The sequence below is a fragment of the Camelus bactrianus genome, chromosome 20, assembly GCF_048773025.1.
Source record: "Camelus bactrianus isolate YW-2024 breed Bactrian camel chromosome 20, ASM4877302v1, whole genome shotgun sequence".
Lineage (NCBI taxonomy): Eukaryota > Metazoa > Chordata > Mammalia > Artiodactyla > Camelidae > Camelus > Camelus bactrianus.
Window position 1 is genome coordinate 6,406,042 of NC_133558.1, and position 70,992 is coordinate 6,477,033.

The 70,992-nt window shown below is 47.3% G+C and overlaps 1 protein-coding gene and 1 long non-coding RNA gene across 10 annotated transcripts; one reads left to right on the plus strand and one right to left on the minus strand.

Moving 5' to 3' along the window:
- Window positions 1–15,061: 15,061 nt before the first annotated feature.
- Window positions 15,062–38,378, minus strand: TFAP2A (transcription factor AP-2 alpha). 9 transcript variants are annotated; one of them, XM_074348087.1, is made up of 8 exons: window positions 38,169–38,378; window positions 29,148–29,205; window positions 28,771–29,008; window positions 25,593–25,644; window positions 23,267–23,498; window positions 21,300–21,418; window positions 19,256–19,397; window positions 15,062–17,093 (listed from the first exon to the last, which is right to left on the minus strand). In XM_074348087.1, the coding sequence occupies exons 1-8, from the start codon at window positions 38,239–38,241 to the stop codon at window positions 16,805–16,807; spliced, it is 1,203 nt and encodes a 400-aa protein (XP_074204188.1). In that variant the 5' UTR covers window positions 38,242–38,378; the 3' UTR covers window positions 15,062–16,804. The 9 variants fall into 9 exon arrangements, with proteins under 9 accessions (XP_074204188.1, XP_074204181.1, XP_074204180.1 ...); XM_074348080.1 differs by lacking the exon at window positions 38,169–38,378 and adding an exon at window positions 31,460–32,395; XM_074348079.1 differs by lacking the exon at window positions 38,169–38,378 and adding an exon at window positions 31,441–32,395 and having other exon boundaries at window positions 29,152–29,205.
- LOC123614068 (uncharacterized) lies at window positions 32,391–35,114 on the plus strand. Its single transcript, XR_006721546.2, has 3 exons — window positions 32,391–32,778; window positions 33,640–33,912; window positions 34,132–35,114. It is a non-coding gene; the product is annotated as an uncharacterized LOC123614068 (long non-coding RNA).
- Window positions 38,379–70,992: the final 32,614 nt, after the last annotated feature.

Here is a 70,992-nt window from a genome sequence, read left to right on the forward strand (position 1 = left end):
CAAGTCCCTGGTAGCCACTCCAGGTCGCTACGGCCTTGTCCCTCTTTGGCCAGGTCTGACTCCTCTGTCTCCTGCGCTATAGAGGAGCGAGACTGTGTTGCCTGGCAAAGGGGAGCGTGCAGCTGGTCGCCGGGCCTGAATGTGCTGATGCCTGGAGCCTAAGAGGCTGCTCCGGGCTTCCTCTCGGGCGGGGATGCGCGGCCTCCCGGCGCCTGGTGAGGACCATCGCCAGCTCGGCTCTCGCCCTTCGACGCACCCCTTGGCACAAGTGCACTGGCACCCCCTACCCAAGCCACTTCGCCTTTGAACGCAGCTCCAATCCCGGGAACACAGGCCTGGGAAAGTGGGAGGAGAGACCCCAGAGGGGCCCCGGCTTGGTCTTTTTAAAGCTCTTCCCGGTGTTTCGAGCTTAGGTGCATCTCCTGGCCACGGTCTCCGGCCCAAAGACATTGCGTTTGTGTCCTCCCCGCCAGGACTGCATCGGAGCCGGCCTCGGTGCGCAGCGGGCTGCGGGCAATCGGGCACATCGTCTGGCCGCGGACGCCCCCGAGAGTCCGCACCCACCCTCCCGGCCTGGGCCCCGGGACCAACCAGCGGACGCGCTGGAGCCATGGAAGAGGGCGGGGGAGGGGGGAGACCTACCCTAAAGAGGGGCCTCCTGCACGACTGGGCCCAGGGAACGGGGGAATTTGGCAGTGATTGCAATGGGCCTTGGTTAGGGACACGTTGGGTCCCAAGCTGGGCCCAATAACGCGCCTCCGGGCCCCTAGTAAGATGTAGAAAGGACTCGGAGGCCTTGATGCTTGGGGGAATAAATCGGAAACTCTAAGACGCCACGGCTTGAGTAACGCAGTAATTTAGGAGCCAGGTGACAGGTGCTGGGGGATATGAACACGTGAGGACGGCCTTTCTCTATTTTAAATGTCAAAATATAAAGCAATAGTCCAAATGCAAGAATCGGTGCCTACCTTGATTAAAAAACAACACTCAGCTCACCAAGAAAAGGGCTATTGGGTACGCGTGATATGTTTCTCTGCTAGACAGCCTCCAAATCAGATCTTAGGAAAGGAGGCCTCTAAGAGCCGGCAGCAGGTGCTGGGGGCAGGGGCAGGAGGCGTGCCTGCCGTCCAGCCTGGGGAGAGGTGGTCCGCATGGGTCGGTGTGGACCCGGTCCCGGAGCTTTTCCGATTTGCTGAGTCAGCTGCGGGCGCCGCGGGCTTGGCTGCTTCCAGCCCAGGCGACTGTGCTTCGCTGACTGGTGTGTCGACTTGGTGGTGTAATTATTGTTTTGTTTTCTAATATGTAATTACTCTTTGTCGTCGCTGTTTTGAATCCGCCGAGCCTGGCTCGAGCAGCAAGATGGCTTCGAGTTTGGGGTTAAGATTCGATGCGTGGGAAATACTGGTTTGTCCCCACGCAGAGGACACCGGGCCCACGCGTCTCCTCCCTGCCAGCCCAGCAAGGAAGGGGGGCCTGGGGTTCTCTGCCCGACCAGAGACCTCGAAGGCTGATCCCCGATGGCAGATCCCCTCTCTCTGAGCAGTAATTGCTGAGGATCTTTTTTTCCTTTTGGCGTATTTATAAAGAAGTGGAGGAGGGGAGAGGGGAGAGAGAAAAGGAAGAGAGACTGGGGCAGACGAGCTGGAGAGTTGAGGACTGGAAAGAGGGTGAGGGGACTGACCTAGAGAGTTAAGAGACAAGGAGAGAGGAGATAAACGGAGATGCTTGCTTATTTTCAAATGTTTCCTTCTTAGACTTAAAATGAGATTCTGGAAAGTTCTCTCCATTTCGCACTTCTTTTACCACGCCCTGCTCTAGTAACCCCACCACCACCACCGGAGGCCGCGTGGTCCCAATACAACCTCCCCTAGCCCATGCCTCCGGCTCAGAGCCAGGCCCGCACAGTCGGGTCCCCCCACCCGACGGGGCGACCCCTGGCGCGTCCCCAGTGGTGCTTCACTCTAAGGCTCTGAAAGTGCCAGAACAAAGAACCGACAATGACGCCAGTGCCTCCCTGGGCTCCGCGTGGAGTCCGACCGCAGGACTGAGCTCGGCCCCCGAGGCCCCCGACCACTTCGCAGACGGAAGCTCTCACCGGTCTGGGCCCCGGGGACCCACCCGGCCCTGCCCTGCCCGCCGCCCTCAGAGGCCTGCTTGGCTCCTGGAGCGCAGCCGTCAGCCTTGCAGAGAGGCCGAGAAGAGGGGTCCAGGCCAAGGAGAGCGATCTATTTTCTCTAAACATTTGCCGGAGAGCCGTCAGGTTAGCGCTGCCTCCTCGCCGCCCAGAGAAGAATGTGTTAAAATTCTTTGCACGGAAGTCTCCCCAGACCCAAATATACCACACAGTGGCATTCGCGGCACCGACCGGCGGTCCCTAACCTCGACCACCTTCTCCCGTTGAAATATGCACATCGCTCTTCAATAATTTAGACACCTGGGAGACTGGACACGTATAATTTTTTTCTAAACACACGAGCATCCGAGTTGCCATCAATCATGGTTTTGTTTTTTGTGAGATGGGCTTTGTGTGTTTAGCTGCCCGGCTCCATCCTATCTGCATGCAGCTATTTAATGGGCATTTATTTTAGCTTTGAAGATCTGCTTAAAAATCTAAACCCAGAGAAGAGGGGAAGGGAACCCCCCTTGTGGTTCGGGTGGATTTGCCTCTGGGGCTCTTTCCTTTGAGGAGAAGGGCCCTGCGGGTCTCGATTACAGATGAATTTTGATTCTGAGGTGGGACACGTAATGGAACGGAAAAGATACGTTCTTTTTCCTAAATCTCAGGGTTTCTTTCTAGCAAACAATGCTCCAGTCAGTATTTGTGTATGAGACAAGTAATTGTGCTCCAAATGCTTAAATAAATCATTGATGGGTGAAATTACACATGCTCACTTAAAGTGTAATGTGATTAAGAGATTATGAGATTGAAGCTAATATCTTGTCTCCCAGCTCCTGGCCCCAAATCTTGACACCAGAAATTTGTCAACTGCAACTGTCCTGAAATTTACAGATACAATAGGTTTCTATTGACAATGAATCAAAGACCCCCTCTAAAAAATAAAAGTATGTCTGTGTGTGTCTCTATATTGTATGGGTCGTGATTTTATTTAAAAAGGACAGGAGAAGAGAAAAAGACTGAAATGATGGAGAGCGGGTGTTTGCTGGTTTTATCTTTTATTTTTTAAAAGTAAAGGGTTGGGGGGCGAGGCGGGCGCTACGTCTGCGAGCTGATTACTCCTCGTCTGAAAGCGGCTCCATTTCCCGCACGGTGGGTAAGTCCTTTATCGGGGGACGCCCCGGCCTCGCCCGCAGCCATCCTTTGCCCGGAGGCGCGCGGTGGGCCGGAGCGCGGGAGCCGCTCGGCGACTCCGTAATGACCCGGGTTCGCCGCAGCTGCGCCCTGACCCTTTGTGATGGCGCCGATAGCGCTCGGATGAAATTATGTCCTTCTCCGGGTGTGAAATTACCATGTTTATTAATTGAGCCAGACATTAGCTTTACCTTTTCTTTTTAAGCCGTGAAAATTTGTGATTCAGGGCAAATGATTCTCCGACAGACGCTGGGCTCCGCAGCTCCCCCCCACCCCCCACCCCGGCTCCCGCCCCCTCCCCTCGCGGCTCCCCTTCCCCCACGTCCCGGGCAGTTCAGGAAAGCTTTCTAGGTTTCCACGCTGGAGAGCCCAAGGAGAAAAGGCGAGCGGGCCTCTGAGTGTGCGCGCGCGCGCGTGTATGCGTGTGTGTGTGTGTGTGTGAATGCGCACGCGGGGTTTCTCCTCGGGAAGTGTTATCAAACAATAATAACAACCCCGACTCTGAATTAAAGCCTTTCCCCCAGAATTCTTGATCAGGAAAACCCAAATCGTTTTCAAGACAAAGAAGCATCAATCAGCGACAAGGACAGATTTAACGTATTAAATCTTTATTAAAGTGAAGTCATTCTTATTGAAATGATGTATTGGGTGTGCAGAAAGATTGGATTTTTTTTTTTAACGATGCTGAAGATGGAGATGGTGGCGGACAACGAACGCCGCGTCTTGTCCCTATTGTTCTGGGCTGGGCTTGTGTGGCTGGGGCCCTGTCCTAGCTCCCGCGCTGGAACTCCGCCTTGGACCTCTTCCTCCTGCCAGTCCCCACTTTGATTTCCCGAAGAACTGGTATCCCTGGGGCCCTGTGGAAACTTGACGACTTGATTGGCACGCTAGGGAAACTGAGGTCTCCAGGCCTGGTTGTCCCTAAGTTAGCGAAGTCAACTACTCCGGAGGCCTGGAGAGGAGAGGGAACGCCGTGGGGGGGGGGGGGGCGGGGTGCTGGAGGGCGGGGAGGGTATCCTGGTTTTCGGGAACAAGACCCAGTTCTCTCAGCAGCCTAGAGGAAGTCCTTGCGCCCCAGGTCTGAGAGGCACAGGGAGCGTGTGTTTGCTCTCCGAGGGCTCTCGGGCCTTCTCCACGATCCTTCACTCCTCCAGGCAGGACCCGAGGCGGGAGCTGACCGCTATCCCGTCTGGAATGGACCCTCAATTAAACTGGCCCTTCGGACCTCGGGTCCTGCCAACGGCGGGGAACCAGTGAGGAGACGAAGTTCCTCAAGGAGTCCTTCCCCACCCCCTGACCCCACTCCCCCGGGACGGGCTACCCGGAGTTTTCTGCATCGCATCTTAAATGGCTCAAATTCTTATCTCCCCAGGAGAAGGGGGTGGGGAATCAAAAACCGTAGGCTGCTTCTCAGAATGGCAGGCACAACTTCAACAAGATGGATTTGTGTCTCCACCTTCAGACACACAGACATCCACACCGGCTGAAAATGAACTGTTGGAATCAATTTCCTTGGAATCCCCAACTTTTTTTAATCTATCATATTTCAGCAATGGGCTAAACGCTATAGTCCGTTGATTCAATTTAGTATTTGCATAACCAGGGGAAGCGAGGTGGCTTTGCAGACTCAATGAATAGGTCTCTTGTTTGTTGTGTGTGTGTGTGTGTGTGCGTGTGTGTGTGTGTGTGTGTGTGTGTTGTGGGGTTGGATTTTTAAATACATGCAGGGGAGAAGGCAATAGGAGGGCATTTGTAGAACTGCGTTGTGCCCCATCAGTCAGAAACAGACAAGTCACTGCTGAGAGGGTGACAGACCATTGTTTCCTTGATCCTCATCCTCTCTTCTCACATCCACCCATAGACTCTCCTACATTCAAATAATTACTAACTGACTCGTTTCTTTCATTTGTTCCAGGTAGTCCTGCTTTTAAAGGGAAATTGCTTTGGTAAACTGTGGAAATCATTCTGTGCCAAGGAAAGACAGCAATGCTGTTTTGTACTCTGCACATAAGAAAGGAACAGGCAGATTTTCAGGGCAGTCTTCAGAAATAGAGCCAGTTTTAATAGAATCCCAACCAGTGTACTAATTAAATATTTCACAGCTCTCAAAGTTAATGTGCTAACACTGGGATTCTTTTTCCACCAACTCATACAAGTTGGCCTTCTGGAACACCACCCCCCACCCACCCAGCAACCGCCTCCGTACCCACCCACCCACACACAGTCCTTGCCACAAACTCCTACCGACCTGTTTTCTGAATGGCGCTACAAAGAATTTTGTTAAAGAAAAGTCAGACTAATTGCTGCCAGAAGACCCGTCTCTTAGAGAAGTCTGGTTTTCATAAGCCAGATTCAGTAAGGGCTGTGGTTAACTCTTAGCCTAGTAGAAGGTTCTTAAGGTTTTCTCAGCAAAGGGGGAAATACAAAGAAACACTAAGTTCAGCCAAAACATTCAGCGGGGAGGGAGGGGGAAGGTGGGGCGGGAGGGAAATTCAAGAGGCTTCTCTGAACTGTCGTTTCCTTCTTGCAGGAAATCTTCTTGTTTCCTTAAAAGAACTTTCTTCACACTAACGCCCACTGAGACAGTTTCCCTAAGTGGTTCAGCTACGCACAGTCAGACCAGTGACTTGATTCTTTTGATGCGTCACTAACTTCCAAGGGTTGGGAGTTATCCTAGAGGGGAGAGCAAGGCGCTTCCAACCCCACAATTCTCTGAAGCACCTCCTCCCTGCTCCAGCCTTCCCCTCAGATCTCCCGATTGAATTAGTAGCAAAGACCCCTTCAGAAACAAGCAGGTGGGTTATCCCACTTCTAAGCCATGCCACTGAGGAGCACATGGCTCTTCTAGAGCCTGAAGGGGCAGTGCCAGTCCAGGCTCCCTGCCAGCACTCTCCCTGGCTTTCCTGAACCAAACCAACAAGATGCTCCTTAGCCTTGTAACAGAGTTAGGTAGCAGCGGTGTAGGTGGTGTTTGGAGAGATCAGTCTCTCTTTGAGTGTTTGAGAAAGAAAAACCCCTGTAAGAATGGTCTTATTATTAAAAGGCTGGTTTAACTTTAGATTTTCCTCTTCAGAACTTTCCTCTACTCTGTTGTTCCTGAATCTTTCACAGGCACAGTCCAAGGGGTGGTTAGAAACCCCTTGGAATTCATCATCTCCTCCTAATGGGTCTCCCTTACCCCTCCTTGTTTGGATCCAGCTGCTAGGTCTCATGGTGTGCGAGGAGAAATCCACCCAGTTCCTACCCTCTGAACTTAACGGGAATCTTCAAGACCATTTTGACTTGGAGAAAGAGCCTCAAGGTTAGAACTCATCACTTCCATGCTCGCTGACACTCCAAAAAACAGATTCCTTCCTTCTGACCCATTATCTTGGGTCCTTCTGTCCAGCTGGCCATGGAGGGTGTGGTGAGAAATTGAAAGAATACACAACCACTGTGTTTACTGAGCATGAGCTCCCCCACTCGAGGGTTTCCACAGTCCCTGCCATCTGGGTCTTTAGTATTCAGCTTTTTCTCCTTCCCAAGATTACTGCTTCCTTCTAAATTCTCCATCCCACCTTACTGCAGGGATGAAAAGAGGCTTGGAAAAGGTCATGATGTTACTGTGTCTTTCCTTTCTTTTATAATTACAAAAAGGTCGTAATACAAGCAAATGAATAAAAACTTAAAAATCACTCTCCTTTTCCCTCTGAGGATCCTTATGTTTAAATGTTGAAAGATTTTAACCATTCTTTAGTGTTCGGTAATCATAGCAAAGTAGTTTCTAGTTCCCAAGATGTGAAGCTACTTAGCTAAGAAATGTGTCTCATTTTGCCAGTTTCCAGGATGAGTTGGGACAGTTTTCTCCCCAAAGTCCTATCACTTTCCATCCCACAGCCTGAACACGTTAGGAGACTTTCAGGCATTACGTTTCCATTCACCTATTAAAACTGTGGCCATGAAGGTCTGACTTAAACACCCAGACTTTGGCATTCATAGCAAACTTGGCTCATCCACTTGGTTAATGGAAGAGACTTTAAGGATTTCATCCAACTTGGAAGCGGATCAAGGATACTGGGGTTGGCATTGTAGGGTCTGTGTGAGCAGGGATGAACTTAACACTTTCACACCCTTTCTAGTCTTCCTTAGCTTGGACATGCGAGAAGTAGGGAGAGTCACCAAAAAGCCCCATGGAGTTTCATACCATAAAAGCCTGCTGTATTGTAAGGCTGGAGAACAAGTGGTCATTGCCTTTCTCCTCCTCCGTCATCAGGAAATAAATTGTTGCAGAAGAAAAACCACCTAAGTCCCCGAAATCAGTCTCAATATGGGGTGATTTAGGATTTGAAGAAAACTGTTCATTACTCTGACATTCTCATTTTACAAACAAGCAGCAAAGCTGTGTTCCTATAATAGAACTACAGTCTCTTCTGTTTGTGTGTATTTGCATAATAATTGCTACACAAAGTCAAACCTGGTGCTTCGTCTTTTGCATTTGGCTTCATTATTTTTTTTCTACAGCATCAAAAAATACTTTTAAGCTCTGCTTCTAAGATCTTTCCTAGAGTTCATCTTTTCAATCTGTCATTCTCCCTGTCTTTTTCTCCTAATCAATGAAAGCTTTTTCTTCTGAAACTGGGAATCCAGTCAAACTATTAAATGAGGAGAGTGTAAGACTTCCATATTTACCAAGAGGCTGTAATCATAAAGCAGAGATCTTCAATTCAACTTTCATGTATGTCTGTCACCGGCAACAAAAGAAAGAGATTGGATACTACGTGGCACTTAGTGCTGGGGATTTTTTTGTCAGCGCTTTTCGAGAAAGAGACAACGAATAACATCCTTCAGTCACGGTCCTTCCCTCTTCTCTGCCCATTTTCCTGAGCTTGTTTCTACGTGTCTTTTTAACCCCTGGGACTGCCCAAACACTCCACAGAGGCACTCGATTTCTGTCATTTCAAAGAAAAAAATAACTGAGATGAAACACGTTTTCACTTTGAGGGTGACCTCTGACCTTTCCTTTCCACTACACCTGACACCAAGGGCTTTAAAAAAGACCTGTTTGGGTCTAGGATGCTGATGTTGCTTTTTGTGCTGTTGTTCTTGTCTCTCCCTCCCCCCCCCCCCGCCACTCTCTCTCTCTCCCTCCTCTTTTTCTCTTTGCCTTTGCAGAGACTAAACTCAATGAAAAGTTGTCGCAATAATCCCAGCTCCCTGCTCCGCCAGGGCGGAGGGAGGCGGGCGGCGCACGGAGGGTGTTTTGTTAAATGCTCCGGTCGTTCGCAGGGGCTGGGACTTGATATAAGGAGACAGTTTTCTGAAAAGATTTGATTGAAATGGCGTGTGCCAGGGCTGATGGGAGCCAGCGAGGGACAAAGCGCCGCGAAGCCATGGACACTCGAGCAATTATGCCTCCACGCTGAAGGTGGATTAGCGCGCTGGAAAGAAGCATATGTTTGGCCCGGGGCGACACTTCCCCCCGGCTGAGCTTAGAGAATGGGAGCGCGGAGAGCGGCTGGACCCGGAATATCAACTATCTGCGGAGCCCCCCTTCCCAGCCCAGCCCAGCCAGTCTCCCCGCCCCCGCCCCCAAAGTCAGAGAGCATTTTTACAAAGAGAGGAGGGGAGGGGGAGGGGAGGAGGAGGGAGGAAGGGAGGGAGGCAGAGGGGAAGCCCAGAGGTGCAAATGGGCCTGGGATTGGCGAGGATCACCACCCAAGGCTTTCATCTCAGGTCACCCTAATGGGAGATCCAAGTTGGGTGTGGCGACCCAGAGCGCGGTCACACAAATGGTCCTCCATAGGATCTCTCACTGCTAACGTAGTTGGGTCCGGGATGTTAGCTCAAATGGGTATTAGAAGGTCAACAGAATTGTAGCAATAAAACAAGGTCTTAATGAGTTTGTAAAGAATCAAGTGGCCGAGGGTCAAGGTGCTGCTGCGGTGGGCAGGCCGCGCGGGGCAGACGGCGCGGGTCCAGGCCGTGTCTTGGGTCTCAGCGAAGGGAAGCGTAGGGAGTGGTGTCGGACAGTTAAGATATTCGGTGAGGTGGGTTGAGAGTGACGAGCTCGGAGAGGCCTGGTGGGAGAGAAAGGGTGTGTGCAGGTGCCGGGAGCCCAAGCCCCACGCAGTGCTATCTGCTTAGAGACCCGAGTCAGGGATGCTGAAACTCTGCGCTGCCCTGGGAGTCTTGGAGCCAGAAAGTTTCCCAGATCCCGCCTCCAGTTATTAATTATAGCGCCATTTCCGTGAAAAGGGCCCTGCAAATTCTGACCTGGAGCCTTCCAGCTCTCGCTAGCTGCACCAGCGAGCGAGCAAAGGGAGGCAGGCAAGTCCCAAACCTCTGTCTCAGGGTTTTATTGCGGCTTAATTGGGTCTAACCCGGACGAGCGCCGGTGGCCGCCGCCCAGGCCGCTCACATCCCCTCCTGGCCTCCTGCAACCCCTACCCCCGCCTCTGTTCGACCCCAGGCTGGGCTCGAACCTCCTGGCCCTCATCCCACCTCCACCGCCTCACCTCCCACTTTCTACGCCAGACCATCAAAATCAAGTTGCGAATTGCTTCTAGTCCAAAGGGCCGTGCGCCGGGATTTTTTCGGGGAATTGAGCTAGGACGGCTCCCGGGCGGGCACCCAGCGGGTAAGGACCGCGCCATCTCCTCCCGGGCCGGGTCCTGGAGCCCAGAGCTGAGATCGGGCGCGGGGGGGGGGGGGGGGGCCGACTCCATGCTGTGGACAAAGGCGCAGCCCAGACCTGGGGGCTCCAAAAAAGACTGGGGGTGGGGATCCCGAAATAGGATTTGGTAGCTGACAAGGCAAATGGAAATTTGATCCTAGCATTAACTCAGTGTCTCAGGAAAAAATTCTTTTAAGCTATATTAGTTAAATTTAGTTTGACCAAACACCTTAGATATAAAAATAAATAAATATGTAGGTAAATGTGTGTATTTCCCCAAGATAGGCTGGATTTAAAAGGCGATGAGTGAGAACAACTCAAGAGAGAGATCAGAGAGATGTGGTCCCAGAGGAAATCAAGGGCCTGGGGCCTTCTGATTTGCAAAAGTTGAGTTGTCATGGACAACCCACCAGCAGGGCCACTACTGCGCAGAGGCTGGACCATGAGACTCCACCTTCAGTGTGAGGGCTTGTGTTTAGGGTTGTTATTGGTGTTTAGTGGATATAATCTTTGTTTCCATAGAAAAATCATGAGTAACAAAAGCATAGCATGGAATTGGGCCACTTTGAAATAGAACTCCCCACCCTACTGTTGAAAATATTCCCACTTCTAAATGGATGTTAGTATGGAAAAGTAAATGAATTGGACCAAGCTCCTCAAAGACCATCAGATGTATTCTTGAGTTAGAGACAGACAGAGACAGAGAAAAAGAAGAAAGGGGCTGGAGAGAGAGAGAGAGAGAGAGAGAGGAAGGAAGGAAAGAAGGAAGGAACGAAGGAAGGAACGAAGGAAGGAACAAAGGAAGGATGGAAGAAAGAGAGAGAGAGAAAAGGGAAGGGAGGAAGGAAGAGAAAAATGTAAGTATCCATAAGTATCTGCCATAGAAAAGTCATCTCCCCTGAGCTTCCTTCTTCTCTAACATGGATTTGTCCACTACTATCCTAAGTGTTGCTCTTTTGTTAAGAAATAAATCTCTGTAAAAGCAAACTTGGTTCAACGCTGTCCTCTCAGGCATCAAAGGCGAAAAAAAAAACCACAGTTTAACACATGAATGACACTTAAAGTTTAGTTATAGGGCTCCCAGCTTCAGCATAAAATCTCTTTTATTCCCTCTTTTCCTTTTCTCAGTCTTGATCCTAAGAAGCAGAATAGTTTTTAAACACAGGACCTTCCCACCTACATGAATTACACAGTTTTCCATCCTAACGCCCTTTTTCTCTCCCCATTCTGCTGGTTACCCTGCTGTCCTCCATGGGCGACACCGGTCACTTCTGTGGGGAAGGACTTCTCTTCACGATTTGACTGAGAATGTTTCTCATCTATGTCCAGAAGAGCAAAGATGAGTTTGGGCTTTTGAAGAAAGAAATCATAGGCTTCTTCAATCATACAACTGCTCTCTGTTTATAAATACTCCACCTTGGACTAACTCATTCTCGCCTTCATAGAAACAGTTGAGTAAGCTCTGATCATTAATGGAGTCTTTGGTTCTTACCTCATAGTTAATTTGGCAAATAATGTTTTTAAAGGCAAGCTTCTAGGGGAAACCCCTTACAGGGTTAACCTTTTTCAGTTTCTCTCCCACGGTATGTCACAAGGACAGTGTCATAGGAATAATGATAACAATGGGGAAGCTGAGATGGCATACCTGTGCAGCCACCAAGTTTAATATAAAAAAAAATTGTTCATTGAAATTCACAAGGGAAAGCATCCCTGAGCACCCTAAGAGGTGATGCAGAGGTGAGAACTGCTGCTACCTGGTGTGTTCTGTGGTTTCATCCTTCTGAGTTGGGTTGGGTGATGTGAGAAGTAGCCTTGGGTTTGTCTGTGGTGGTGGTGGGGTATTTCTTCTTCTCTCCTCTCACTTTAGATTTGTTTTTTTACCACGGACCCCTAAGCAATAGGGAAACATGAACGTGTTTCTTCAAATGCCCAACTTGGACAATCAAGCAAATTAAAGAACAAATTTCAGTCCTCTCGCCTTGGGACCACTGCCGTCTCTGCACCTGCAACTCAGAGAATGCAGACGCTGGTTGTTGATGTTGTCCTTTCTGCCTCTTGGATCTCTAGTGAGTTGACCCAGTTTTTATAGCCCTTTTGCCCAAGCAATGAGGATTCTTCCCCTCACTTCACCTCCCCCCGACCCCATAACTGAGTGGCTTAGGAGGAGATCTGTAACTGGGATGAAGCAGCTGTTGGCTTCATGCCGTCCTCTAACTTGATTATTCTTTGGACACGTTAGGCAAGCATTAGTGATTGATAATGACGCTAATTAACCCCTTTCCTTTCCAAACAGTAAACTGCCGCCAGCAGGATGCTACAAACAATAAATATAAAACGCTGCATACATCAATATCTGTTTAAAGCACAACTTCATTTGGGCACATTTAACCACACTGCTTTCAGTTAACAATTCGCTATTTATTCAAGCACTTCTCCAAAAGCCAGAGGGGGCAGGCAGAGGAAGAGAGAGGGTTAAGAAAAGGGGCCTGCGGCTTTAAGATCACAAAATGCTGTCATACCTGTCAGCTGCAGGAAAGTTAAGCTCTAATGGAAACCATGCGTAATTTTTTAAAAAAATTTCAGATCAATACTTTTAAAAAACTTAATTAATCCAGCTCTGTTCTTAACCTATTTAAACTTAACACAAGGCTGATGACCACATATGAGATTTTTTTCTTTGGGGGGGAGGGTCGGGGTGTGGAGGGGGAAGCAGCTCTCCTGCCTGACCTGGAATTATTGTGAATTTACTTTTGATTGAGAAAGGAATGGGGAGATACTGTTTTGTAAAGAGTGGTAAAATTTAGATTTTAAGCGGGATTTGCGGAAACCAGGGCAAATTTGATCTGACTGTGCAATCCAACATAACCTGAGTTGTAAAGAAATGTACATTAAATTTGGAATTTTGATAAATGAATATTCCTAGCAAGTGAATAAAATGTATTCAATTAACTAAAACCCTGTGCACTTCTGAACTGAAGTGGAATCGACTGTAATTGATTTATTTGAAACCAGAGGTTAAGGACTGAATTAGCTAAGTACAACTGGGTATTTCAAGCCACTGACTTCTCAAATGTCAAATCCCTTCTATTTTAAATATTATTTCAGCTGCGGGGCATTGCAGTCCTGATGGTAGTTCCATCAAGAACTCAAATTGTATTAATATTCGATTTTGGGAAGGAATGGATTGGACTGTGATTTTTAAAGGGTGTTGGAGAATGGAAGGGGTAATGATGACTACCAAACTGGAAGTAGCTTTGTGTTTCCATAAAAATTGGCTGTGGCAATCAGCACAGCCTAGCAAGCATCCTTGTAATTCAACTATGTATCCTAACTTGAGTTAACTTGACTTGTATCCTAACTTGAGATCCAAAGAGAATCACTGTTGTTACTATATAAACACCTGACCTGTCAAGTAATCACCATGTGTTTTAGAAAATTCACATTGTTCACAACAGAGAAAGCCAAAATCCACATAGCCCTAAAAATCGTTTTTAATAATAACCCTTCTCATCTCCCCCACCCCTTAAAAATATTCATAGCTTTTTAAATGCTTTTTTTTTGAAATAAAAAGAAAGTGACAATATCACAGTCCTCAAAATGTCCACCTACCAGAATAAAAACAACTAATTCTGTGCATTTGGAAACCATTGTTTATTATGACCTTGTAATGTTCTAACCCACTATTTCCTTCTATCTTTCTCAGGATGCAAGGATTATATTGGGTTCAGGTTTTCCAACATAACAAGCATCTGTAAATCCAGATATGAATGAATGGTATTTAATAAGATTGTTTTCGTTTTAAAATGAGTATTTATGTGTCGTTGGAGAAAGAGAAGCAATCTATGGCTGTTTATGAATGCTATTGTGCCTGAGGTTAGGATCCCCCACACAATCTGAGATGCAGCCAAGAAAAACAGCCTTGATAGACAATGCTTCACTTCACCTGCTCCGAAGCTGTGTGCATTTCATTTCTGTCAAGAGTATGTACAGTTAGGGTTCATTCGCCTCATTATTTTGTTACATCTACGTTACAGTTAACCAGTCTCTCTAGGAAATAATAAATAACCACTTTAAAAAACAATTGCCGCGTTGCGTTCTGAGGATACACTTTCCATTTGAATTAAAAAAAAAAACCCACCGTTGTTATGAATTCTCTGGCTTTGGAAAATAGAATTTAGACTCCACCAATTCTCGTTCATCTGTCGAGATTGATCTTACACCGCCTTCCATAAGGAGATTAGAAAGCAAAGCCTGCAAAATAGATGCTGTCTAATGCTTCCCTTCTTCAGTCCTTCAGAATGTCAAACCAGAAGAACAAATGTCAGATCTCCTCCAGGATGAATACCTAGACACCTTTCCTGTGACCTTTCCTATACACCTTCCAGTTAATCACCTCCACTTTCTTCTTCAAAACCATTCAAAATCCTCCTCACTTCCAAAGCAAAGACTTGCCAGATCGAAAGCTCTGGATTCGCCATCTTTATGTACAAGAAGTCCTTCCTTCTGGAAGAGCCAAGCACTAGGACAGGTCTGCGAAGGCAAGATGCACAACCCTCCCCCATCCTGTCCACCCCACCTTAGAGAAGATTTTGTTTTTCTAAAAGGTCCTAGGAGGAGCCCCGGGGTGACAGAAAGGGGTGGGTTGGCGTTTAGGGGGCAGGCAGAAAAAAAATGCTGGGAATCTACATAATGCCCCGCTCCCCTCTGCTACCTCAAGAGCTACTAAGAGTAGCACGGTAATGAATTTATCTCTAAATGAAATATTTAAATAAATGGGAGGCAATTTGCCCTCTCTTTCCCCGCTCCATGTACATTTCTGTCACTCTTCCCAAAAACTAGAGGTAGTTCTAGCTCATTTACATTGAAAAGCCAGAACAAGTAAGTCAAATCTGAAGTGGCTCTTTCCTTCGTGGTAATGAACTAACAATTTAAATTTCAGTTATCCTCTGAGACAGATCCCAAAGTAGTAGGGGGAGGGGGGTTGAGAGGGTGGGGAGGAGGTCCTTCTGTTCTGATCTCCATCTTCCTTGTCATCCTTAATGTTTGGGTCTGAAGGTTTTATATTTTGGTGTTCAAAACACACATGAAAACCTAAAGGATCAACATAAATAAAATAAAACTTTATTTTTAATAATAAAATTAATGTTTCTAGTAAGGAAAAGATAGTATGTCATTCCTTTAGCAGTACAAACAATCTTTTATCCAAAAGAATACATTGGGTTTTATTGTGTCATTTGTCTGAATACAGACTCAATGGAATATCTAAATGATACCCTGCTCTGAACTCCAAGTTGAAAGTAAGTTTTTATTATACTTGAGGGAAACAATGGGTTCAGCTGCTTATTGCAAGGAGCAATTGCCAAGGGAGAGTTAAACTCAATTACTGTAACCATACTGAATAAAAAATACTGCCAAGAACAAAAATACGCCTGGGTAAAGACAGCCACTGAATAAAAAAAAATCGACATAAAGCGTATCAAATATTTATTTATCTGGGCAACAAAGGACTATGATACATTGACAGGCATGGAAACTACTGCCAGCACAACTCAATACAACACAACTAGAACAGCTTCCAAAATGGCCAGTGAAAATACAGAATACCAGGTGGTCCCAAATGTTTGAAGTTCTTTGAACAAAAAGAGAGAGAGAGAGAGAGAGAGGAAGAAATCCCTAACCCTTGGCTTAAAGACAATATTCATTTATTGCTCAAATGCTGCTTTTAAGGGAGGACAGTGGAATAAAATAAACTTTTTTTTCTCCCCACAATACGTAGAACGGTTATCAAACCACTCAAGTTAAAAATCTTCCCAGGGTCCAATATCACTTTTTTCTTTCAGTTCAATGAAAAGCTAAATGTAATACTAATTATATATAAAATTTTATTTGACTTCTTCTTTTCATTTGTTCAGCTGTTTCATTGTCGTCTTTAACATGCTACAACAGGGCTAAACTCATGAATCCCAGAGGGAAAATAAAATCCCCCAAACCTTGGATTCCTAAATAAGCATCATGAACCACATGAAGAAGTAAGAGGGAAGATTCAAAACCCACTAAACAAGAGGTAAACGAGATCACCAGATAAATTAAAAAAAAAAAAGGCTTAAAACAGACTCACCATATTTACACTTCCCATTAAATTACACATAAATAAATATATACAGAGACGTGAACACTGATTCCCTTATATAACTGTGAATCGTGTTGCCAGAGAAAGTTCAAGTTGGTGGCTTTACCTTGGAGAGGAAAAACTTCTACAACTGAAGACGTGACATGGAACTTCGAGTATCTGTGTTCAAGTTTATTCACAATACTGATAAAAATGTCATTGTCCTTTTTGCCTTTTTTTTAAGTATGGCTACAATCTGAACTGAAGGATGTAAGGGAAGGTGGTGATTCCGTCCCATGAAGCACATATATTTTTTTTTAATTTTTACGTTCTTTTTTCTTAAAAAAAGTTTTAATTTTTGTTGCTGTTGTTGATTTGTTGTTTAAAAAAAAAAAAAGGTTCACAAACTCAGACAGAACTTTTCTTTGCTGGCTTCACGGCCTGTTCTGTTCTCCGAGGCTCCACACGAGGGCAAAGGGGAGGCGATGCTGATGGGGGAGGTCGAGGCAGGGGCCTGGGCCGCGGGGCGCCCCCTCTCTCCGGGGACCCCGAGACTCCGGGCCCAAGGCGCGGCGGCAGCGGCGGCAGCAGTAGCAGCAGTGGGGGGTGCTGATCCCGGAGCTGTCACCTGCCGGTGGCGGTCGGTGGCGGGGAGATGGATCGGACAGGACTGGACGGGCGCGCGGGGGGAGGGGGCGGCGCGGAGGCGCGGGGAGGGGGCGGGCGGAGAGCCTCACTTTCTGTGTTTCTCCTCTTTGTCACTGCTTTTGGCGCTGTTGTCCGTGTGGCTGTTGGGGTTGTTGCTGAGGTACATTTTGTCCATGGCCTTGAGGGCCTCGGTGAGATAGTTCTGCAGGGCCGTGACCGCGGCGCACACCGCCGGGCTGCCGAAGCCGTGGGAGATGAGGTTGAAGTGAGTCAAGCAGCTCTGGATGCCCGGCTCCAGGATGGGGTTGGGCCGCGAGTTCCCCAGGGGAGATCGGTCCTGAGCCAGCAGGTCGGTGAACTCTTTGCATATCTGTCTGCAGCACAAGTGAAGCAGAGAGAGGGATGAGGCTCCCCTGCGGGCAGCACCAGCAGCAAAGAGGGAACCCTTCTCCCCGCAGTTAGTCACCTGCCTGGATCCAGCAGACACCTGACCGGACCCAAGGCCCCAGAGACAGGCTGGGGGAGAGGGGCGGGCGACCACGCTGGGAGACCCAGCCACCTCTCAGAGTCCACTGAAAGATCTCCTTAAATCCTTCCACGAAGGCCTCTCTCTCTCTGTCTCTCTGAGGGTCTGTCTCTCTCTCTTTCTCTCTACTCAGCTGCACCAAACTTCTAACCCCCTCCTTTCTCACCATCCCAAACATCCCAGACACAGGAAGACACTTCACACATTAGAAGAGAAATAAAGGTGACTAAGAGGGCCAAAGAGTCAGAAACACAAGCATGTTTTCAACAGCTGTCCTGCCCAGGAGATTACAGAGACCTTCTCCCATCTTCCAGGGAGACCTCGGCAGCGGCTCGGGGGACGGACTCTCCCCTCACTCACCTTCAGATCAGGGGGGATGTGGGCAGAAAGGCAAAATTTTTCCTGGGGTTATTTGGCCTTTAAAAATAAAAGGTACCTCCCAGGGGGTAAAGGGGGTGGGAAGTGATAAATTGGGGGTTCGAGATTTGCAGATATTAATTACTATATATGAAATAGATAAACAACAAGTTTCTGCTATATAGCACAGGGAAGATATCCAATATCTTGTAGTCTATAATGAAAAAGAATCTGAAAACAGAAAGAAAGAAAGAAAGGAAAGAAAGAAAGGAAAGAAAGAAAGAAAGAAAGAAAGAAAGAAAGAAAGAAAGAAAGAAAGAAAGAAAGAAAGAAAGAAAGAAAGAAAGAAAGGTAAAGAGAAGAGAAGAGAAGAGAAGAGAAGAGAAGAAAAGAAAAGAAAAGAAAAGAAAAGAAAAGAAAAGAAAAGAAAAGAAAAGAAAAAAGGAAAGGAGGAAAGAAAGGAAGGAAGGAGGGAAGGAAGAACACACGCACCAAAAACCTGTTACTTGGGGATAATTCAGAGTGGTTTGGAAAGGAGAAACAGACATGTCAATCTCCCATTCCACCTCTTTTCCCACACACCAAAAAAAAAAAAAACAAACCACCCCATATACATTGTCTACGGAAATTGTGAATACGGGTGTGCTTAGGAAGGTAAGAGGAAAGGAGGAAGTTAGAACACAGGCGGTGAGGCCTACACAGGGGAGGCTCTGTCTCAGAGTCTGGGAAGCAAGGACCAGCCAGCCGGGGCCTTCCTGAGGCGGCAGCAGCCTGGGCGGCGGGCACAGGGAGGGGGCGGACCGGGTAGGGAGGAAGGAGAATGGGGCACCCTGGCCGGCTGCCTCCTCCAAGGCCAGCTGATGTCCCCAGGCCAGAAACTGTCCCGTCTGAGGCCTCAGCCTCTGCCCTCTGGTTCCATGCCCTCCTGTGACATCAACTTTGATAATTAAGGGCTTCCAAACAAGCCTTTTAATTTCCAGAAAACATATCAAAACAGTCATTTTCTTTTCACACACCACCTGGAGAAGCCTTTTCAGCCCAGGCACCGATGGGAGTGTAACCTGGACCATTTTGAAACCTATTTGACATCTCGCCTGTGGGCTACAGCTTGTGGGGTAGGTGTGTGTGTGTGCTCGCAGCACTTTTGAGGAGGATGAGGAAGGAAGGCCAGATGTGGGAGAAGGGATTAGGGTGGAAACTAGGGCAGCTTCTGACTTGAACATTTTGGAGGCCACTGCTTAATCCTTGCCCTTGGAGAACACATTGGTAAGACACGAAAACTGATACAGGCAAGTCTGTCACTCCTTGAAGAACCTGATTCTGCTCTTTCTGAAACAACACAGACAAATCCACATTTAGCTTCCATCAAAGCCCTACTCTACCCGACCACCATATACGTTAATTTTTTTTTTTTAATGAGAAGTTGGGGCGGAAGAAAGGGAAAAGAGGAAAATGGACACTAGCAATAGTGCTTGTATTTCCCCTTTAAAATTGATTATGGTTTATAAGACTGTGTTGCAACTTCAATATTTACAACAACAAAGCTGACTAACACAAAAGGAAACAAGGGCAAAAGTGAGAGCAAAAACCATTTTGATTTTTGTTTCTCTGTGTCAGTGAGCCGCAGAGACCCCAAAGAGGTAAATGTCTTACTTTGTAGCCAGGAGCATGTTTTTTCTTGTCACTTGCTCATTGGGATCGGAATGTTGTCGGTTGAGAAATTCAGCTACTGCTTTGGCAGGAAATTCAGTTTCACACACGTACCCAAAGTCCCTGGCTAGGTGGACGGCTTCTCCTGGCAAGAGGTGAGAGGAGGGAGGTGAGTGCAAAAGAATGGAGAGAGCTGACATCAAAACTTCCTCCCAACTCCCTTATTTTCTTTAACCTAGATGTTGTAGGAAATACAAACTTTTTTTTTCTCATTTCAGGCATTTTATTTCCTTCTCTGAAGGCTCTGGTGGGTGCATTTCTCAGGGAAAATGGCCACTTATCCTAGGAGGCCAAGATGATTTGAAAATGTAAATCTCATTCACTATCCTCCAGTCTCATCCCCCAACCTGATGACAATTTCCCACCGCCTCTTTTCAAATGTTTCTTGCATTCCAACCTCACACCTATCAACACATTCATAAACGATATTCATAATTACTCCTGGAGCTTTTCTGCAAGGGAACGACTAAGGGTTTACATTTTAACTTTATCGCATATAATTATCTGTTCATCCAAACCGATTAACCAAGAGGATTTGAGGGTCACTCCACTGAGTCTGTCTGTGTTGTTGATTTTCGAATCTTTGGTTTTAATTTCCTGAACCAGTTGGTTTTTACTGCAGGGCTTCCTGCCATTAGCTCCAGCTCCGGAAGAACGCATGCGCCAATTAGGGCATCAAAGCCCTCTCCGCTGAGCTTGTTTCCATAAAATGGAGCGGATCACAAACAATAACAGTTCTCCAGAAACTGCCTCCCTGCCACAGGACTCAACCCCCAGACCCATACACGCTCTCAACTACACCCAGAGCTGCTACTACCATTTTCTCTGCGTATAATTCTTTGGGGGTCTGCATGGTGAGTCCTCAGTGCACTGGTGTTAATTCTAATACAATGCTACTGTAGACGAGTTTCTGGCACTGAACAGTTGCTTTATTACTTAACAGTTTTGTTAATATCATCTTTTGACACCATTAACAAATAGTTCGTAGGATTTCTGTTCTAATGTGTGTTTTTAAACACGTTTTAGTTATTTACAAAGCTAGAACATGAATTCCATTATACTCTGTCTCCTCAAATACAGGATGTAAATAAGATAAAATGCCTTCTTTAAATATAAATGGTAGTTTTAAAATCTGCCCCACAATTTAAGTGCTGGGTTTTTTTCCTATTGGCAGAAGACATTTCCAATAGAACACAAAGAAAATGCAAGAGAATTTTACATTCATTCCAACACACCCAAACTTAAGCCAATTTAGTATCAGAAAAACTTAACAGGGGTCTAGAGGAAGTAGGAATGTGACTAGATTCTGGTGTATCCAGAACAAGGAGTGAGGACAGGGTTAGCTTTCATTTTGGGGGGTTTAGAAGCCTGTGTCTGTGTGTGTGTGTCTGTTAAAAGCTGACACGAGAAACTTTCTGCAATGCTTATATTTCTTTTTTCTTTTCCTATCCAAATAACTCAAAGTCCAAAATTGCTCACTTTTCTTCCTGTCCAGTAGAAAAGCACAATTAAATGAGAGATAAGCAAGCATATGTTTGGAAAACAAAAACCTAAAAGGGTATATAACCCTGAGCTTTCAGGACGGTCTTAAATCAGGATGCAGGTCAAAGATTCCCAAATTAATTCAGGAAGTAATGGTCACGCATTTCTCAAACGCAGATGTCAGAATAGCTTAAGTGATTTACTGCTGAGCTCTATAAAGGAGGCAGGAACTTGGAGAATATGCAGTTCTTAAATTTTCACATTGTTTAGGTTAGAATTGAGCTAGGGAGGTATAATTTTGTGGCAGAGGGGAAGAGGAAAGGAGGACAGGAATAAATGCAAATACTTTTTTGACATGCAAGAATTCCGTTCACTTCCGGCTGTATTCTCTGGAAACAATGAAACAGCCCAATTGACACAAAATACAACCAAACATCTGGCCACTAAGTATTATCCATTTTCCCAGAAGAAACCTCCCTTCTTGTTAGCAAGTGAACTCGCTTACCCTCCACTAGTGATGTGAGCAGGGTGACGTTGGCAGCTTTGCGTCTCCCTGCTGGCAGATTTAATCCTATTTTGTCCAGTTTTTCTCTTAAAGATCTTCCTCCATTTTTAGACTTTGCCCTGTTTCACAAATAGATGCGAGAAAGGAATTTAGAAAGCATTTGGTCGCTCGGCATCACACTGTAGTCATTTTGACAACTTCCTAAAATGTGCTTTTAAAAATTAAGAATCCTGGCCCCGAGATATGGAAGGGAGGAAAATCTAGGAAGGAATTACGATACAGAAAGATCATAGGAGATGAATGCTTGTCAAACTGTAAAGCACCCCCTGTGTTCAGTTATTACTGCAACGACTGTGGCAGGTTGCAAGGTTTTGATTTCCCAGCTCTCTAAAGAAGAACCACAAACAAACAAACACAGCTCTCATCTCTAGGGTGAGAGGTAGTTTTGAGTTCAGCTGATTACTGTATATTTTCCCTGTTGTTACAATCACATAAATCCCAGTGGGGTCTTTAAATTGTCTTTGCAAGATCTGCTGTTAGGTTGTTCAGAGTAACCAAAGTTATCATCACTCTCACGTTTCTTGCTCTGGCTTTAGCCTCAATGGGAAATTCATTTCATCAACTGTTTACATGCCATGTCACCAGCCTAACTGGAAATGTCAAAAGTTGACATCAGCCTTTAAAAATTTTACTGATTTAAGAGACAATGGAGGTGGTTCTAAATAGATGTCTAAATAGACTCCCATAATCGGAAAGTGGTTAAGATAAATTGTTTAAATAAAACAGCAAATTAATTAATTTCAGATTTTATTCCCTACCCAAGTGCTCTTTAATTGTGTGGATTAGATTATACTCCCCTAGGTAAACAGTCTCCAATATTGGGGATGGGGGAAGGGTAGGAAAAGGCAGAGGGCGGATCCAGATGTGTGTCAGTGAAAGATTACAAAGGGACAGCGAGACGACTGCGAACGAGGAAGGAAAGAGTTGACTAGCTCATGTTTAATTCTTCCAAAAACGGTTTTGTAGCCTTTGTACGGGATATACCCTTCAGAGAGGAACTTTGGGTCTATAAACAGATACATGAATAAATGTCAAAAGAATGAAGTTTTTGGTCTTTCTTATTAAAAATTAAAAAGAAAAAAAATATGATCTGAGAAAGTTCAACACAAGACCCACTATGCACACTGTTGGGTAGAACCCTAGAAGCAAGGAGCCCACAGGAGGGAAAAACCTGCCCTGAGGATTTTCACCTGGCTGACCCTTAGGAAATCTTATCTACGAATTCATCATCCCAACCTCGCGCGGGTGAGATGAGAACCCTGGCCACGTATGCAACGTGCAATCATGCAGTCATCCGTAGCAACCACACATAATGCACGCAAACGTGCCTTGCACGCTGCCTGGCACCCATGGGGCCGACGCACATCGAACCTATTCAAAGGACGGTAGGCTACCGTCGGAGACCCTACACGGAGGTAAAGCAAAGTGAGGAGCCCGCGAGGAACTTTTCCAGGGCTCGCAAGGTGTGCAGAGGAGGGAAAAGGCGGGTGCGCGGCGCCCCGCGGCTGCGGCGGCAGGCACTGAGCCCGCGGCGGAGCGAGCTGCGCGTGCGCGCGGGAAGGGGCGGGGGGAGCCGGAGGGCCCGGGGAGCGCGCTGCGACAGCCGATCCGGGCGCGTCCCCGGAACGACGGAGCGCGGGCGGCAGACGGGCGGAGAGCGCAGGCGCGCGCCGCCTCGCCCCGCCCCCCAGCTCCCGCCCACCCGGTTCTGTGCTCCTCGCCCCGCCCCTTTCTTTTCCCGCGAAGGGAGGGCCCTGGCGCGAGGCCGGTTTGCGTCGCCGCCCAGGCGCAGGCGCAGTGCTTCCCCGGGCCGCGGGCGGGGCGGGGCGGGGCGGGGCGGGACGGGACGGGGCGGGGCGGGGCGGGGCGGGGCGGGGCGGGGTGGGCAGGGCCGCGCCGGGCCTCACCTCCGCAGCACTCCGCCCAGCAGCGAAGCGTTGAGACACTCCGGCGGTGAGAGGCGCCGCTGTACTTCCGCTACCGTGACCTTGTACTTCGAGGTGGAGCTGAGGAGCGAGAGACGACCCGGAACTGAACAGAAGACTTCGTTGGGGTTCACGACGCCGCCGAAGAGGTTGTCCTTGTTAATGGGGATGGCGGAGACGGCGTTGCTGTTGGACTTGGACAGGGACACGGGGCCTGCGGAGACAGACGGGGAGGCCGCGTGTGGGCGTCGAGGGTCCCTCCCAAGCCCCTTTCCGACCCCGGCCCTCGGCGCGGCCAGGGCCAGGGCCCGGGCATGCGTCGCAACCCCCGCTCTCCCGGCCCCGAAAATTCTGCGGCTCTTTCCCCACCTCCTGCCCTATTCCTGCTCCATTCCCGTCCTGGGGCTCGAGCCTCTGCCCCTCGGCATCTCACCGGCGGCCGGAGACGTCCCCGCTCCGCCAGCCAGGCCTGTGCTTCTGCCTGGGCCCTTAACTTATATCCACAAAGGTGCTGTCTACCAATGGTGGTGACATCATGACCCTCTTGGCTCTCAACATCCCAGGAGAGTGGGCCCCCGGACGGGGTGCTGGAGCACAGGCCCAGGGTGCAGGAGAGGGGGTTACGTTTGTAAACCGAGAGCAAGCTATGTGTACTTGGGAGTTTGGGGAGGGAGATGGATTTAGGGTTTTGTTGGGGAGAAATTGCTTCAAAGACCTATAGTTAAAATCAGCCGAGAGTTTAGATGACTAAAGCAGCCTGTAAATGAGCATTTCAGTCTAGGCACCAAGCTGGGAAGTGGTGGATTCAGTTGTCACACAGCACACATGCCCCATCTTTCCGATAAATAGGCCCTTTCCTATGCTTAATTTTGAAAAAGATTCGAGTTTTGGAAATCCATTTCAAGCCTGGTTTTGAGCTGCGAGAAAGAAGGATAAACAGCCCTACCATAGAATACTAGCAGTGTGTTCTTCTGATGAGCAAAGAGTTAACGGCCCTGCGCTTAAGCGTCTTCTTTGAGAAGGGCGGGGGAGGAGGAGGATATATTCTTGTTAGTTAGCATCATAAGCTCTTCATTCTTGGACCCACCATCCTCAGGAGAAAACTCAAGTCCAGCAGAAAGTGTACTAACGTGTTACATTTCTAACACCAATATGATTCCGATGCATTCATAACCATTCAAGTACAGTATGCATTTGTATTTTAAAATTCCACATGGAGACAAATATAATATGCATACATTCTCATCACAGTATTCCTCCCTCTTTAATGGGGATATTTTAGACATAGGGAGGTGGGGGGCTCTAGGTTTTGGATAGATCACTTGTGACATTAATAGCTCTGGGGAGGCTAATAGAGACAATAGGAGTTAAACGAACTCTTGAGAGATTACTAATAAAAGAGCCAATTATCATGTCGGCTTGGAAAGAGCATCTCTTAAGATTTATCCCTTGCACATCTAATTTGACATGACAAAGACTTCACAGATGCAAAAATGAAACTTTAAACTAGCTAACAATATACTGATTGGGGTTAGAAATGAGAACAGTTTTATATAGCATCATCCTCTGGTGGTGCCTAGAATCCTGAAATGTAACATTGCCACCATAACAAGAACAACAACAAAAAGCTGCTGTGAATAGCATTTAATCCAGTAAACTTTATTTCTACTCACTGAACACAATACAGATGACAAATCCATCCAAATCACTTGACTTTTTAAAAACAATTTCTGCTCTGAACAATTATGCTAATAAACTTGACATCTTCAAGAAGCTAATTTTTAAAAGCCAAATTTTTGTTAACCTAATTCACAAAGTTTTAAAACCCTTAAACAGCTAATGAGAGTGTAAATGTGAGAACATTAAAGTTTGCTTTTTCCTCTGCTAAGGAGTGCTTCTTATCATCTGCCCTTATATTAATAGTAAATTATTTGCACTGTTTTAGCATTATACACTTCTTAACACTCACAGCCACTCACACAGTGGGTTAGCTAAACCGTCAAAACCGTTTCAGAATTGAAACGCCACTTCCAAATCAGTTCAACTATCACACATTTCATGTGTTTGTCCAGATATCATTAAATGAAATTAAACGGTCGAATCATAAATCAGAACAAAGCTAGCCTGTTGCCATTTGTAACATACTGAAAGCCGATCATTCAAGCATTGCTGTTCTATGCCTATCTATTCGCTAATTCTGAGCCTTTAGGAAATCCTACTTGAAAAAAATAAATACGGCTCTGCAAGTTCTTTTAAATAGCACTATGCCTGTAAGGACATGTTTGGAATGCAGAAGGAAATGGCTTACCTTTCTTAATTACAGTTTGATCTGGGATGTTAATACCCGGGTCTTCTACGTGCTGCAACAAAAGGGATACACATGGATGTAAGTGAGTAATCAAAACAAAAGGAAATGAATATTCCGTGCAAGGTGGGGGGAGGGGAAGGTGTAGAATCAAAATCTCCCCTCCCATCTAGTGACATTTATATATAAACATCTCAACTTGGCTTATTGGAATTTGGGGCTTTGCAACTCAAGAGGTTTCCACTGTGCACCCATGGTCCATTTCTCCTCCTCCAGCAAATAATCCACGTTTGAAGGAGGTGGGGGTGGGAAATAAAACTTTCTTTGGAAATTAAATTGAGTTTTGGAACACCTAATCTTTCTCGCCATCAGTTCAACCTTTAAAAATACACCTAGCTTTAGTTTGGCGCCTCAGCGTCTTCGGACTTCAGTGATTCCAGTGTTCAGGCAGCAAAAGCCAGAGAAACACAATAGAAATGACAGAGGCGGGAGTAATAGGGGAGCATTGGAAACGTTTCGACAGTGTGATAAAGAGCAAACGTGTATACGTGCCTTCACTTATGGAAAAATGAAAAAATTTTTAAAAAGGACTACTGTCAAAACAATTATCAGGTAGGAATATGAAAAAGATAAAAAAAAAAAAAAAAAAACCTTTGAGATTTTCCTGTGTCCAGCAGCAGCTTTGTTAGTGTGGTTTTCTTTTTTCCTTTTTTTTTTTTATTTTTATTTTTTTTTTACAGATGGATGGGTATACGTGTGTGCTAGAGTCAAAACGTGATTAGAAAGTAAAATGAAATCATGTTTTCTAATGCAGAAACTGACAGGCAATATAATGTCTGGCTGTGTTTACAAATTAGCACCAGGGCTGCTGAGATAGAAGATTTCGCAATCGTTACCAAACACAGGCATTACCATTTAAAAAAACTATCACTTCCTTCTCTAGTCTTTGTCCAACAATAATACTGATTCGAACATTTTCCATTCTGTCTTGGATTTATGCTCCTGTTAATTGTGCTTGATCGCAATGATTCCGGGTGGATGGTACTAAGTTGCTTTATTACAGGTTTTATTATACTCAATGCTCTCATTTGTAACTTGCCTAAAGTGCTTCTGGATTTAAGTATAATTAAATTGAGAAATGTTCAGAAATGACTACTGCTGCAGTTCTTGTGTTTTAACTATATGGGGAAATATGATCCCTTTATGCATGCACCCTAAACCCATAAAGTCAATGTAGTGTGGCATAATACTTTTATTTGTGTTATTTCTAGACCTTGTCCATACAGGGAAGACTGTTAAGTTTAAAACCCCACTGAGATATTAATGATTAAATAATTTTCACCATCGATTTGATTTTCTTAAATATTTGGCAGTCATTCTTATTAAAGGTTAACTGTTGCAGCAATAGGAAAATTGAAAACAACCGTTTTCCTGACCCAAATTCCTTTGAAAGAATTTTTTTTTCTTAAAAGGTGGCGGAGGGAAGGGGAAGAGCAGCAACTGGGTTTCCTTGCTTTTATTCGATCTTTTGGTTAATTTCTCCTATAGGCCAGTTTCACCACAAAGAGTGACTACACAGGTGTTAAGAATTCACAGCAGCCACTTCGGAATTTTTGCAAAGTAGAGCAATTCTAATTCACAGTAGTTCCAAAAGCTTGCAATGTTATTTTGCAATTCAAATATTTCCAATGAGCAGACTAGGAAAAGGCTTCAGACTTTTTGGGAAGGGGAACTAAAATGATCACAGCTTCTAGGATTGTTTTTAAATTTCTCTTTTCTCAACTACTGCTCTTTTCATTTTACTTTCCAAGAACTGCACTGTTTCCTATCAGTTTCTAAAAACAGGTACAAACACACACATGCACACGCACGCGCGCGCGCGCGCGCGCACACACACACACACACACACACAATGCTTACTAACCCCCACCTTGGATCAAGTGCCTACTTTCATACTTTCCATGCTAGGCTGCTAAACATAACCAGCAAATTTCAGTGATTAACTAGGCCAAATGAGAGACGTAATAAATTTTCTATTTTCCTATGTAACTTAAATAATGTTTTAAATTCACCAAGCAAGCAGGTAAGTTCATCTGACCATTTTCTATGCAATCTAATGCAGTAATCATTAAACTGTCAACGGACATATTGCTGCAATATTTGATGCAGTAATTTGAAATAGCATTTTAGCAAAAATCACATCCAGATACATTTCCTCTCCAAAGAAAAGCAGCATTAACAGAGCCTTTACAGCTTTAATAAAATTATTGGCTTGTTCTAATTCCATTTCAGGAAGGCTGTGAGGAAACCATAAATATGTAGAATTGAAGCAGAGATGCTGGTTTAAATTTAATTTCAGAAAGTATTTTCAAATTATCAATAGCCTGGTTTGCATTGTAAATAGTAAATGCGCTAATACCATGCTTATTTGGAAATCATTGAAAACTGTGTTTATTGATAACTGAATTAGATCTCAAAAAATGCATTGCCCAATAGTCTCAAAACATTTAATTTCATATGGAGTGTAGCAGGTTCTGATAGGCGTTGGGAACCCAGCTAATGATTTATGAGGTCAGCACTTAGCACCCCTAGGAAGAGAAAAAGGCTGCATTTAATGTCCTCCTGCTCGCATTTGCTACTTTACTATTCTTTAATCAGGGGAGGGTATACACATAACTTTCAGCTATCACTAGTGCTCCTAAAATCCAGAAAAAACAATAATTTGCTTAGTATGTCTTTTACACTTTCTTTTAAATTGCGAGGGCATTTAAATGAGCTCTTTTGGTCGACTCTAACATGTTTTTCAGGACTGGGAGAAATCCCCACGACAGACTCAGCAGTGGAATTAGATCCTCTCCCAGTCGAAACAGTTTACTGTCGTGGAGAGGGGAAGCTATGGATATCATCAGTGGTGACATTCGTCTGATTTATAATTGGTAATGCAGGCATTGTTTGAAGGAGCTCCAGGAACCATTGTTCTAGGGGCAGAACTCTCAGTAACTTTTTAATTTTTCAGTTGGATTGTCTAGATGGGTCCTCAAAGTATCCACCCGAAAAATAGAAGGAGATTTGGAAAAAGAAAACACCATTGAAGAAACCCCTGGCCCCCGGCTGGACGTTCAGGGGGATCTGCTCGGGGGACGAGCGCTTTCTCTCCCGCCACGCGCGCGCGGCCTCTTACCGGGACGTCCTCGATGGCGTGAGGTAAGGAGTGGATCGGGAGGTCTCCGAGTCCTGAGCCAAGCCCGTGGGGACCGTGCAGGAGGTCCTCGTGCCGCCGGTAGTCCCTGCGAGGATCCAGGCCCGACAGCTGGTGGGGCAGCCCCCGGTGCGTGTGCAGGAGCCCAGACTCCTGGCTCTGCCTCTGGCCGGGCCAGCCCGGGTGCTGCGGCTGCGGCTGGGCGTGCAGGGGGTTCAGGCTGTAGGGGTCGTTGACGTGGGAGTAAGGATCTTGCGACTGGGGGTAGATAGGCTGGTAGGGCGGGGGGAAGTAGGGGGGCTGGAAGTCGGCATTGGGGGTGTGGGACAGCGGCGGGGCGCTCGTGTAGGGAGATTGACCTACAGTGCCCAGCTGGGGCAACCGTGCCGTCCCGTTGCTGGTGCCGTCGTGACGGTCCTGGAAGAGAGCGACAGGGAGAGAACGAGCAATCAGGCGTCGCGTTTCCGCTGCACACTAAATCCACTCGGCAAGGCTGCGTGGGAAACCGCCCATGCCCGTCCGCGGGCCGCTGCGAGACCTCGGCCCTTAGTGGTTCTTTTCAGAAAATTCTCCAGCAGTGAAACTGGCCCTTCCGCCAACGCAGGTTGTGCCAACGTGGGGGCATCAGCGGCTCTCCTTAGACGTTTCTTTCAAAGGGGGGAAAAGATGGAAAAGGGCCTCCGGAATACAGCCCGTGAAGCTGCAGAGTGAAACCTCCCTTAAGCAAAATGAACATTCCTACTAAATATTAAACAGCAGAAGCGGCCTTTTCTCTGTCCCCAGATTTGAACCTGCCTGCCACTGCGTTATTGTTTACCCTGTTCCGTTTATTTAGAGGGAAAAATCATACCTGTTCAAGGACTATTACCATTTCATGACTATTTAAATAGAAACATATTTCGTAGAGAGGCTGTGAGGAAAGCATACGTTTAAATTACCAGCTTAAAGAGGGTTTTAACTGCAGGTTGGGGGGCTATCTTTTCCGCTTCCTCAGTTAGGAGCCTTTTTCTGGACAGGGTCGATTTATGATAGGGATGGGAAGAGGAGGACGTCAAGTCAAGGTTTAAAATGGAAAGATTCAGTCTTACAGTGGGTTTAAAAGAGAGAGGTGCACCCCGGGGCGGAGGCCCCCGCCCCTTCCACCCCAGCCCCAAAGGGCAGAAGAACGCCTGACTTCTGTTCTTCTCTTGCAATTCGCTTGCAAAACAAGCGAACAGAGTTGATTCCAGGGAAGGCGAACCCTCGGAGGTTCAGTCTCGGGCCCCGAAGGTAAGAGGCACACCAGGCAGCGTTTTTTTTTTTCTTGCCGCTGGATTAAGCATCAAATGTTGAGAACATCTCGGGAACAAGTGAAGAGACGAGGAAATAAAGATGAACGTGGCGAGAAACACGCCTTGGGAAGTAGCGGCGAGGTAGGTCTGCGCGCCGGGAGAGGGCGAGCGGGGGCGGGGGTACCGTATTCGATCGAAGAAGGGAAAAGAGGGAGAGAAACAAGGACAGAGGGAAATGCAAACGGAAAGGCGGGTGGGGGGCTGAAGGAAAGCTGGGCGAGGAACCCGAGGTCTCGGGCCGCTCCGCAGCCCCAGGTTTTCAAGAGGAGGGAATTCCTAAGGAAACGGGGAGGGGGTGGGGATGGGACTCACCATAGCTGAAAAACTGTGAACTAACATCTGCGAAGAGTCTGGGGTAACGAGTCAGGGTGGAAAACAACAAGCAAGCCCGGAGAGCCCGGCTGCCCCGCCGCCCGAGCGGGCCCCACACAAAAGGCGCCGAGAGCCCCGCGCCACCCAGGACTCCGGTCACGGCGCCGCCGCTCCCCCGAGCGCAGGAGCCCCGCTCTGGTCCATCCGAACTTGAACCACCGATTCGAGCGGCGCCTTCAGCTGGTCCAACCCACGGTCTCTATCCGCCGCGATCGGGGAGGAATCAAAGTTCCTTAAAAAATGAAAAACCCCAAAAAGGGAAAAAGAAAAAAAATGTATGTGTGTCTGTGTGCGTGTGCGTGTTCCTTAATCCGTGTCTCCCCCTCTTTTCTGAGCGGCGGCTTCGCTTGAGCTTCTAATAACCGCGCTGGGCAGCGTTCCTGGAGCCTCCTAATAGCAGATATTCATGACTATTAATATTACACGAATACTTAATAAGGGAAGAATGCCTGGAAATCGAGCGTGAAGCGGAGAAGCAACTCGCGCCGGAGCCGGCTCTCAATGCAGTCCATTGACGGGAGCCTCAGTGTAGCAAATCGGAGGTGGGGAGAGGGAGCGCGAGAGACAAAAAGCGGGCGAGAGAGGGAGCGGGCGAGCGCGCGGGGGGCCGCGGCGCGGCGTCTGGCGAATCACAGGGAAGGGGCAACATTTTAAAAGGTTGCAGGGCAGGCAAAAGTGAAAGAGAAAGAGGGAGAGAGGGAGACCGAGGGAGAGCGCGCAGAGAGGGAGAATGTGTCTGCGTGCGTGTGTGAGAAAGAAAGTGTGGGCGCGAGAGAGGAGCCCGGAGTGGGGAGAGGGGAGGGAGGGAAGGAGGGAGAGCCCGAGAGGAGGAAGGGAGGGAGAGGGAGGGAGGGAGGGAAGGAGGGGGAGGGGGCCGAGTCGGAGCGCGCAGAGGGGGAGGCCGCGGGGGAGGGGGAGGGGGAGAGGAAGCGAGCGAGGACAATCAGACCTAAAAGGCTGGGGCAGACCTCGGGATGCCGCGGGGGCCGCGCGTCGCGGGCCGGAGCCGCCGGGGACCGCGTCCGGGCGTACGTCGGACTCTCGGCACCCGAGCTGTTGCCCGGCCCTCTTCGGCCGCGGGCTCCTCGGCTCCGCCGCCCGGCCTGGGGCTCGGGGTTCGGCCGCCGGCTGCCGCGCCGCTCCTCCATGGCCCCGCTCCCCGCCCGGGACCGGCCCTCGCCCGGGCCGCCCCTCCGGCTGCCGGCGGACCCCGGGGCCGGACTCCTTGCCGCAGCGGTCGCCCTGCCCTGGGCTCTCCGGGGTAGGGGCTCTGGGAGGGGGAGCCGGGACGAGGCCCGGGGCGCGCAGAGACGCGAGGCGGCCTAGCCCGGGCGCCGCTGGCACGGGCTCCCGGCGCAAACCCGTCCGACTGGCTGGGCCACTCCCGCCCGACGCCCACCCCCCACGCCCCCATGACACGGCTCGCTCTCTCCCAGCCACCGCTGCCAGTCTACCCGCCGGGTTGTCAGAACAAGCGGCACCTCGCCTCCTGCGTGTCCCTGCAGAGCCTGGCATAATTAGACAGCCCGGAGCCGGCTCGGAAACCCGAAATCCCTGCTCCGGCGCTCGCCCACCGCAAAGTTGTTGAAACAGCCTTAACTCTATTTATTCTCCTCTCCCTCCTCTCGCTTCTCATCTTTTTTGGTCTTGCTCACACAAACATGCACACGCGCCCGCACAGGGTCCCTCTCGGGGTGCAAGTTCATCGCCTCCCATCTGGGTCCCACAAGCGCCTGGCGCCGCGCAGAGCTTCGACCCCGCCCGCCGGGGACTCGGAGCCCGGGGCACACGGTTTCGGTCTCCGGGAAAGTGAACGCCGGAGCCTCTGGCCACAATCTGGGCTGGACAATCCACTCTGGGAGGCTTATGGGGCCTCAGTTTCACCTCCCCCGCCACCGGCTCGCAAAGGGACCCCCAGCCCTGAAAACAAAGCGACTGGTCGGACATGGAGTATCTGCGCCCCGCGCCGCGCAGGACAGGAGTCCCTAGAGAAGCATCCGTCCCCTTGGGATGTCACCCGGTGCCCCATCCACGGGGTGGGGGAGGGAGGGCCAAAAGGGAGGACCCGGGAAAGGGGAAAGATTTAAAATAGTCTCCAGAAAAGAGAGGAGGAAGGGGACACATGACACATTGTTCACATAAACCCAGGTTCTGATTTCAAGTGAAGACCCTCGCCGCTGCGCCCGCACAGACATCTACGCTTGACATTCCCAGCTCCAAAAGCCAAAAGGAAAGAAACAAGAAAAGAAAAAACAGTGAAAGCCGGGACTGTCACCTATTTACTTAGGTAATCTCCGGTCGCGGCCCTCTCCCCATCCCCCTCCCATGACTCATCCGCTCCTTTTAGCGGGGGTTGTAAGGGGGTTGAGGCAGCGGCCGCCAGGCCTGTTCCCAGCGCCTCCCGCCGGCTGCCCCAAGAAGCCGAGCTCCAGGGACCCTGGATTTTAAAATGGGCTCCGTCGCGGCGCTCTCTATCGGCCTGGCAGGCTCCCCGCACCAGAGGTTGTGGGCAGCCCCGCCAGGATTCCCACGGTCACGCAGACGAGTGCCCGGCGGCTGCAGGACAGATGCGGAGGGATCGGTCGGCCAGCAGGCTCCGAGCAGTGCACCCTCCCACCCCCACCCCGGGGATGCGCCTACCAAGTGGCTCAGGGAGAAGCTGCCAGAACTTCCTAAACAACACAGAGTACCTGGAACGAGCCCGGTCGCAGTTTGGGGGATAAGTGCTCCCAAACTGAACCCGCTCACTGGGAGGTGCAACTCAGTTCAGAGCGAAGTGTGCGAGCCCCTTCTCCAGATAGGGGGAAAAAAAAGCCTTTTAGAAAGCGTTGGGTGGGGGGACAGTAGGAAGGAAAGAATGAATAAATAAAAAAGGAATATTAAAGATCAGAGACAAAGTTAAAGAAGGAAAAGGGTTTTCTCTTTCCTTTCCTGGTGATGTGGGCCCTCACAAGCTCGTTGGAGAGACACGCAGAGTGCACAGACGCGTGCCCACTTGCCAGCAATTGCTTCAAAAGCCCACGCTCGTCTCTCTTAGCTCTACTCTTAGGCACAGTCTCAATTGGTCCGAAAGAAAAGGGGGAAAGCGGGACAGGGGGTTTGAAGGAGGGAAATGAAAGAAGGGAACGTCCTCATTCTCCCTCTCCAGCTTCTCCCCTGCGTTCTTCGGGCGAATCGGAGAGGCGGACGCTGCGCGGGGCAAAGTTTGTCCCACCCGCATTTCGCAGCTGGCTGCGAGGAGAGGAGGAGGAGCGGGAAGTAGAGCTCGGAGCCTGCGGCCGCGAGGAAGACTGAGCCAGCGCCGCGCTTACCTCGCAGTCCTCGTACTTGATATTATCCGTCAGTTTCCAAAGCATTTTCATGGATCGGCGTGAATGGATTTGCCCCCTCTCCACCTCGCACCCAAGTGGAGCTACTCTGGGTGAGCGCAAAGTGCCGGCTGCGGGCGGTGAGCGCAGGAGGAGGAGGAGGGCGAGGAGGAGGAGGAGGGCAAAAAGGAGGAGGAGGAGGAGGAGTGCGAGGAGGAGGAGGAGGAGGAGGGTGAGGAGGAGGAGGCGAGAAGGGAAAGAGCTCCCGTGTGCGCTCGGAGATCTCCCTCTAATGGTAGAAACTTTTCCCTTTTCCTGCTCTTTACCAACAGCCTAATCGCCTCATTAGCATATCAACAATAGTCCAATTGCTCGCCAGCACCACAATCTGCCGCCGGCCGCTCAGACCCAGGTATAAAGGCCTCTCCGAGCCGCGAACTTGCTCCTAGAGCGCACGCCTGCCGGTGAGCCCACGAAATCTCCCCTGAGCCCCGCCGCGCGCCTCTGCCCAGCGCCCCCGCCCCCAGGCCACCTCTCCTCTCCGTCTCCTCCTCGCCGGAGATGCCCCGGCAAAAGCCCGGAGCTGAGCAGGATCCGAGCGGCCGCACCTGGGACCCGACTATCAGCACCTCTGCCCCATCCCTGCCTCCATAAGCGACTCTGTCCTTCCGGCCCCGTCCAATTTTATTAGAAATTATCCCTTTCGCAATTAAACATAACCACCACGCCGAGACCAGCGAAGTCACTCCAGGATTTTTGCCCAACAAGGGATCGCCTCCGCTCGCGGCAGCCGACACCTCCGGCCGCAGCTCCCTGGGAGTTTTATTGGCTTCACGCTTTCCCCCCAGGTTGGAGATTTTGCCAAACGGCTTCAGTGGCTCGGCTGGGGTTTGCGATCCTTTAATTGCTGCATGTAAAATAAAAGGTGTACCCTGAAGAGGTTACTTGACAGCTCCAGGTGTTAAATGAGTTTCCTCTCATTTGTATGAAGGTAGGGCCGCCTGATAATTCAGCGTGGTACTTGGGCTAAGGGTTTCCTAGGTGCGACGTGGACAAGAATATAGAACTCCTATCGAGACTCACAGCCGCTTCTGGAGTTGAGCCGAAGTACCGACGTGTGTGCGCCATGTCATGCATGCATCAAAATAAATCGCTGGGAACCAACCCTTCGCTGTGTTAATCTGCTCCAGTTTTCCCAAGATTCCCCTTTTTAATTAAAGCAGGGAGAGTTCCTTCATGATTTGGTGCTGTTACTAACGCGGGCGCGCTCGCGGCGCAGTGCCCGGCTGGCGCGGAACCCGGAGGCCCGGGAGCCGCCCCCCGGTCCAGATCCGCCAGTCCAGGCTCTCCCGCTCCACTCAGGGGCCTGCTCGCCCCACCGGGGCATTATATATTTTTCTTCTGTAAAACAGAATTTTTTAAGAAAGAAAGAAAAAAAGATGTGATGTGATCCTTGGAAATATAGAGTAATTGATTTCTCCGGCTGAATGTCCTCATTTTTTTCTCCGTAAAAACATTCTTTCTTCCTCTGAATACTGCAAACTCCCCAACAACAGTAGGTCTCGCCTCAGAGGTGCTCTAGTAAGGACTTCTGATTCCGTCTGGGCCTGTTTCTTGCAAATCTCCAGGCCTCCCAGGTTTCTATAGTGCGTCCACGCAGTGGGTAGGGGCTGCGGCAAACCGGAGCATTCCCTAACAGGTGGAAGGAAGGCGAGAGGAGTGGGGACCCTCCCCCTCCCAAGCTGCCGAAAGGCGATTCTCCCTCCAAGAGGCCACAGCAAATTTCCCAAGCCAGGCAGAGTAGGCCGGAGGCCCTCCCAAAAAGTTAGGAAGAAGACCAGAGCTAAGAGAGGGATTTAGAACCGGAGGGCCGGCGAGCCCTGGGAGCTCCCCTACACTCCCTTTCCCCACCTAGACACCCGCACAGTCCCTTGGCTGAACCTAGCCCGAGGCTCGGCGCCGCACTCCGCCTGCAAAATGGTAAACTTCCAGCGCTGGCGCCGCGCACCCCGCGGGGCTGCCCAGGGGCCGCCGCCCAATGCAGAGGCTTGAAGTCGGGAGGTGGGCCCCCTGCGGGACCAACACCCTCCCAGTGGCGGCCGTAAGCCCCAGAGCGTGATCTGTAGGCCAGACCCTAGGCCTGAGAGCGTGGGACTTTACACCCCCAGACGTCGTCACAGTGTGCTTGGGAGAAAACTTAAGTTTCGCTTTCTTCCTATTTGTGGGTTGGGGAAGGCATCTAAGGGCCTTCAACTTCTCCACCCCCTCCCCTTGCTGCCCCGAGCCCCGCAGATCTCCTGCTCCGCACCCGCCGGGGCTGCTGAACTGTTGTTGTTTTCCCGCCGAGGGCGCCTTTGAGGTGCAGATCGGGGCCTGCGGGCTCCGCGCCGCCGCCCGCGGTCCGGGCGGGCGACCCAGTTGCCCCTGGAGCCAGCGGAGCCGCGGTAGAGTGAGCGTCATTGCATGTCAATGCTCCGGCCTCGCCGGGACCCCAGGACAGCAGCGCCAGGCCTGGGGGCAGGGGTCGGGGGTCCAGGCCTGATGTGGGGGTGGAGAGGGCCTTGGGGACAGAGCGAGTATCTGTGTGAGAGAGACACGAAGAGAAACAAAGAGACAACAAGGGGGCAGAATGATTCTATTTTCTTTGGTTGTCACCACCCAGTGGGCCCCAGGAGCCCAACAGGCCAAGCCCGGAGGATCCAGCCCCTCCAGGCCCCAGATCCGCCTGCTCCACCCGAGATCCAGGCTTCCCACCACTTGCCAAACTGTGAGCCCGCGAGATCCAGGCCCAGGGTTCACGCCTGTCCCCTTCAGGCTGGAATCTTACTGCTTCCGAACCTCAGTCGGCCCACTGGAGGCCCGGACCCAGGCCGAGTCTGCGCTCCGGGCGTTTTCTCACATGGAAAAATTCTGCTGCAAAGTTCGCCTGGCTTGGGGAGAAAACCGAAACCCCTGTGTGGGAGAGCTCCCCCAGTCTTCACCCTCCAGGGAAGAAGGGCCCTGAGGTCCACAGGGACAAGAAAGGGAAAGGTGTAGATTCCCAAGATTTGAGTTTGGTGTGGGATTTGCATCCTTAAACCACAAAGTTAGTCTAACTTTGGAGATGAAATTGCATTTACTTAGGTTTAACTGAAAGGAGGGATCTAAAAGAGCTCACGGTCGGTAAAAATAGTAAGTACAAGGAAAGAAAGAAATATCACAAGATGACTTCCTTTCCCCAACTCCAGAGAGTGTAGTGAGGACGGGACTCCTCTGAACTTTACTTCTCATGGCCTAAACCTGAAACAAACAAAAAAGAACTCGCCCCAGAAGGAACAGGGCCTCGACTTTTCCTTGGGAAAGTCGGGCATTTGGTTCGAATGGGCCACCGGGTTTTTAGGAACCTAGAATCTTGTCCTAACCAGGCCTCCGCTTGGCAAGGGCAAAAAGAAAGCCCCGCGGTTCCCATTATGAAATCAGCGACAGGGAGAGGCTACTATTCTCATCAACCTGGCTAGAGCCTCCCTGGTCCCTGTAGGGGAAATGTCTGGAAGGTGGAAAGAGAGCGCTGGACGAATGCTCCCATGGCCAGGATCGGGGTCCGGGATTCAGGGAGGGCAGGATCTGAGCCTCTCTGGCATTGTGGTGCCTGCGGCCTAGCAGGGCCAAGTTTGGGAGGCGTTGGCTTCAGCAAATTCTAGGCCTTCTGCCTTATCACTCACCACTCCAGTAACCCCCACCCGTAGCCCAAGCAGCGAAAACTGGCTTCAGGAAGAAGACTGAGTGAGAAGTTAAACTTTGTGCAAACTCTTTGAAGTATTCCCCTAAAAGAACACGTTTGCCGGCGCAACCCGTCCATTCGGACCCCTTTCCATTCTCTTCCACCAGGCAGGTCCCCAAAACTTGGAAACCCAAAGAGAGACAGGTGCACCAGAAACCCATCGCACGCGCGGCCCTTGCTGGAGTCTAGGGCAAGACCGGAGGCACAGAGAACAGGGAACCTTCCTCCCGGCGCACCGCACCCCCGCCCTGCGCCCTCCTCCCGCCTGAATTAGTCATCCACCCCAGTTTCTACTTGGGGTGTTGGGGAGATGGCTGTGGCGCAAACCACAAGTGACCCCCGGGGCCACCTGTGGAGCGTGCGCCGGACTTTGCCCAGCGCCCGGCCCGCCGGCGGCGCGCGTGGCCCCCAGCGCCGCGGCCACCGTCTGCGCCCGTTTTTCCTGTCCTCCTTCTCTCCTGGGAACCCTCCCGGGCGCTGCCAGGCGCGCCTCACCTACGACTCCGCTGCCCTGGGCCACGGCTCTTCCTCTCCGCCTCCCCCCGCCAGGCCCCCTCCCCCGCTCCACCCCCGCCCACCTCAAGCCCCAGCCAAGGCAAACCCCCGTACCTGCCAGTCCCCCATTTTGGCAAGTATGGACATCGCGGCTCGGCGCTCCTGGCGACAGATCCCCGCCGGGCATGGGCTGTAGGGCTCGGCCGGGCCCGCTCCCTGGAATCGCTTAGGCAAATCCTCCTTTTTTACCTGCTCACCAACATCTCACCTGGTCATAAAGAGCTGGGTTGCTACCTGCCGACGCATGCGCGCTAGCCCAGGAATTCACTCCGCCAGCCCTAATCCCAGCGCCTCTCGCAGAGCTGACCTGGGAAGTGATGGATTTATAGCCGCGGCAATCTCGCCATCAGCTCCAGCTTTTCCCAACAGCCCCAACCCGCTTTCCCGGTCAGTTCCTAGCTGGCAACCGAGGCAAACTGCCTGCTGGGGTGTGCTGGGAGCGCCGCGAGTGTGACCTGGCGTGTTTTCGCACTCAAGCAATGGGGGCATTTGCACGCTCTTCCCTTGGCTCTCTTCCCCTTCGGAACTTTGGAGCTGGGAGAGTCTCCACCCCGAGGGAAGGGCAAGGCCCGGAGACTGGGCCGGACCCCATGGGCGCCGAGCACCTGGAAGTACGCGGTGGGGCCAGATCCCTGTCCCGGCCTCCCCACCGGAGCACGAGGTTCACCCTCGCGGATCTGCGTCTGCAACCCCCAGGGCTGCTTCAGCGTCGGATCAAAGTGTTTCTCAATAGGTGAAGACGGTCACGATTCTGTTTTATTTCTGGCATTTAGGTTTAGTCTCCTGCCACCGCAGCAGAGTCAAACACACGCACGTACACACACTTGCACACTCACGTACTTACACTTCTGTTTAAGGTCCCCCCCCTTCTCACTCGCGCGATTCCCTGCCCCTCCGCCACTCCTCTTTGGCTTCCCAGATTTTCCATTAAAACTTTTTGAAGGGTGAATGGGGCCGCTGGTGGTTCTGGGATGGGCAACTGAGATTTGGACTGGGGTTTGCTTTCCCATGACAGATAAAATCACTTAAGTGATTTCACCACTGCTTCTAATTAGAAGGGAGCTTTCAAAGAAGCCACAGGATTTGGGGCTTCCGAGGAACTCACCTCCATAGGAACCACACCTGGCCGGGAGGGAGGCGAAGGTGAGGAGCTTAACCTTGGACTGTGCTGGCCCCATAACAGTGCCGGCCTCACTCTGGCAGTCACCTGGGCCTGGGACTCCTGGGACAGACCCAGTTACTTTCTCCAGTTGCCGTGGCTGGGCCTTCAAGAGAAACAACCGGTTTCAAATCATCTTCTCTGACATGTTAGGCAAATGTGAGCTAAAGGTCAGCTCTGTGCTGAGTAGCGAAAACTTGTCCCCACACCAAAACCTCCCCTTCTTAATCCCGCCCAAGAGCCTCTGTCCCTGGTGGCAGGCCCGAGTGGCCTTGCACCGTCCCGGCCCGCCCAAGGCTGGGTGCTGGTGTCTGTCTTAGGGGTTCCCGCGTCGCCTAGGTAGATTAACCGTCCCTGGGCTGCGGGGACTTTCATTCCGGAGCCGATGCTCTTGTTGATTTGGAACTTTCTTCGACCTGCCTTAGAACCTTGCTCAACTAGTTTGGGTTTCGTTTATAGGTGGTTGTTTTTCTTGCGAATTTTAAATAATAACTTAAACTATGGTGTTTTTAACCCATAAGCGTCTCTATTTAACTTCTCTGGTTTTTTTCCAGACTGTCGAAATAGTTTGATGAAAACCGAAGGGAAGCCTTCAAAGTGTGGGACATGCACAGAGGACGCGCCTGTAGCTCCTGCAAGATTCCGGAGGGAGGTGCTGTATTTCCTTAAAAATGTGCGGCCTCACTTCTCTGGGCATGGGTGGAAATGCTGGAGGGACCTAGGACTGCACAGGTTAGGCCAGGCCGCGTCCAGGAAGGACCGGCCGGCGTGTGTTAGGGCCAGGGTGGGGTGCAAAGAGCGTCACCTCCAATTTAGGTACTTTGGGGGTTGGGGGTGGGAGGTGAGGCAAAGCTGCTAGTGCACTTAAGAGCGAAGCTAAGCCGCGGAGCAGGATTGGATGAAAGTAGACAGGACAGAATTGGAAGCGAAGCAACCCAGGCCTTGGTCATGAGGGCCCTGGGTGTCCGCTCAGATGCCTGGGGCTGGGACCAGGGTTGGGGAGGGAAGGGGAAGGGATGTGAGGAATCCGGGAGCAGCCAGGAGCTAGAATTTACCTTTAGAGAACTACCGCCTGGGGTCCAAACTCAGTCGTTTACATTTACCGGCTGAATGATTTAGGATAAGTTACTGAACTTGTCCGATCCTCAGTTTACTCGTTTGTAAAATGGGTGATTGGTTGTGAGAATTTACCAGGAGAAGGCACGCAAAGTGCTTAGCACGGCACGCACGCTGTGCACTAGAGGCTGCTGAGCTGCTGAGGCCTGATCAAGGGCGTTCTACTCTGCCCCAAACCCCACCCCCATAGTCCCCGAGACCGGTTCAATTCTAGTTGGTGTCAACTCCATTGCTCCTTCCTGAGGCACACCACAGCCAGACGTGGTGGCCAATCGCACCTCCTGGGACTCCCTCCTCAGAACCCTCCTCTTTCGGAGTGTTCTCCCTCCCTCTTGCTCCCCATACACCTGCTTTGCCCCTTCTGGCTTTTCCCCACCTCGTCTTCCCCACTAGCTCTGGATTAGCTTGATTCTGCCGCCTCCAGGAGGGAGCCTAGGATGTGGGGTGTGGATGGGGGACAACTTCCAGCTTCACCCAGTGCCCAGGCTCCAGTCATCCACCCTAGTGAGCCAGCTGTGCCCAGGGCCAGGGCAGGTCCAAGGCCACTAACTGCTCTTGGCCACTGTTGGATCACCCAAGCAGTCTCCAGAACTGTGGCCTCAGGCCTCTTGAAAATCAGGAAACTTTGGTGTTCTCTCTCTCTCTCTCTCTCTCTTTCTCTCCCTGCCTGTTTCCGGTGCTGCCACCACAAAGCAAGTTCCAAAGCTAACAAGTCCCGGGACTCTCCGCCCAACGTCAGACTTTTCTGTACACTGCGCAGTGCCGATGCCCCGAGCTTTGGGAAAGAGCAGGAAGACTTGTCAGATTGCACGGAGCTACCAGCTTCAGATAATGCTGAGTTCAGGCTCTCTGAAGCCCCTGGTTTCCCAGAACAGCCGAGTGGCATCTATTACTATCCCATAATGCCCCCTGCCAGCTCCATCACCCCAAAATTACGGCAGGAACAATCTCTGCATTCACTCCACCCCAGAACCCACCTTTTCATTCATCGACAGGTGCCAAACCTCCAGGGCCCCCTTCTAGTTTCCTTAAGGCACTTGGAAATCTAGACTTGAGCAGTGGGTTAACTCGGAAGATCACTCCTGTAGTGGTGGCCCCGGCTTTGCCTTCACCTTAGAGAAAGAGTGATTACTGAGGAAGAATGAGTGGCCACTCACTGACCTCATGCCTCTTCCCCTACAGAGGCTCACCCTCCACGCCGTTGGGCCTGAGAGAGCTGAAGTCAATTTGGGGTCTTTCCCTCCGCGGCTAAGCTGGCACCCAGGCTCAGAGCAGGGGAGGGGAGGGCTGGACCACTCACGGGAAAGCGTCAAGGGGAACTGAATAGCCTCCTGCCACGCCAGGACTCGAGGCCTCCACCTTGAGTTCTCCAGCTGGATTAGGGCAAAGGAATAAGGTTACCAGTGACCACAGAAAAAAGAAGTCAAACCTGTTACCAAAGGTGCCCAGGGAAAGGCGGCCCGGCGACCCCAAGGTGCACCGGCTGCGGCACCTCCGCTTTCAATTGGGTATTCTTGGAGCAGTGGGTACAGGCCTGAGGTGTGCAGCAAGCCCGGAAGCCCAGAGGCCGTGAACCTAGAGATGCCCTGGAGGCCGGAGGATCGCCACCGCGCTGGGTCCCCTCCACAAGCGGCCTGGGTCCCTCCCGGCCCCAGGCGACAGGTGCAGCCGCAGCCTCGGCCGCCCGCTGTGCAAGGGCTGCCGCCACCGCGCACTGGTGCGGAACCACTATCGGAACGAGTTTGCGCTTCTGTTTACAAAGCAATCCTGCCATCAGAAGAGGAACAAAATCACCACTTATCACACCCTGTCATAAAGTAATCTGCCCCGGAGGGAAACCCTAGCAAAGGAGCGCGAGGAGTTAGTGTGCGTGCGCGCGCGTGCTTGTGTGTGTGTGTGTGTGTGTGTGTGTGTGTGTGTGTGTGTGTGTGTGTGTGTGTGTGTGCCTGCTCGAGCGCGGCTGGGGTGGGGGTGCAAAGGAAAGGGGAACTCTCCAAACTGTTTTCCAGGGAAAATCACTGGGACATGGAGTGTCCCTCCAGGCCGGGGAAAGACAGAGGGTAGCCTGCCCACTGGCTCGGGAGTGTGATAGGGGAGTCCAGGCTGGGACTTCCGCCTGGCACAGCGCTGAATTGCTTCCTGGCTCTTCGGAATCTGCACATCTGCAGCTCTGCCACTCCAATGTCTACTTCTCTAGTATTTTCAAAGACGTCCCAAAGTGCCCCCACTCCCAAATAGACGTGCAGAGAGGAAAAGGAGTGATTCTTGGAAACCTCGAGGTCCCTTTTGATCTCTTTCTCCTATGGGGTCACTGCACAGCCCAAAGGATAATCTTCAGGGATTCCTAGCCAGTGGGGGAGGGTTTTGCTCCACTTAACACCCACGTGCCCCCTCTTGCACTTGTTCCTGGAGGGGGAGAAGTTAGGCCATGTGTGGTAGTACCCGCCAAACGGCCAGGAAATGGGGGAAAGACAGAAGTCTTGGGAATAATCCTGTGAGGACCCAGTCTCCTGGGTTATTATCTCCATCACTGTCCTGGCTGGTTTAGAATGAGGGGAGAGGCCCTTCAGGCAGCCAGACCCATTCACAGCAGGGTACCTCTGGGGGTCCTCTGGGAGGCAGGTGCCTCTGCCCCTCCTGCTGCCCTTGGAAGTGTGAAAAGAACAAGCTTCACCACCCTCACCCTTACGTGGCCTTTTCCCTTCAGTTGTCCACTGTGAAGACCTTCCTAGTCTTGGTCTTGGTAATTCAATTCTTGCTATAACCAGAGTTTGGGTTTCAGCATGAGTGGTCCTGGACGTTCAATACTGCTCCCCCTGCCCCTCACTCTTACAGCCAAGTGAGTGAGATTTCCCTGCAGCCAATATTAATGTAGTAGGTCAGCATTTGGCAAGTTTGGATACAAGTGCCTGTGATCCAGTCTGGATTTGGGACTCTCAGCCTCCATAACTCCAGCCTGAGAAGTCTCCAATCACCAACCCTGAGAAATCACTTTGGCTCTTAATGGGATATATTGAGCCCCGATGGCTGAAGGGGCTACCATACAGGGCAGGCAGAATTATCAATGTTAAATTCTCACTGGCATTTTTAAGGCCTTGGAGGGGAACTGTTTCACCCTTTATCATTCCTGTACGGTCGATGAGAGCGGAGAGCCAATGTCATACCTGTGTCACTGGCGAGACAGTTGTAAGGTGAGGATCGGGAAGCTAGATCCAAAGCCAGCAAAATCACCAAGAGCAGGATGGGAGAAGGTCCACGTCCCCAGTCCCCCGACAAAAGTTGTCTGGGGCAGTGAATGCCTTAGGGCAATGGTATTCAAACTTGGCTGTGTATTAGGATTACCTAAAAAGTTTTAATATCTTTATGCCCACGTGGCACCCAAATCAATTGAATCAGAACTTCTGAGGGTGGGACCCAAGCATAAATATTTTTTAAACTATCCCAGGTGATTTCAAAGTGCAGCCAGATTTTAAGAACCAATGTCTTAGGGCGGTGGTTCTCAAAGTGAGGGCCGGGGACCAGCCTGATCAGCATCACCTGGGAACTTATTAGAAATGCAAATTCTCAGAGCGGTATTAGCTCTACTGATAACTGAATGTGCGGCCTGGGCAGGAGTATGGTAGCCAGCACCCCATCCCCCAGCGACGCCAGAGTACTCTCAAATTGGAGAACCGCTGGCCTAGGGAAATGTACGCCTCTATCTGAGGCAGAGTTTGGGGACTGACTTTGTAATCTGCAGCCATTCTTCATCTTCCTCCTTGTGAAAAACGTAAGACCCCAGCTTTGCTTGAGCAGTTTGGGGGAAAACAGGGCTTGTCTCAGCCCTAGGTATGGCGAGGTCTAAATCTCTCAAGCAACTTGCACTAGAATTAACCAACTTCAGAACAGGTTCAACATCACGCCCAAAGCGCCTGCAAGCGCCCAGCGTCCACCGCCTCTCTCGGCGGCGTCGGCTGTTTTCGCTGGATACAGGTTTAGAGCCACACCTGGGTTTTTCTTGGGGCCAGATGTAACTTTCACTCCACCTCTGAGCTCTGGGCTTCCTTTTCTTCCCAAGGCTTCCCGCCTCCACCCTTTCTCTCCCTGCTTCCCAACTCCTCGAACACTCCTGCGCGTCTCAGCCTCACTCGCCCAGGCCACGTGCCTGGGACTGGTCCTCAGAATCTCAATTCCGAAAACCGCGAATCCTCCAGTCGCCGACTTTTTCCTGAATCGGGAGAGGGACGTCTCCGCCCTCCACTCCATCCTACCCCCAGACTCGTCGGGTTAGGGTCTCCGATCACGTGCGCGCCCCGTCTCAGCGCCCTTCCCGACCCTCGCCCCGAGGGTAAGTTCGCAACAGTTGGACCTTAAGGGGCTGGGCTCTCTGGGGAGTGGCTCCGGGTCAGTACTGGCCGCAGGCTCGCACCCCGCGGGCGCGCCCGGCTTTCAGGGCTCCACTCGCCGCCGCTGTCCCTCCGGCCGTGAAATCTAGAGGAGGGTGTGCGCCCGGGTGGAGCCTGATCACCTTTCGGGCTGCAGATCAGTGTGTCTCCTTGCAAACGGCGGCATTTGGGCAAACAAGTGGGCGTCGCTGCGGGGCGGCGTGAGGGGACGCGCGGGGGCAGCGGGCGAGCCGCGAGCTCGGGCTCCCGCCGCCGCCGCCCCTCCGCGCGGCCGCCGGGGGGTCCGGGCCCCGCCGGGCGATCTGTCCCCGCCGCGCGCGGGCCTCGGTGGGCAGGGCGCTGTGGCGCCGAACCCCGGCAGCCCGGGGGCGGGGGAGCCGATGGGGCTCATCCCATTCGGAATTTAGCGGCCGGGGGAGACAGAGGGTCTCCTAAACTGATGCAAGTCTCCTGGGAGCCTGGGAAGGACGTCTCCAACTTTCTGCCACGCAAACCTCGGCGGTCGCAAGGGCTGTTCCGGCTCCCTTCGTGCAGGTCCTTAAAGTTCGCCCCATTCCATCGCCCGCTGCCCGGAGGGGTCCCGGGTGGTGGACGGACTCAGACGAGGCTCTGCTTACTTTCAGTTTGTCTTAGTTGCCTAATGGCGGGACAGGCTGCAATGCGTGCTCTGAGATTTTCTCAAGGATCTGTCACTTTCGTGTAGAAATAGGAGATCAGGCCTTCCTTTAAAAAGCGGAGACCACTCGCTTTGCCTTTTCCGCCCTCCTAAAGGAAGCTCCCGAGGCTGTGCACTACGGGAGCCGCAGACACCAGACGCCACTGCTTTTTCAAGCGACCGCAGACTTTAAAGGAGCAAAAGTCGGTTGCCATTAAAACCTATCAGGCTTCCATGTTTTCATGTCTTGTCATTTCTTAATGATGCAGCCTTACTGCTTTTGCACAGGGTGCTGAAGGACCAGCACCGCGAGAAGGGGCTTTGCTCGGCGTGTTTTGAGGCTGTGCAAGATTATTATCAAGTATCTCAAAATAACAGGCCAGCCTCCTCTGGATTTACAGTTACATAGTCAAAAATCAAAGATGCAAGTACCTTGCTTCAAGGGTCTAGTGAGGGTTTGTTTGTTTTTTGTCATTGATCTTTTTCTTTTTAAATAAAATATTACTTAACACTGTTCTGGAATCTTGGGGAGGCATTGTTTCAATAATGTGTTTTTCTGTACTTATTTCAACATTGCAAGTTGCATTCGACAGTTAAGTTGACAATTTAACAAGGCCAGATCAAACATATAAGGGTTTTTTTTTAAATTGACGTGGCACATATCACTTCATCTGTTTCCAAATTCAAAATTTATTCTGAATCTTACAATGTAAATTATATGAACAGTCTTCCTAATTAGATCATTTCAGCCCCCACGTTGTGGGTATAAGAATTATACAATTTTCCTCTGAAGTGTGGTGCTGAGAAGAATGAAAAGGAAGTTTTTTTCTTGGGAAGTGATTGAAAACAAACACTAGAACCTGGTCATTTACCTACACACCTCCCTTTCTGACTTGACTCTCCCCTTTGACAATTACTAGTTAACATACCAAAGGGACAGGGTACTAAGTTAACTGCGGGCTTCAGTTTAAATATTTTATTTCTAACTTTGAAAAACTAGTTTTCATTTGCCTCAGGAACTTTTAAAGGTGAAGTTGTCCGGACACTTAGTTGAACAAAGACTCAGGAAACAATAGCATTGGACAGCTATCTGAATGTTTTAATTTCCAGTTATCTTAATTTTTTTAAATTTTCAAACGACAGTTTGAATGACCCTCTCAAGTGTATTGCAGAAAGGATAAGTACCTAAAAACTGTTTCAATACATATGTTTCTCCTTTCATTGTTGGAGCACTCAAGCTACCAATGTATAAAATACATGTTAAGTAAAATATGTAAAAAAAAAAAAAAAGACATACTCAGTTTATATATTCTTATTGCATTCAAATATTTATACAAAAAAGACCCCAGGATATTGAAAGAGTTTAAACATCCTTTTTTCTTTTTCTTACACTACTAGAAAGAGAAGCTCACATAGCAAAACTTCTTCAAACAATGGGATTTCCTGGCCTTGGCAGTTCCCGTGTGTCCCACTGCCGGCTCTAGAGAGGGGAGATCTGACTTGTGATGTTCAAAGGCAGCTGGGCTCACATTTCCCAAAGAGAGAGAACTCAGTATGCTTTCCACAGTTCTACCGTGAGGAAGAAACCATAAGAATTACTCAATTTTAGAGCCATAGTGCTCTCATCATAATGCGGCTCACCGTAAATGTATGCAGTCTGAGCCCAGAAGAGGTGTCTCCTGAGCCCAGCACCACTCAGCATGTTAACAGCCAAGCGAGTCAGAACTAGGTTCCCAGGCTGTGTATGTGTGTGTGTGGCGGGGCTGGGCGGGGGTGGGGAGTCTCCCCACCACACCTGTTCTCTACTGAGTTAGTCCACGATACTGTGTCCTGGAATGTGTTCAGAATTAAAGGCCTGATTTTTAATTATTTTATATCCTTTTGACTAAATGTTTGAAAATCCAAGCATCCGATCTGCTATAAAGGGGTTAAAGTTAAATATGACCATCCATTGTTAATTGCAGATAGGAGACAATCAATGGTGATTGAAATGACCTCCAAAGCCTTGATGCTGGAAGATGCTGGAGCTATGAGTCTTGGGTCTAATGGTGATGGTTTCCCATGAATGAGCTCAGCCTCCACCGAAATCACAAGATAGCCAGAAAATGTAAACGTCTAATCTGAACAGGCCTGCAGTTCCCTGTCTCTTGAACATTGTCTAGACACATGGCTGATATTTTATGGCACAAAATTCCAGTATAATAATTCCACTTTAAATAACAAGTGATGGTAGGAAAGAAGGAACAATCCTTAAGAAGTGACTCTTTGGGAATTACCAGCACTGATAAGAAACAACTGATGGCAAGAAAGAAGACGTCAAATGAGTGGGAAAATTAAAAACAGAAGTAACCACCGAAAGACAATGTTTTATTCATCAGTAATCATAACAAGGAAAATGGGTTATGCTAGTAGCTAAAGTAAATCGTCACCAGTAAGTGCTTCTGTACCTATTCCTGTCGGTGTGACACAAAATCTCAGTAACTTCTATAAGGAAGGTGTGACTCTATTAATAAACACTCAGAAGACACACTTTCTACTTATAAGAAGTGCTTTTCATAATCTCTTAGCAGTGGCATATTTGGAAGCAAAACTGGATCACGGTGATGACCACTTCCTCTGAAATCCCCAATACCACATTGTAGCGTGTGGATCATAAGCAATCTTAATACCACCAAATAAACAAACCTCCAAACTCCAACAATCCCATTTCCAAACATTTTCTGAATGTATATATATGGCCTGCACAAGTTCAAAGTGGAATTTTTTTTTCCTAAACATTTGCTGCCCCCATGTGTCCCTTTAGAAAACTGAGTCTTAAGGCTAAATCATGTTTAGATAGCATCTCCTATACAGTTTAGATACACAGAACTACAGTCAGAGAAACTCTAATTATCGTAAGCACCAAAGACAGGGCAGGAGAGAGGTAGAGAAAAGGTCTAACTTTTTCCAGACTTCTGATGTAATCTCTAGTAATTGCATAACTTCTCTCTGCCTCCGTCTCTCCTAATATTAAAATGGGTGGCAGGTTGGCAAGATAGAGAGAGTGTGGGAGCCAGATTTTTCCTAAGATCCTATTTAATCTAGTATTTGGTCAGTCTCATTGAGGATGATAAAACAGAAGTAGGAAAGACTAGTTATCCCATTTCTGGCTAAGTAGTCAATTTGGAGGTGGGCCCAAAACTCAGGAATGAATTTCCTGTTTCATCATTGAAAGCCATTACCTTGGCCTTCTGTCATCTTGACAAACCTGCTTCTCAATGTCTGAGTAGCTCTGAGCCTAAGAGACAAGGAGGAATTCATTTTCTTTAATGGCCAGTGAGTGTGCCGTAAACTGCTTGTGACTTCAAAAGTGAAAATCATCGTCAGTGTTTATAATGTGTATCAGTAACAGGTGCTTCTACAGCTCTGACTAGTTCTTAAATTTTCTCTGTAACGCCATGATCCACCTAGCAAAGCCATTCTCGCCTTACTTCCTTGATAACAGAACTCCAGTTTTGCTCAGTTATCAGGTAACCCAACCACATGACTCAAGAAGGGCTGGTCCCTCCCTTACCCAAGGGGATGAATCTTGATTCATTTAAGAATTAGACTGTTCACTGGTTCTCACCCCTCACTCTTTTCTTGTACTCAGAAGACATGCTCCATCCATGTTTACTGTTACTATTTTAAAAATTATTATTGAGGTATAATTGACATACACTATTATATTACTTTCGGGTGTACAACATAATGATTTGATATTTCTATGTATTGTGAAATGATCCTCATGATAAGTCTAGTTAATATCATCACCATTCATGGTTACACATTGTTTTCTTGTGCTGAGAACTTTTAAGATCTACTCTCTTATCAACTTTCAAAGATGCAATACAGTACCATTTAGTCACCATGCTGTGTATTACATCTCCAGGCCTTTTATTTTATAACTGAAAGTTTGTACCTTCTGTCCCTCTCCACCCATTTCACCCACCCACCCCCACCACCTGCTCTGTTAACCACCAGCCTCGTCTCTGTATGTGTGAGCTCTTTTTGTTTGTTTGTTTGTTTTTTAGATTCTACTTATAAGTGAGATCATATGGTATCTGTCTTTCTTTGTCTGGTGGCACTTAGCATAATGCCCTCAAGGTCCATCCAGTTTGATGCAAACGGCAAGATTTCCCTTTTTATGACTGAATAATATTCTATTTATAATAATAACTTGATAAATGAACAATATCAATTTTTAAATATCAAATTTTCTTTATCCACTCATCAATAGATGGACGCTTAGGTTATTTTCATATCTTGGCTGTTGTAAATAATGCTGTAATCAACATGAGGGTGCAGATATCTTTTCAAGTTAGTTTTTTAGATTTCTTCGAATGAATACCCAGAAATGGAACTGCTGAGTCATATGGTAGTTATATTTTTAATTTTTTGAAGGACCTTCATACTGTTTTCCATAGTGGCTACACCAATTGACATTTCCACCAACAGTGTACAAGGGTTTTCTTATCTCCACATTCTTGCCAGCATGTGTTATTTCTTGTCTTTTGGATAATAGCCATTCTAATTGGTGAAGCCCTCTCTGTTCATCAGAATCTTCTGGGGAGCTCTATGAAAATACTGATGCCCAGGCCCACCTCCAAAGATTCTCGTTTATTGGTCTACAGTTTGACAGTTTTTGAAAACTCCCCAAGGGATGTTTTTGTGCAGCCTCGGTTGAGAATCATTTATTGAAGCCATTTATGATCAGTTCACTTCCTTCTCTGGTGATTGATTTAGGACGAAGCACTTGATGCAATTTTCAGTCTTATAAAGAAAAATCTGATTAGGGATGGGGAATCTTGGATAATTTTCCTTACTCTTAGAAAGGAACAGAAATTAAGGTTATGTCCTTATCTTCATTTCTAGATTTTGGTTGTTACCGTGGGAGACATAAAGGATGGGATATCTGGAACTGCTGCAGCCAGCTTGTGACCCTGAAGGCAGCTCCCACATGCAAGGTATAGCAGAATGGAAAGAAGGAAAGAATAATAGGTCTTTGAGCCTTTTTTTTTTAAGATGCTAAATTAATTGACTCTGTAATATCCTACCTCAGAACTTATTTGAGCATGTGAGTAAAAGGCATTTAGTTTAGTTGGACCCCAAGTTGTCCTAACTAATATGCTGATAGTTCTGAAAAAAATAGGCCCACATATTTTTAATTGGGTTCCTCAAACTATATCCTTGGAACATCTGGGATTCCATGGGGTTTTGCTAGTATTCTATAGGGATATTTTGTAAGTGGGATTTTGTATGGCTGTGTACATTCATATAGTAAAATGTGTAAGGATATAATTTCAGAACATCATTTCTTTCACTTCATTGGCAAACCAAAGCAGCACAATCATTTGTAAATATAAAACAAGGACTGGGGCAGAGATAACCTACAAGTGGGAATTTTATTATTTGACCTGGGTAAAATTAAATGTAAAAAGGAAACAGATTTGTCCTACAATTCATACAACATTAATTCCTAAACTGTCATAGTATGTACAATTGTTATTTTTTATCACACACCATCGTCTTCTGTGCGACCATTAGTGATATAAACTTTATTACCACTTGACTTAAACACATAAATCATTAAGATTTTACCATCATATTAAGGTTTTCTGATTTTTTTTAATGATTACTTAGCTTTAGTGATCAAAATGCTTAAAAACTGTACTCAAATCTGGTTTCCTTTTAAAGAGGTGCTTTTGAGGTCTTCTTTATTATTTTTATCTTTTGTTATCATTTTCATCACTAATGTTCACGTCACCACTTGATGTAACATGAAATCCTTTACCTCTTTTCCTTTGTGTTTTATTCTTTCCACTTGTGAAACATTGATGCAATAGATATGCATTTAATGCATGGGATTCCAAGTCATACTCAGATTTATGAGCCCTACTTTGAGTATCATATGCTAGTGCTAGAATATTAATATACTAGCATACTATGCCTGGTAAAGCAACCTGATAAATGATTGTACCCTTAGGTGCTTGGAGGAACTTGACTCTAGTCTAGCATTCTTGTTATTACCACATGGGTCTTGCTATGTGAATTATATGCATGTGCACCCTCACTTGTGTGGGTATATATAAGGGAGTTTTGACTTTTAGTCTGATCACTAACTAAACTATTAACTATCACTACTATAAACTATAAACTACTAACTATGACAACACTAAACTTAAAAATTCAAACCCCATATATACAATGGAATATTACTTAGCCATAAAAAAGAAGAAAATAATGCCACTTGCAGCAACATGGATGGACCTACAGATTATCACATTAAGTGAAGCAAGCCAGACAGAGAAAGACAAATATCATATGATATCACTTATATGTGGACTTTAAAAAAAATGATACACATTTTATTTACAAACCAAAAATAGACTCATGGACATAGAAAACAAACTATGGTTACCAAAAGGGAAAGGGCAGGGGAGGGATAAATTAGAAGTTTGGGATTAACAGATACACTATATTACTCTATATAAAATAGATAAACAACAAGGAGCTACCGGACAGCACAGGGAGCTATATTCAGTTTCTTCTAATAACATATCATGGAAAAGAATCTGAAAAGAAAAAGTACATATATGTATGTATATGTATAACTGAATTGCTTTGCTGTACACCTAAAACTAACATTGTAAATCAACTGCACTTCAATAAAAAATAAGATTTAAAAATTAACTAATTAATTAATTTAAAAAATTCAAATCCCAAAGGCAGGAAGGGCAACATTTCAGGTTAACTTAGGTGGATTTTCAAACATTTTCTCCATTAACAGGTAGCCGAACAGCTAACCTAATAGAAAACAGATTTATGGTGTAGAAAATATCCATGTGTCCTCCTTACCTAAATACTAATCGTTCTGTTACTTGATTTCTTTCTGTGTACCAAGAAACCAGTGAAACTTATAGACATTATTAGCAACTATCAGCAGGGTATGTGTTACGAATCTTGGATCTGTGTCCTTAGAGCAGGATGCAGAGTGACAGGCGAGAAGTAATCACGTTCAGAGCCTCAGCGCAGTTTGGTGGAGGAGCGAAGCGCCAGGGAACCTATCCTTCATCACGGGGTTCCGTCACTTCTACAGCATTTCTCTAAAGTCAGTCCCCATTCCCAGGCCATGTTATTCTTTCTCAAAGCCACGTGATCCGTTTACATGTAACACACATATCCTTCTAAAAACTGCTACTGTAACAGGTAAGGCCATGCTCAGTCGACTGTGTTTTGGATTGTTGAGGGGGTTTTGAGTTGCACGGGATAAAGGAAAGAGACCCAGACCAGAACTGGAAGAATGGGATTCTGGTGTCAGCCTCACCACGAGCCACCTGTACATCCTTGGGCAAGCTGCTTCGTGTCTCCAGGTCACACTTCCCAACTTGTAAACAGGAGTGTCTATCCGATTATCTCTGAGGCGCCTTCCAGGTCTCAAATGCCCCTTGAGTCAGAGTCATGTATCTGTCAGATGAGTTCCAAAACAACACAGCCTAGAAACAAGGGTTCTAGAAATGAAACATACAACTAAGAAACCTCAAGTCACAAGACCAGAAGACCTTGCCTAATGTATTTCACCACCTTCAGTGGAACCTAAGTGAGTAAACAATTTGGCACATCTGAGAGTCAATCCTATTTAAGATTCATCATTATTAGGCAAAACATTTTCATCTGTTTGTGTTTCACTCTGTACCCTAACTTATAAAATCCAGATAACTTCAGCCCGATATGGAGATAATGTGCCATTTTAATCACATTATGAGCTTCATTGAAGAGAGCTATATAAACACTTGCCAATAATATTCAGGGATATCATAAAAATTATGACATTTCCTTAAGGCAACTGATTCATACAAGCCTATGAATGGATTATATACAATAATCTTTACAGGCAAATCTGCTATTGTATTTAAAGAAGAAAAGGACTAGCTCTAAAATGCTATTCATTGTCTACAAAATCCTCTAAGCATAGGAGAATATTGCATTTTGGTGTCTATACACACAAAAGTCAGATTAACAAATACATTTATTTTAGTCATAGATTCCTGGGCCAGGAAGACAGCAAGGAGCTGACCCACCCTTCCTTTTGTCCTTCTACACTGTGATGGTAAAAATCAACAAATGTAGACACTACCCTATTTCCAATATCCCTGGAGATTTGATTGTTTTTCTTTATTCAGCTTATTGCAATGCTTGAGAATCTTCAATGTCTGATCACTTTTTTAAAATTTTCATCTAATCCTTTATATAGTAGTTTACATCTAATTTTTCTTCTTTTTCTCTGTGTGAGATGTAGACAGCTGCTGAATTGTCCTTGGCACAGTAACCTGTCTCATTCTCGGTAATTATCTTGAGGTGAGGCAAGGTTCTTTCCTTTATTCCCCTTCCTACTTGCTTAGTGTCTTCCATGTGCCCTACACTGTTCTAGATCTGGGGGCTAGAACAGTGAAAATATAGGTCAAAAATCTCTGCCCCTGTGGAGTTTCTATTCTAGAGGAAGGGAACAGACAATACACAAGTAAAATACACAGTATGTTAGGTAATGGTATGGGATAAAGGGAAGTACAAATGAAGAGAGGGAGTTAGGAGGCCCTGGGGAACTGTGATTTATAACTCAGATGGGGATGTCCCACAGGATAAGGTGACTCAAAAGTCCCTCAGCTCAAGAAAATATTCCAGGTAGAGAAATCAGCGAGTGCAAAAGCCCTGAGGCAGCGACATGACTGGCCGATGCGGTTGGGGTAGGAGAGCAAAGGAAAGAGTGAAAACAGATCAGGCCAGAAAGAAACTGAGAAATGGTGGGGGCTGGGAGGATAGAGGTGCACCTAGTGAAGGACCTCATGAGCCATCAGAAAGATTAGCTTCTCCTCTGAGGTAGACCACTGGGGGCGTTCGAGACAAAGAATGACGTGCTCTGACTCATATCTTAACAGGATGCCTTGGCGGCTGTGTCACTGTTGGGGCACAAGCGTGGAGGCAGGAAAACCAGTTTGGAGGCTGTAGTAATTACCCGGAGCCTGGCTGAGATCACCTGGGAGTGCTTGCAGGTACGCAGGGAAGAGGCTCGAGACTCGAGCCCTGTGGTCCTCCAGTGTTCCGCGTCAAAGAGAGGCAGGGACACCATCAAAACAGCTGAGAAAGGAACCACCAGAGAAGTAGGAGGAAAGCCACTGAGCATGGACTCTGGAAGCCAAGTTTCCAGAAGAGGGAGTGAACCACTGAGTCAAGTCTGCTAATGGGATGAGCTCAGTGAAGACAGAAAGCGGCCCCGTGGCTGTAGCCGCATGGAGGTCACTGTCTGTGGAACCAGCAGGGACGTCGCAGTCAGGGAGCCCTCCGGGTTTCGCCAGATTCACTACATGAAAAGCCTGGATACTGTTAAGCAATCTGCTTATCCCTTTGACCCGCAGTGCTCTCCTTGGTCAAACAGGTACCATAATTCCTACCTCAGGGTGGTGAGGACTTAAAGAGATAATATTAGAGAAGCCTGTGAGTCAGCTCGGACTGCCATACAAAGTACCGCAGACTGGGCGACTTAAATAACACAGATGTACTTTGTCACACTCTGGAGGCTGGAAGTCCAAGACTGAGGTGCCAATCAGGGTTGGTGTCTGGTGACACCTCTCTTCCTGGCTTACAGACTGCCACCTTCTTGCTCTGCCCTCACATGGCCTTTCCTCTGTGTGCCCTTGGAGAGAGAGAAATCTGTGGTGTCTCTTCCTCTTACAGGAACACCAGTCCGAATAGGTTAGCCCCCCTTCCCATGACCTCATTTAACCTTAATTATCTCCCTAAAGGCCCCGTCTCCAAATGCATCACACTGGGACGTAAGGGCTTCAGCGTATGAATTGTCAGGGGGAGGGGCACAGTTCAGTCCATTACAAACCCCTGAGCACTCGATAGTGCCCAGAAATGTTCAGTAATTCCAGTGACTATATTATTGTTGTTTGTGTAATTACCACTTGAAGGATTTTCTTATTTTTATAATTTAAAGCATAATATATAATAAAATACACATTCAATTTTTTACATTGAAGTATAATTGGTTTACATTATGTTTGTTTCAGGTGTACAACATAGTGATTCAATATTTTTATAGGTTATACTCCATTTAAAGTTATTACAAAATAATGACTACATTTCCCTGTGTTGTACAATATATTCTGGTTGCTTATTTATTTTATACATAGTATTTTGTATCTTGTATTCCCCTACCCCTGTCTTGCCCCTCCCCTCTTCCTTCTCACCATTGGTGACCACTGTAGATGTTTTCTATATCTGTGAGCCTGTCTCTGTTTTGTTACATGTATTTGCTTTATTTTTGAGATTCCACATATAAGTGATAACATGGACTATTTGTGTCTTATTTCACTAAGCGTAGTTCCTTCTAGGTCCATCCACATTGTTGCAAATGAAGAATTTCATTCTTTTTTATGGCTGAGTACACACATTCAAACTTCATTTAGAAATTAAAAAAAAAAAATCTAACTTGCGCAACAAGTTTTAACGAACATCTTGAAAAGAAACGTTCATTTTTAAGAAGAAAGTTGGCTAATACTGCCATCTGCTGGAATTTTGTTCAGAGCTCATTAGTTCCATTCTTGTCAATTTTTTATGTTGCCATGCTTTTTTTTTTTTTTTTCTCTTTTTAATGAGTGTAAAATTGGATGATTTGTTCTCAATTTAGTCCCACTAAAAGTATTCTAAGTAATACGGGAAGATTTTAATGTGGTAAATTTGGCCTTTTTTAATTCCAGCATCCATTCTGAATTTGACAAAGGTAAGTTGTGGACAGGGAAGCATAGATGGAAAAGCTCTGCTTCTGGAGACAAATAAAAATAGCATCAGTATTAGGTTAATGTTTATCTCTCATTTAAAATCTGCTTGGTGCTCCGTCGCACTTAATCCGTGAACAAAGAGTGCTGGTCTGAAGAGCCTGGCAGTGGACAATGAGGTTTCAAACCTTAAGTTGACAACGTTCGCCTGCTGATTCTGAGGGCCAAGTTCCAACAGGCAGAGTTGGTTTACATGGCTGTGTGGGAGTGCGCGCTCAGGCTCAAAAGAGAAATGCAAGTGACACTGTAGCACCAAACTATAGTAATGTTGTTGGGTGAGCATAAACGGGCATTCTCTTCCTTCACTGGGAAAAATACAAGATGGCATGGCCTCTGTGTGAAATGAATCCAAGTACGTACATAGCCTTTAACCTAGTCATTCTGCTTGTCAGAATTTATCCTACAGCTGCAGCTGCAAGTACACTAGACGATGCGTAGATACAGTGTATCATCTTTTAATATAGCAAAGACTGGAAACAATCTAAATGCTATCAATAAGACACTGTTTAAATAAATTATGGTACAGTCATACAAAGGAATACAGTACAGCCATTAAAAAGTATGAGGCAGTTCGCTATACACTGATGTGAATGAATTTCCAAGATTCATTGTTAAGGGGAAAAAAGAAAAGTACAGAGCACTATGTAGGGTGTACACATCTGTTAAGAATTGTCTTTTGCTACAAATGTCAGAAACCTCATAATAGTGGTTTAAGCTGTTTCTCTTGCCCATAAAAAAAAAAAATCCAGAAATACACAGGTCATAACTTTTCAGGAGACTTGATGATCCTCAGAACCCAGCTTCCTTTATCTTGTTCTGTCATCCAGAGTGGACTGTTTCATAGTCCAAGAAGGCTGCTCAAGCTCCAGTCATCAAGTACACATTCCAGCCAGCAGGAAGGAGGAAGATTTTCGAGAAGTGTAACATACACTTGGGCTTCCATTCCAGTATGTAGAACTTAGGTTACAAAGCCAAATAATTAGGTAAAAGAAAGCCTGTGAAATGCAGGTTTTTTTTTTTTTAACTCAACAGCAATGAGCAGCCCCAGTAAATTTGGAGTACTGTTACAAGAGGAGTGGGACAGTGGCTGTTGGCACTTGCAACCTCTACCATAGTATGCTTACATTTATGTGGTGAGGTGGGGCATAAGTAATTTGTGTATGTATTTGTTTGGAAAATCTTGTAATATTGAGAAATACACAAGTGCCTAATAGCAATATTGTCTTCGCAAAGAGCTGGATGACTGAGAGAAAAGCGAGGAACAGAAGTCATTTTTGCAATTTACCATTTTTTAATATTTTGAACTGTATAGTATGTCCCTGTATTTTCTATAGAAAAAAATATAATGTAAAAGGTATCAGCTAACATTACTGTAGCAATCATGTTGCAATATACAAATATCAAACCAACACCTTGGACACCTCAAACAGATTCAGTGTTATATGTCAATTATATCGAAAAGAAAAAAAGAAAAGAAAAGAAAAGAAAGAAGGAAGGAAGGAAGGAAGGAAGGAAGGAAGGAAGGAAGGAAGGAAGAAAGAAAGAAAGAAAGAAAGAAAGAAAGAAAGAGAGAGAGAAAGAAAGAAAGAGAGAAAGAAAGAAAGGAAGAAAGAAAGGAAGGAAGGAAGGAAGGAAGGAAGGAAGGAAGGAAGGAAGGAAGGAAGGAAGAGAGAAAGAAGGAAGGAAGGAAGGAAAGAAAGAAAGAAGAGGAAAGAAAGAAAGAAAGATTTGCCTTTGAGATTCTGCACCTGAACCTACTTTGTTAACTAAAAGTTCCTAGAGGAAATAAAGTGGAACAGAGAGGTGAAATCCCTTTAGTGGAAGAAAAGACCTGGAGAAATATGAGTTGCGTTTTCATTATGACCACTGGGAAACAGAGAGTTGGAGTTCTGGTTTCACGCTGACTCACCCAGCCCTCCCATGACTGCATGGCCCCAGCACACATTTCTCAGTGGAGGTAAGATTTGAGAGGAGTTTGGAGAGAATGGAGAGAAAAGGAAAACTCAGTGGGAGAAAATGAAATATTTGTTCCTCAGCATCAGTAACTTTCCCTTGATTACGTGCCTGCCCTCTGACACGTGTACCAACACATTTACAAATGAAATACACACATTTAAGTATCAGCGTCAGATATCCTGGACAAAATGCTCAGGTCAGTTGAGCATATGGGAATGCTTAAATGTTCTTTTGTTCAAGAGGATGATTTGGGGAGTTTGAGAGGTTTGCCCAGGGTGTCAGCTCAGAGGGAAGGTCTTCAACCACGAGTGACCCTGGACTGACACCCCCACCCACCCACCTGCCTGTTGATGCCAGAAATTCCTTACCATGAGATAAAACCTCTCATTCCGCAATTTAGAGATAAACCTTAAAATCAGAGGGTAAGGCGGTGAAAATGGGGCTGGATAGCGAGCTGTGGAATACCGGAGAGGCGGACAGGAGGCAGTCAGCACCCTGCTGTGGCCGCGGAGAGGAAAGCGGGGTTGGGAGTGTGGGCAGTGCACGCAGGCTGCTATCACACAGCGGGTGCATCCCCGCACCTGTGGCAGACAGCCCACCTGAGGCCCTGAGATAGAAAGATACTCCCTTTTAGGGAAAACTTCTATGACCTGGGGCAAGAGGCGAAGGAGAGGAAAGGTAGCAATGCTAAGGAGAAACAGAACTGCATTCCATTTCCAGAGGAATATCCATTCCCCGTTCCCCGCTGGGTTACAAGTTTCAACATGCAGACCCCAATCATTTGGTGGGAAAACTTGACGACGCCACGTTTGTACCAGCACCGAAGTCTTTCAATTAACGCTGGGGAAACATCTAGAAGAAAAACTGTGTCACCCCCTAGAGGATGAAGCAAACGAGCATTACGTCCCTCAAAATGCATTACTTCTCAAAACCTTGAAAGCCTATTGTTTTTTATAGGTTTCTGTGTATGTAACATAAAGACGGTCACATGGTTAAGGCTCTTTAATTGTTCAGCGTCTTGAGCACGTAAGGTGGTGTCCTTTCTTGGCTTTGCAGTGCCTCAGGCTTGCTTCTTTAATCACAGAGTAGAATTCTACTTAGAAATCTTGGGGGACAAGGGCGACACCCTTTACTAGGGTGAGATGTGTACCGATGGTGGCTCAGAAAATCAAGGTGAGGCACCCCCCACCCCCGCCACCGCCAAAGTCTCAGTTCTTTTTTATTTTAACTGATTTCTGCCTCAAATTGGACATCCCACTGGTTAAATTACACTGTTAGGAACTTTTTCTTCTTCCTTCCCTCCTTTCTTCCTTTCCTTCTTGACACATAAAGGAACTTCTTAAGTTTAAAAATTATTTTTCAGCACGGACCTTATGTGATAACTTTAGGAAACAAGACAGACTCAGCTCTTTCTTCTCTGTCCTCACACCCAATCGAGGCCTTGAATTTTCCCCCCAACTTTTTTAAAAAAGTAAACTCAAATCATCAGAAAAGCTGGAAAAATGAGACACAAACACTCAGATATCCCTCATCTGGATTTAACAATATTATTATTTTACTAATTTTCCTTATCTCTCAATAGATACATAGCTAATGTGAGGTAGATTCGTAGAGGATAGGAACCAGAGAGACAGAGAGAGAGAAGACAGTACACACACTTTTTCTAAGCCACCTGAAAGTCCATTGTAGACACCAGGCTAATTCCCCCAATATACTTGAGAAGGCATCGCCTCAAAATAAACTTTGAGAAAAGAGTGATGCTCTTTTTTTTTTTTTTTTTTTTTTTTTAAAGCTGGACTGGGTCCCTGAGGGACACTGACTGTGCTCTGAGTGTAAAATTACAAGAAGGCAGGTTGAATCCAGGCAACCACGGAGCCTGCAGTTTTGACCTGGACTTAGATTTCATAATTGGCCCAAGAAAAATTGCCCTTATATTCCTAAAACCCAGGGGTAACATTTAGCTCATTTCTGGGTGAAGCATGTTCAGGCTTAAGCCAGATTTGGGGAGTGAAGGAAATACATCTAACTAGTTGTTATCTCTGTGGCTTGTACTTCCTGCCTGCATGCCCCTCCCCTCTTCACATTCTCACATTGAATCAGGAATAATTTTGCACACCAGACAACTGGCTGAGCACGTGCTGGGTTTCCTACCCACTGCAATAGCGAACATAATGTGTTGGAATGTTGTCACAACATAAAAAGCCTTCCTTACTCCTTTTTCTGGCTCCACCATTACATCTTTGGTCAGCTAGAGGGAACAGCAATATACTTAGGAGTCCTCTGTTTGATGTAGGTTCATGTCAGGCCAGGCCATTGATCTTGAGGCGGGAAGCCCCCCCCCAAAATACTGGCAGGACCCCCAAGCAGGGCCACCACTCTCTTGCCAGCACCATCTGGTTCCCTGGCCCAGCGGCTTTATCTCATTTTTTGCCTCTGAAACAGCTTACTTCTAGGAAAGTGGAACTTACCCCTAAAATTCTATTGGTTCTCTAAGCTAACTCCTGATTGGTCCATTTGTAGTGCTTCATTTGCATGGAGCTCACTCCTGATTGGTTATTTCTCTCACTCCTGACTGGTCCATTTCCCTCACTCCTGATTGGTTATTTCTCTCCCTCCTGATTGGTCCATTTCTACAAAGCTTGTTCCTAATTAGTCAATTTTTGTTATACCTTATTTGCATATGATGTTGCAAAGTGTAAACTAAAAAAGCCTAAAAAAAAAGTGAAGCCTAAAAAAGCCTGTGTAAACCTACAGACAGGGTCCAGAGCTTGGAGTGTTAACTCCTCTGGGCCTTCTGGCGTAATAAACCGGAGTTCTCCAACTTTCCAAGTGCTGCTTGGTCTCTCGCCTGTATCCAGGTTGCTGTCACAACTGAGCTGTAACACTGAGCTGTAACACATTTTTCTGCAACAATCTGATACAAATAATAATTTTGTTCCCAGTTCAGTACATTGCTTTCCAGTGTAGTTTGACTGTAATAATAACCCTCTATTTGATAAAATATTGCCAGTATTTCTGTTTCATGTACAGTCTTGTGATTTCAAAACTGGTCCTAGATTTAGTCCAACATTTTTCAGAATGTATTTTTCTATAGAAAAAGTGGTCCAGAAAAAAATACTATTTTGAGATAAATATCTTCCAGTTACTCTGATACGGATTTTAGCCACATTTATATTCCTAAATGTTCAGTGTGTATCTTGACTACATTAGAAACTCAAGAAAGAAATATAGAAAGTCAAGGAACAAATCAAATTGTTACATTTACTGCCACCATAAGCAATATGGAACATTAAAAACAATAAGTATTCGTAAAAAAGAGCAAAGATGGTATGGTAATATAAAATTAAGAAGGACATTATAACTGGACTGTATAGGAAGAGCCTGGCTGATTTCTTCCCAGCAATGTGTTTTCATCAAAGCTCATACATATTCAGCCAAACGCACAGCATGTCAATGAATTCGATGAACTGCCACTGATGCTGAAACATCTATTTCTTCCCATCTGTTTATGGGAATTATGTAAAATACTTAATGCAATGTGTTTTCACTGCAATCCTATTTTTGTTTCCCATCCAGTGAATTTTCATTTAAACCAATATGTTTACCTGAGACTGGGGTGCTTGCGTTCATCGGAACCGAAATGCAGTTACAGGTACAGGCAACATGTCGGAGACCAAACCAATGCATTTTGATGCAACTCAGCCAACTTTCCACGACATGCATTCTGACTCTCTAGGGATCCAAAGTTCCCTGTCATTATAAATGTACATGATTGGAGGGAAGGCAGGAGAAATGGATGTCCTGGATGGTGGGGAAATACAAGAACTGTGGATTTCTTAAAACCTTGTTCCCCAAAGTGTGCTCTGGGGACCAGCAGTGCTGGCATCCCCAGAAGCTTGTAGTAAAGGCAGCATCTCAGGCCCCTCCCCAGACCTACTGATTGAGAATCTGCATCTTAACCAAGATCCCCATGCGACTTGTTCCAGCAGTAAAATGTTTCAAGCGCTATTTTAAAACCAACTCTTAATGTCCATAGTTGTCTCTGGGGTGACACTCAAAGTTCTCTGAGGCAAAAGCACTCTTTCCAGTGAGTGGACAGCTTGGTGAAAACAGGGGCTGAAACCAGCTTACTTTGTAGGATCCCACGCCCTTTTCCTTTTTTTGCGCACTTAATACATGTGTAGTATTTTTTTTTTTTCTGTCAAGAATCGGACAGTTCAGAAGTCTGCAGAACAGTTTCTTCTTATTTTCACTTCTTTCTACTTTCTCTTCTATGAGTTGAAGTACCTCTATATGTTTAAATATATTTTATAAACATAAATGGGATATATGTTGTATATTATACATATTTTTCATTTATCTACACATTCCTAATATCTGTTCTGGTCCACATATGTGGGACAACCTCAGTCTGTTTTTTCACAACTGCATCATTCTCCATAGCATAGGTAATTTGTGTGGCCAGTTCCCTATACACGGACACTTAGGTTGTTTCCATTTTTGTTTCTATTATAAACAGTGTCACATAACATCTATCTTTGTGGCTATGTCAGAGAATTTGTTTAGATTAGGTCCCTAGAAATGAAATTTTAGGATAAAGAAAAAGGAATACAAATAGCCTAAAATCATGTTAATAGGTTAGCTCTCAGTAGTAATCAAAGGTACGCAAATTAAACAATAATAGAACGCTTCACCCTTTCCAGGTTGGCAATGATTTAAAAGACGGATACATTTTTGTAAGAGTACGAGTTGGTGAAGACTCTGAGGAAGGCAATTTAACAGCATCCAATCCAACGTTCTGATGTCGTGAAGGTCATGCTCAGTCTGCACCCAGGGCTGGTGGGCTTGCCTTCAGATGGGGGGACTTGGCGCCTCGGAAGGCCCGAGTCCCACGTCTTAAGACTCTTACACAAACCTCTTTCGTGCCGGGCACGGGTGCCTTCTCCTCCGGCAGGCAAGCCCCGGGAGGGGTCAGAAGGACTCACTTCAGTGCAGCCAGGACCCCACACTCCCACCACCCCTTCCCGCGGTCTCCTCAGCGCCGGACGGGAGGGGCTGGCCCATCCCATCTCTCTCCCAGAGGAGCAGCTTTCTTCTGCTCATCCTGTTGCCCTTCCCAGAACTTGGGTGTTAATTGGGGCTTCTCTAGTCCCTCTTGCCCTGAAGTTGTTTCTTAGGGACCGGGGGTTGAGTGAGTGGGCCCTCCCATCCCCAAAGGCCCAGGTCTCCTTCTGTGCACGGCCCACCTCCCCTCCAGGACCCGGTCCCTCTGCCAAGCACTGCGACGGCCTTGGCGCATCTATTCTCCCGGACAAGATGTGCCTACCCTGCTTCTATTTGCGAAAGTAACAGAAATTCGTGCACGTAACCGTTCACCAGGCAAAAGAGATCATTTGAAAAAAAAAATACTGCACCCCGCTGTGCGGAGGGGATTTGTGAGAAACCCCAGGAGGACGGAGGATGGCCTCACGTGCCCTCCCTCCACACCGCGGGTGAGTCCCGGGCACGGCTAACCTGGGTGGCAAGGTCCGCCACATCCAAGGAACATTTCCTCTCAAAACCAGGTAAAGCGCGAGTCAGATGGTGCAAGGGCTCCCGCGGCGCCTGCATCACGTCCCTGGGAGTGCTCCCCTTCCCGCCTGTTCACACGGCGTCTGCTCTAAGCGGCAGGAGCGGGCACTGAAGGGGCTCCCCTGCATTGGGACGATCAGCCCCGGGTCAGAGCTTCTGCCCTGCTGTGGGCGGTGTCGCTGGAGAGGAGGGTACCATTTCCGGCCCTCACATCTGGAACATTCAGGAACAGTTATTCCAGGAGCGGTAGCACGAGCTGGGTCCTTGGGGGATGGAAGACAAGAGTGGACCTGGTCTCATTGTGGGAAGATGACGGTGTGAGGCCAGACAGGAGGGCCGTCTGAGAAGGTTGCTTCATCTGTAATTGTCACCGTGGGGAGAGCCTTGTCCATGTCGTTATCGGCACGTTACTGTGAAACACACGTGCCTCGAAAATGCTCTCGTGTGTGCCCTGCTCAGTTAATGCTGTCAGTGATCTCTGGACGTGTTTGCAACTGGGAATTCTAAACAGAGTCCAAAATTCTAGACCGAGGCAAGGATTTGGAGAGGCAGAGATGCTACTTCCAGAATAAGAGGTAAGACAAAATGTCTCTGCAGTGGTACAGAAAGGAGAGAGATAACAGGTCAGGCAGGGGGGCAGCTGCTTTCCCCCAGGATTTGGGTCCAGGTGACATCAGATGGAAATGAACCCTAAAAGCCAAAAGAAAGCCACGTGGGTTGCTGGCTGCTTGCTGTCCACGTCCTGCCTTGTATCCGTCTTCTCTGCTGACTGCCTTTTCCCCAGCCTTTGCAGAGTCAGGAATTCAGAAGCAAAAATAGTTTCAGTAGCTGCGTCTTTCATACACAACTGCCCTTGTTTTAGACAGACTTCTAGGAACATTAAATTTTTTGTCACTGTCAAATCTGATTTGCTGTGTATTTTAATGCATTTTTTTTAAAGTTCTTCCAGCCATTTTCCTTCAGATGTAGGCAGCCAGCTGGGTACTGTCAAGAGGAGTGGCAGTTCTTAGCCCTTTTTGTGGAATGGTTGGGTCTTGGGAGCCCCCTAGGGATAGGACCCCTGGAGCCCGTATGTCCCCACTCCCCTGAAGTGAGTTTTGAAGACTTACGCTATTGTTTATCTTGGCAAGTGACCAGAGGTCTGGGGCAGAGGACGTCCAGGAAAGCTGATCCAGCCTCCCTTCCACCTCCACCCTTTTGTCCTCCCAGGAAAGATATTTCAGAAATGGATCTTGATAAAATAGGATATTTGGTCACGTGGGTGCATGACTTCCCAAGCATATTTACATCCACATCCATCGCCAAGGATGGAGTTGGTCAAAGTTGCTATCGACTTTGTGGTGGCTTAATGCAACAGTTTATTCTCATGAAGTTGTGGAGACCAGAAGTGTGAAATCGTGTCACTGGGCCAAAATCAAAGGCCAGTATGGCCCCTCTAGAGGCTCTGGAGGAGAATCGAATCCTGGCCTCTCCCACTGCCCAGCAGCTGCCCTCACTCTTTGGCTCAAGGCTCCATCACTCCAGTCGCTGCCTCTGCCATCAGTCTGCCTCTTCCTCTTCTGTCCTGTAAAACCTCCCTGTTGTAAGGACACTGTGATTGCATTTTAGGGCCCATCAGGATAATTCAGGATAATATCCTCATCTCAAAATCCTTAATTACGTCCACAAAGTCCTCTTTTTGCCATGCAAGCTCACATTCACAGGGCCCAGGGCTTAGGACGTGGCTATCTTTTGAGGAGCCATTAGTAATCCAACCATTCGCACATCTTAAGAGGAGAATTCGTACTGAGGTCCCCAGGCCCAGGACAAAGACTGCTCCCCAGGACAGTGATGCCAATGACAACTCTCAGGCAAAAGTCTAGATGTTGGGGTAACACCTGCAGCAAAGAGCATAAGAGGTGAGGAGAGTCTTTACAAGATACGATTTTTTTTTTCCCCTGAGTCTGGGGGATACAGGCTGGACCCAGTAGAGGAAAAACTGGATGGGTCAGATGCCAGGAAGGTAAAAAGATAAATGCTTGTTTGCCAGATAGGCAGTGGTTTGTCTGTAGATTTCCTAAAAACAGAAGGAAGAAAGGAGGAGGAAACAGAGATTTCATTAATTTGAAAAGAACCTGAATATTTAAACCAGTGGTCAGACTTAGTACCACTGATAGTAGGAAAGCCTAGCATTACATGCCTTCTGATGTGATGTAATGAAGAGATACTTGACATTAGCTACATGGTACTCGCAACAAAAAGGAAAAAAGAAAAGTTAAATCATGCAGAAACCATCAGACAAAACCAGAATGTGGGACAGTTTACAAAACAACTATCCTGGACTCTTCAAAATATTTCCGTACATGAAAAAAATCTGAGGGCATAGTTCTCGGTTAAAGGACAGGAAAGAGACGTAACAGCCAAATGTAACTTTCGATCCTTCATTAGATCCTGGTTTGTTTTTTTTTTTAAGTAGCTATTAAAGGAATTTTTTGAAATTATTAGGGAAATGTGAATATAGACCATCTTGCCACATGATATGAAGTTAACATTGATTTTTAGCTGTGGGAATGCTCTTTTATGTCAGCAGGTATTTTTAACATTGGAAGATTCAGGCATGGACTCTCCAGGCATTTGCAACTGACATTTGATACATTTAAGGGAAAGGTATGTGAGTGTTTATTGCATGATTTCTCCAACTTTTCTGTAGGTTTTGAAATTTTTTTGCCAAATCAAAAGGAAAACTTTAAAGAAAAATTGTGACAGTTACCTGGTGAATTGGTGATGCGTATCACCAATGGTCACAGAAGTTTAAAAAAAAACTTGTAATGGCTGCACCTCTGTCTGTCTGGTTTGCTGTTTCCAGTGACAATCAGGAAACTGAAACAGTGAGGGAAACTCATTAAGGGCTCAGATTCTCCGCCCTCGTTACCATATCGTTCCTCAGAGTTGTTGCCATGATGTTGACCAATATGGATACGGTTATTTGTAGTTTTTGATTCTCTGTGATTCTGTTCTTCTCTATTGGAATTGATAATAAAGCACTGACTAGTGATTTAACTTTTTTGAGCATTTGATTTGGAGCATTTATTCATTCTGAGCACTTGTTCATTCAATACATTTGCACTGAGCTCCTGCAAACAGCCTGTTGTAGGCACAAGGGATTCAGCAGACAAGATACGGTACCTGCCATCCTGGAGATAACGTTCTAAATAGGAGCATTAAAAACACTTGAAAAAAATTTAGGAGGAGCGATTCGGCTTACTCACTGCTCTTCTGTTTACTCTCACCATAGCTACCAGAGCACAAGCTGATGGCATCCTGAGCACCACAGAGGGCTGGGCTCAAGACGGCGCCATGGCCCCCCAGCGTGCCTTGTCTCTTGGGGCCCACACCCTCGTCAGGGTGTTCATCCTCTCACTAGGAGTGCTCAGTAAATGCCCGCTTATTTGGCGAACTTCAAGTCATAGAATGGGTGAGATGACCGACGAAGTAAGTGTAGATAGAAGAGAGAACTCCAAAAGGTGAGCTGTTGGGTAGCCAGTATTTTGAGATCAGCAATAGAAGGAGGAACCAGCAAAGGAAACTGAGAAGGAGCATCCAGAAAGGTAGGGGGAAAAAAACAGGTAAATACGATGTCTTGGAAACTGAGTGAGGTGAGATTTTCCAGGAAGACAGCGAGATGTCAACTGTTTCAAATGCTACCGAGAGTCGCTAGATATAACCGTTGAAATGAATAACGTGGAGGTCACTGGGGACCTTGATGAGAAACTGGTCAGTAGTGTAGTGGGGGGGACTATCTTTGGAAGGAGTTCAGGAGAGAATGGGAAGGGAAGAGTGGGAAGCCACACTTATACACATCACTTCAGATGCTTCTTCTGTAAAAGAAAGGATACGATGGAGGTAGTATGTAGAGGGGAGGGGCGTGAAGTTAACAGAGGATTGTTTTTAAGATCGTACGAATACCAGTGTGCTCGCTAGTATAAAGCAGTAAAGATTAGTCTAATGCAGTGAAGAGGACCACATTTATGACACAGGATGGGATGGCATGGAGAACGGCTGGAGTGATGTCGTGGAGTAGGAGAGGGCTGGATGGGGAAAATACCATATGAGATTGCTCATATGTAGAATCTAAAAGAAACAAAAACATAAATACAAAACAGAAACAGATTCATAGACATAGAATACAAACTTGTGGTTGCCAAGGGGGCGGGGTGGGGGTGGGAAGGGACAGACTGGGATTTCAAAATGTAGAACAGATAAACAAGATTATACTGTGTAGCACAGGGAAATGTACACAAGATCTTGTGGTAGCTCACAGAGAAAGGGAATGTGACAATGAATATATGCATGTTCATGTATGGCTGAAAAATTGTGCTCTACACTGGAATTTGACACAACATTGTAAAATGACTATAACTCAGTAAAAAAAAATGTTAAAAAAAAAAAAAAGAAAGAAAAGAAAAAGAAAAAGAAAAAGGTCAGACGAGGTACCACCTGGAGAGCAAACCTGGGCAGAGCTTTGAACGGGGAGGCCAGAGCTGCCTGAGGCCCTGGAAACTGGAGGTGTACGTGGCGGGAGGAGCTTTACCTGCTCCATGGCGCCACCTAGTGGGAACCAGCCTCACGGTACAAAACCAAGGAGAAAAGATTTAATACACAAATGCTGCAGCCAGGACTCATATTATTAGTATTTAAAGGGAATATATTTTAGGACTAATTCTGATATTCCTTTTTCAAACACTGGGTTTTTGCTTTGTTTTTGTTTGTTTAGCTGGTAAATAATCTTTCAAACAAGAAAAGTCCTGCCAACTCAAAAGTAGCTTTTCAAGTAGTGGTGAACGATACTTCCCTGTAACTATTATTCGCCTTTTCCTACTCATCCTTACAGCAAGTTTTGCTGACTACAGTTTCCTTTGGACACTTTCTGAGCTCCTTCTCCGGTCAATCACGGTTGCAAAGTATTTGCATCGTTTCGTCAGCACTGCCCCTCTGCACAGCAATCTCTGCCCACATTCGGCAACTCAGCTTAGCCCACAAACACACAAAGACAAACACAAACACCCCTTTGCTCATCGCTTACCTGTTGCTTCTCAGCCCCCAGCCCACCTTCCTATTGCTCTGGGACTCTGGGACTGGGAAGTTCACAAGCTGCAAGCTATGGTTCTCCTTTGCCAGCTAGTTTTGGCTTTTCTTCTAAGAAGTCTAAGGACACTTTCTTTCCCACAGTGTGGCACTGAGAAACAGGAGCGGGAACCTCGGCATCCTAGAAAAGCGGGATGAAAAGAGGATGGTTGTCTTTTGTAGGGAAATGACGGTGGAAGATGTTGCCACTGAGAAGGGCTTCCTGATTTCAATGGGATGTGGATTATGAGAGCCAACTTTACTCCCAGGGTCTACATAGGTACAAATACTGTAATAGGGAAACAAGGATGAAGACTTCATCACAATGTTTGGACCCACAGGGATCTTTGGTAATGACTAATTACTTATTTAATAAGTAATTAATAAGTAAACTTAATTACTTAATCTGTATTACTAGAGAAATGCTAGGTCTGGTGACCAAAAACCTGACTTGAGTTGCCACATTGGAGTGTCAGTCTCCCACCCTGTTTCCAGATCCAAAACAGTTATTAGATCTGGAGCCCTTGACAGCGAGGAGGCTGGGTCATCTTGAGAAAGACTCAGAAACGTTGCCATAAGTAGATGTTGTATTTCTTCCTCCAGACTTTCTCCAAATGGATCTGTGTTCATCACTAGGGGTGCTGTGCATGGAGAAAGAGAAATACACAGCTAGAAGGAAAGAAAGGTCTTAACTTTCCCCAAAGTGGTACAACCCAGCCAGCACGTACCAGTAGAGCAGGCTGGATTCTGAGGGTGCTTGATCAAGAGCACTAGACATAAATGTGGATAAGGGAGAGTTTATGGACTTGAGAAACTTGCTCTGAGAGGCAGAATTTAACCCCTGGGAAGGACCCCCAAAGTTGGTGTAACTTACAACTAGGATGGTGTAAGGGGTTAAATGGTGACCCCACCACCATCAACATATGTCCACGCCTAATCCTCAGAGCCTGTGAATATGACCTTATTTGAAAAAGAAGCCGTTTGGCAGAAGTAATTAAGTTACAGACCTCAAGATTAGATCACCCTGGATTTTCCGGTGGGCCATAAATCCAATGACAAGTGTCCTTATAAGACAGACGCAGAGAAGAAGAGAAGATCACGCGAGGACCCAGTCACAGACTGGAGTGATGCAGCCACCAGTGGAGGAACACCTGGAGCCAGAGAAGCCGGAAGAGGCAAAGAAGGAGGCTCCCCGGGCTGTAGAGCGAGTGCTGGGCAGAGAATCCGGCCCATAAGGAAGGAAGTGGGCACATAACCACAGGGTCTGCTGGCCCATTTGCCACATCGTCTGAAACCCACTGACCTGACGGAAGTTTGGAACCGGCTCCTGGGATCCAGCTAGGACTCCAGCTTGGGGTGACATCCTTTCGAGGCTACAACCCATGGAATATACTTTGGCCTTTATATGGTTCCAAAGGGCTTCAAGCATATTAAGGCAGAAACAAGAGGCTAGGGTCTTCTGTAATATTTCCAAATTGTCAGCTTTTGACGGTGATCTGAAAAGACCAGCCGAAAAGTAAAACGAGAGAACGAACAGTTTCATTGAATTTAAAACAAATCATTGTAATTCACTTCATCACCTGCAGGTGGGACCATATTACTACTTTTTCACTTTCCCCTTTGCTTTTCTTCATTTTGTCATATTGCCCCGACCCTAGGGCATGAATCTGGTTATTATAAACTCGATAAAGAAAGGCCACAATCACTGAGTCTCAAAATGTTTGGAACTGATATTATACTAATATTGTCTGGCCGTCCTTGAAAAATGAATAAATGCTATCACTAGTCTATCACCAATAAAATTAAAACAGATCATAGAATGATAGGCTATAATGGAATTTAGGGAGCCTGTTGTCTGTCATTTTCAGATAAGAGAGTTATTTCCCCCAAATAATATAGCCAGTAATTGTCAGAGCCAAGACTGTGTTTCTAAACTTCAGTCCCAAGCTAGTTACTTTATATCATCTTCTCGTGGGATAGGATAAATATTATTTGTAGAACTTGAGAACATCCTTATTGGAAGTACTTTTTAAACACAGGTTGGCAATAATTATTACTGTTGCATGGGCAATGGGTT

Excerpts from the sequence above, each read along its gene's own strand:
- TFAP2A (XM_074348079.1), bottom strand. The coding sequence starts at position 32,006 with ATGCCAGGCTCTGCAGGGACACGCAGGAGGCGAGGTGCCGCTTGTTCT. Across the intron at positions 29,009-29,151 it reads GGTTGCCCCAGCTGGGCACT|CCTGAACCCCCTGCACGCCC; the intron begins GTAGGTCAATCT and ends CGACCCCTACAG. Across the intron at positions 25,645-28,770 it reads ACGCCATCGAGGACGTCCCG|CACGTAGAAGACCCGGGTAT; the intron begins GTAAGAGGCCGC and ends CTTTTGTTGCAG.